The 70,748-nt window shown below is 38.8% G+C and overlaps 5 protein-coding genes and 1 long non-coding RNA gene across 11 annotated transcripts; 3 read left to right on the plus strand and 3 right to left on the minus strand.

The window, feature by feature from the left end:
* The first annotated feature begins 13,924 nt into the window (after positions 1 to 13,924).
* Positions 13,925 to 16,984, plus strand: LOC122021622. Of its 2 annotated transcripts, none has more exons than XR_006122589.1 (2): positions 13,925 to 14,298; positions 16,105 to 16,984. It is a non-coding gene; the product is annotated as an uncharacterized LOC122021622 (long non-coding RNA). The 2 variants fall into 2 exon arrangements; XR_006122588.1 differs by having other exon boundaries at positions 16,120 to 16,984.
* An 896-nt stretch (positions 16,985 to 17,880) lies between these two features.
* LOC122020050 (ras-related protein RABA1f-like) lies at positions 17,881 to 22,715 on the minus strand. 3 transcript variants are annotated; one of them, XR_006122085.1, is made up of 4 exons: positions 21,785 to 22,715; positions 19,185 to 19,662; positions 18,759 to 18,861; positions 17,881 to 18,504 (listed from the first exon to the last, which is right to left on the minus strand). XR_006122085.1 is itself a non-coding variant. In XM_042577771.1 (3 exons), the coding sequence occupies exons 1-2, from the start codon at positions 22,000 to 22,002 to the stop codon at positions 19,227 to 19,229; spliced, it is 654 nt and encodes a 217-aa protein (XP_042433705.1). In that variant the 5' UTR covers positions 22,003 to 22,715; the 3' UTR covers positions 18,574 to 18,861; positions 19,185 to 19,226. The 3 variants fall into 3 exon arrangements, 2 of the variants coding, with proteins under 2 accessions (XP_042433705.1, XP_042433704.1); XM_042577771.1 differs by lacking the exon at positions 17,881 to 18,504 and having other exon boundaries at positions 18,574 to 18,861; XM_042577770.1 differs by lacking the exons at positions 17,881 to 18,504; positions 18,759 to 18,861 and having other exon boundaries at positions 18,980 to 19,662; positions 21,785 to 22,712.
* Positions 22,716 to 22,964: 249 nt separating this feature from the next.
* LOC122020049 (BAHD acyltransferase DCR-like) lies at positions 22,965 to 25,103 on the minus strand. The gene has a single exon (XM_042577769.1). It carries the CDS (start codon positions 24,698 to 24,700, stop codon positions 23,225 to 23,227), a length of 1,476 nt encoding a protein of 491 aa, XP_042433703.1. The 5' UTR covers positions 24,701 to 25,103; the 3' UTR covers positions 22,965 to 23,224.
* Positions 25,104 to 32,096: 6,993 nt separating this feature from the next.
* Positions 32,097 to 33,727, minus strand: LOC122021331 (transcription factor DIVARICATA-like). The gene is made up of 3 exons (XM_042579454.1): positions 33,432 to 33,727; positions 32,878 to 33,323; positions 32,097 to 32,789 (listed from the first exon to the last, which is right to left on the minus strand). The coding sequence occupies exons 2-3, from the start codon at positions 33,279 to 33,281 to the stop codon at positions 32,417 to 32,419; spliced, it is 777 nt and encodes a 258-aa protein (XP_042435388.1). The 5' UTR covers positions 33,282 to 33,323; positions 33,432 to 33,727; the 3' UTR covers positions 32,097 to 32,416.
* Positions 33,728 to 37,313: 3,586 nt separating this feature from the next.
* LOC122020014 (eukaryotic translation initiation factor 3 subunit G-like) lies at positions 37,314 to 39,898 on the plus strand. Of its 2 annotated transcripts, XM_042577710.1 has the most exons (3): positions 37,314 to 37,709; positions 38,756 to 39,318; positions 39,763 to 39,898. In XM_042577710.1, exons 1-2 carry the CDS (start codon positions 37,382 to 37,384, stop codon positions 39,289 to 39,291), a joined length of 864 nt encoding a protein of 287 aa, XP_042433644.1. In that variant the 5' UTR covers positions 37,314 to 37,381; the 3' UTR covers positions 39,292 to 39,318; positions 39,763 to 39,898. The 2 variants fall into 2 exon arrangements, with proteins under 2 accessions (XP_042433644.1, XP_042433643.1); XM_042577709.1 differs by lacking the exon at positions 39,763 to 39,898 and having other exon boundaries at positions 38,756 to 39,426.
* Positions 39,899 to 39,913: 15 nt separating this feature from the next.
* Positions 39,914 to 41,628, plus strand: LOC122020016 (probable WRKY transcription factor 49). Of its 2 annotated transcripts, XM_042577711.1 has the most exons (4): positions 39,914 to 40,016; positions 40,069 to 40,186; positions 40,259 to 40,396; positions 41,007 to 41,628. In XM_042577711.1, the coding sequence occupies exons 1-4, from the start codon at positions 39,917 to 39,919 to the stop codon at positions 41,491 to 41,493; spliced, it is 843 nt and encodes a 280-aa protein (XP_042433645.1). In that variant the 5' UTR covers positions 39,914 to 39,916; the 3' UTR covers positions 41,494 to 41,628. The 2 variants fall into 2 exon arrangements, with proteins under 2 accessions (XP_042433645.1, XP_042433646.1); XM_042577712.1 differs by having other exon boundaries at positions 39,914 to 40,186.
* The last annotated feature ends 29,120 nt before the right edge of the window (positions 41,629 to 70,748 follow it).

Consider the following 70,748-nt stretch of genomic DNA (forward strand, 5'->3'; position numbering starts at 1 on the left):
TTTTATTTAAAAACATCACTTGCAATTTTTTTAAGTAGATGATTTTCAAAGCCTTGTTTCAAAATTCCTTGAAATACTTGCCATAATTATTTGAAATTTGCTTGAAGAACTAAGGTTGCAAAATCCTTTTTGCTAAACCTTTATTTCATTATTTATGCTTTATTTTTTGATGTATGCCAAAGGGGGAGGATAGTGAGTTAGGTTAGAAAAATCAACTTACTTTAAACATTTCATGCTTAATGCTTGCTTTATTGCTTTATTATATTTTTTTTCTAACTTTAACCCAGGTTGTCATTACATCAAAAAGAGAAGATTGTTGGTACAGATTGCACTAATAATCTAGTTTTGATGTATGACAAATAGGTTAAAGTTAGATGTGTTGTTTATTTAATCTGTCTACTAAGTGTACAAGAGTTGACTAGTCTGAAGGACCTGACACCATGTTGAAATCTAGCTAGGTCCGCGGGACCTAATAGCTGGTGGGAAGTCCAAATAGGTTCGCGAGACCCGATATTTGGAGGGAAGTTCGGTTGGGTCTGTGGGACCTGACAATTGGCCGAAGTCCAGTTGGGTCTACGGACCTGACAATTGGCGAGAAGACCTGGTGGGTCAAAGGCAAGTCAAGTGACTACAGTTGGTAAGTAAAGGTAAGTAACTGGAGGAGAGATTACCGACAAGAGTACTCAAACTGTAAAATGAAAGATTACCGACAAGAATAAAGTAGGAATAGAATTACTTAATCATAGGTTGTCGGAGCAGTTTTTCAGGATCGTCGGAGCCTTCTCGGAGCAGTGCACAAGAACGAAAGTCGTAGTAATTATTGTTTTGAACCTGCTGGTCGAAGGTTGTTTTCATAGCCCCACCCGGGTGCCTGGACCATGCTAACATGGCGAGCTCTCGTCGAAACTTCATTCCCGAAGTTTATCCACCTTCAAGTGCCTGGACCCCCTCCAGGTGCCTAGACCTTTGATGTGGATTCGGCAAGTCATCGCGCTCCAACTCAACTTCTGGATGAGTTTTCTGGTCCGGGCGCCTCGACTAACTCCTGGCGCCCGGACTACTTGCCTAGGTGCCTGGCCATGCACCCGCCCGCGAAGCTTTGCCAGGCGCCCGAAGAACTCCAGACGCCCAGACCACTTTTTGCCTTTCTCTTTCTTACCACAAAAGTTAGTCTAGGCATAAAAATTACCCAGTAAAATAGAGTTAGCACATTAAAAATATAATCAAATTATGACTTAGATCCTGTCTCCTCGAGACCTTAATCTAGTCAAGGTCTCGGCTTAGGTTTTCCCAAATTGACCTAAGTTAGATCGACGCCTACTGTTCCCTCAACCGAAAATGGGTCATCACTGGATCTCTCCTCCAGTTGCTTACCTCCACTTACCAATTGCAGACTTCAGGTCCCTTAATCCACTAAGACTTTCTGCCATATTTTAATCAATCTAGACTTCCTTCTACCATATTTCAACCAATCTGGACTTCATGCTAACTATCAACCTAACCGAACTTCTATTTGGTGTTTCGGTCCTCTAGACCCATCATGGCTTGTACACTTGGTAAAGAGGTTAGACAAACAACATATCTAACGTTAACTATTTGTCATACATCAAAACCTGATTATTAATGTAACATGTACCAACTCTCTCATCTAGCCCCGATCGACTATTGGAGTTCACTATTTTCACTAAAAATGGTGTTGGTAGGATCAACAAATTGGAAGCGAAAATAGATACTCAATTGAAATTGATAAGGAAGCACAAGAGCATTGCAAAAGTCATTATGATTGAACTAGAAAATCACACAAATTATAAGTCAAGCAAAGTTAGGGAAGACATCATTAAGAACATTTGAATAAATCTTTTGTAGACACAAAATGTTCTGACAATTCAGCCCTCAAGTGCTATGTCTTACGGAGTTATTTTATGACCCCTTCAGCTACATAAGAGAATATTTTTACAGTCCATTCACTGAAGAGGTCATAAAATTCCACCGATTGCAAATATTCAATTTTTTTGACCTCCCAGCACTCGACTTCTCTTGCTTTGAAGTTCTCTAGGTTATTCTTTAAGGTCTGTAGCTTGACCTCTCGATTCTTAAGTATCGCATCCTTAGCCACCAACTCGGTCATCTTCCCTGCAATCTCCACCTCATGATTTTTCGCTTTCTCCCCCAGGTTGGCAAATAATGCCTTTACCTCCATAGCCTTTTTTTCCAGATTCGCCAGTGTTGTTTGCCTTCGTTTTTCTCCCAAGAAAGCCTCAACTCGACTATCTTCAGGCTAGACTGAAGTTCAAATTTTTGCTTCTCCAAGTTATCGATTTGAGCAACATTTTCTCATTTTACTGCCAAGTACCTGGTCGCTTGGCGCAATTGTCTCTCTTAATCCGCAATCTTTGCTTTCAGCTTTGCCACCTTAGTCTGTATATCCTCCAACTCTTGATTCGGCTCGGCCCGTTCGGCTTCCAACTCGTCAGATTTTGATTTGACTGTAGGAGGTTGCTGAAAATGTTGTATATAGTCAAGCATGCAGACAATAACTACAATCCATAGCCAATCTTAGATAAGTAATTCACCCTATAATACTATGACAGTCTTATGAAAATGTTTACCCTAGTTAAATCTTGATTGAAGACGTCCGCTAAACCATGAAGCGATCAGTGTTTGATTCTTTTTGTAGTATCGAGTCAAGCACGGACAAGATTGTCAATCGACCTTAGAGTGTGAACAGGTCGGATGGGTGGACTATCCCTAAGATGAGGGAGGACCTTCCCTAGGAGAAGGCACTCCTAATGGGGCGGTAGGAGAAGTAGGAGCTCTTGGTTGGTGCGAGGAGCTTGGATCGGCCGATCAGGGGACAGACAATGTGTCGGTCGGTTGGATGCTCAATCTTCCCGTCTATTCATCCTGCATGATCGAAAGGAATTCCTCCTAGGAGGATAGCGAAGGCTTGGGAACCACAGAGGGTAAAGGGCAATTAGTTGAAACTTCTTGCAACAGTGTCTCTTTCGGGAGATCCTTAACGGGTCACCAAACTCCTCTAAAAGAAACTCCACTAGTACCATCGAAGGGTGTGCGGGGGTAGTTCCCCTGTGTTGGCTGCAGTCTCACCAACAATAGCATGGCTGGCGACGGTATCATTCACAAAGATGATCAACTGAGTGTTGAAACCCCAAGGTTGGTTTTGGTGTGACCAACAAGTTAAGTTAGGTCCTGTCTGTTTCTAACCTGATGTCTAAGTGTGCAGGAGCTTAGGAGCACAGGTACTCGAGCGGAAGACGCAGCTAGCGAGAAGGACGGCACGCGGTACGTCCGAGGGACGAGGTGCTGGGGAAGAATACACCGGCGGACGAGAAGGAAGTGCGCGCGGTGGTTTCGAGGTACGAAAGCCGAAGCGGAAGATTGCTCGGGGAGCAAGAGACGCAGCTAGCGCGAAGGTCAGCACGGGGTGCGACCGAGGGACGAAGTCTGCGGATGAGTACGCTGGTGGACGAGAAGGGACACGCGGCAATTCCGAGGGACGAGAAGCCGAAGGGAAGCACGCTCGAGAAGACCGGAAGATGGGTTCGGGTGAGCCCTATTCCGGATGTCAGAGATCACCCAAACAAGCGGAGCCGGAGCAGAAAGACCCGGACTAGAGGCGAGCTGAACCGGAGAAGAGAGCACGGACCAAAAGTCAACTGGGTTGACTTTTTGCTCCAAGGCGCCCGGAACTGTCCGGGGCTCCCGGAGCTGTCCGGGGCGCCCGGAACTGTCCGGGGGGCCGGAAGTGACTTTTTCACAGGATCGAGCTTTGACTCGATCCAACCGTTGGGGGATAAATTTTATCCCCCCAGGGCGCCCGGAACCCTTCCAGGCGCCCCGACCAAGGCTATAAATATAGCTTTGGTCCAGAAGCTTTTCAATAATCACGATCATTCTATTTCCAAACACTTGTGTGCTTTAGTTGTAGTTAAGCTTCTATTTTCTGTGCCTAAACGCGGTAAGAGGCTTCTCCGCCTGAAGGAGTTTTTGAGCTTAATCTTCCTTGGATTAACAACCACATCGGTTGTAACCAAGTAAACATCTGGTGCCTCGTCTTTTCTTTTATGCTTTTATTTATCTGCTTAATTCATTTTACAAGTGTTAGCTTAATCGTTCGAGGAAGGGTTGTCTGTTTTTAATTGACAGGTTATTTACCAACCCTTCTAGCCCCCCCCCCCAACGGTCCTACAAGTGGTATCAGAGCCGAGACGCCTCAGAAGGACTAACCGCCGTCTGAAGCAACAATGGCCGGAGCTAACGACTACCCACCAGCATTCGAGGGGGAGCTTTCTTCATGGAAGCAACAAATGAAGGTATTCCTTAACTCTGATATTGGTATTTCTCTAATAATGAAAACATGTTATGAAGCACCGAAAGACACGAACGGAGAGAAAATCGACATACGCCTCTGGAACGAGAAGCAACGTGAAGAGTCCATGGCGAATGCTCGGGCAGAGTTTCACATTCTAAGCGTTATACCAACCAAAGATTTTGACAGAGTCGGAGAGTACAAAAGTGCAAAAGAACTTTGGGAAAAGTTCTTAATGCTCTATGAAGAACCGGTTGAAGTCGTCTCCTCAATAGACATCGAGCCGTCATTAGAAGAATCCGAGACGGAAGAAATTACCAAGACAGCCCCAACAACCGAAGTACATCCCGAGATCGATGAAGGGGGAGAATCTTCGGAAGAAATTAATTCAACAGGGGAGAACCAACGGCCGACGAGGTAAGTAAGGTATGGCCTCTACCCTCTGAACAACTAGTTCAATTAATCAAATTACCTGAAGATTTTTGCGAACCAAAATTTGAATTATCGAATGAACTTTTCGGATTAGAAAATCTTCGGTCGAATAATTGTTGCAAATTACAAAATATTTTTACGAAAGAATTATGCAACGTAGAAATATTATCGAAAACTTTTTCCGGATCTAAAAATTTCGAATTACAAATTACTTTACTGAAAAAGTTTTGTGAATTAGAAATTGATTCGTCAAACAAAATTTTCAGATTAAGAAATCTATTATTAATAGATTTCTGCAAACTCTTATAGTTAAAAAATTCTTGCAAATTATAAAATATTCCTTCAAACGAATTTTGCACATTGCCGAAAGAATTTTTTATATTGTCGAAAAATTTTATCAAGTTAAAACCTATGCCATCTGAATATTTCTGTGAAATTCAAAAAATAATAGAAATCAACATGATACAAATTTCTGCATGTATAATCTTTGTGGCGTTAAATCTAAAAAAGATTGATTTAAGAAATTATGATAAGTTAAAATGGAAATTTAAAACTTTCTGATAAATAGAATTAAGAACTAAATAAATAAATGCATAGAAATTTTTTAATGTTTAAATTTTCTTGCATAAAAGTCTTTTGGTCTTAGAATGTTTTTTTTGGAAACTTTTCAAAAAGCTATTGTTGACTTAGAAATATTTTAACAGATAACTTTTCAAAATTTTCTAAGTCTTTAAACCCTTAGAATTTTAAACCCCATTTTATTGTGATCAAAGGGGGAGAAGAGGAAGTATAAGTCTAGGGGGAGGTAGAGAAAATTGGAAATTAAAATTTTCTGTTGAAATTTAATTTTTTCTATCTTATTGCACTTAATTGCAATATAAGTTAGTTTATGTTTTATGTCTTTTTTTCCCTAGCTTAACTTGGGTTGATCACACCAAAAAGGGGGAGATTGTTGGAACCCCAAGGTTGGTTTTGGTGTGACCAACAAGTTAAGTTAGGTCCTGTCTGTTTCTAACCTGATGTCTAAGTGTGCAGGAGCTTAGGAGCACAGGTACTCGAGCGGAAGACGCAGCTAGCAAGAACGTCTGAGGGACGAGGTGCTGCGGAAGAGTACACCGGCGGACGAGAAGGAAGTGCGCGCGGTGGTTCCGAGGTACGAAAGGCGGAGCGGAAGATGCTCGGGGAGCAAGAGACGCAGCTAGCGCGAAGGTCAGCACGGGGTGCGACCGAGGGACGAAGTCTGCGGATGAGTAAGCTGGTGGACGAGAAGGGACACGCGGCAATTCCGAGGGACAAGAAGCCGTAGGGAAGCACGCTCGAGAAGACCGGAAGATGGGTTCGGGTGAGCCCTATTCCGGATGTCAGAGATCACCCAAGCAAGCGGAGCCGGAGCAGAAAGACCCGGACTAGAGGCGAGCTGAACTGGAGAAGAGAGCACGGATCAAAAGTCAACTGGGTTGACTTTTGGCTCTGGGGCGCCCGGAACTGTCCGGGGCGCCCGGAAGTGACTTTTTCACAGGATCGAGCTTGGACTCGATCCAACCGTTGGGGAAGAAATTTTATCCCCCCAGGGCGCCCGGAACCCTTCCAGGCGCCCCTACCAAGGCTATAAATATAGCCTTGGTCCAGAAGCTTTTCAATAATCACGATCATTCTATTTCCAAACACTTGTGTGCTTTAGTTGTAGTTAAGCTTCTATTTTCTTTGTCTAAACGCTGTAAGAGGCTTCTCCGCCTGAAGGAATTTTTGAGCTTAATCTTCCTTGGATTAACAACCACATCGGTTGTAACCAAGTAAACATCTGGTGCCTCGTCTTTTCTTTTATGCTTTTATTTATCTGCTTAATTCATTTTACAAGTGTTAGCTTAATCGTTCGAGGAAGGGATGTCTGTTTTTAATTGACAGGTTATTTACCAACCCTTCTAGCCCCCCCCCCAACGGTCCTACACTGAGCACCTCTACACCACCCCAATTCAGCATCCCCATGCCTCTCCAACTCAACTATATCCATATTCAAGGTCTTGTTTATCGAGGCCTTCCAAATAATTCGAGCTGCATGAAGAAGAGAGAACTTCTGTTAGCCATCATATAAGACCAAGATAGATGTTTTTACTAAAAGTAAATTACAGTCCAGCTTTGATTGGACTTAGCCCGAATTGGTAGAGAAGACCATCTCCAAGTAGATGATTGATATCAAATTTTAGATTAGCCAAGCTTTCAGATGTCATTACACACATAGGATCCAAATGATAATTGTGCAAACCTGGTACCTTGGGCAACTCCATTTGTTAGTCGATCGTCCATTCAACGAGGGTGGAAGGTTGGATGAAAATATAGTATGACTTTCAACCTTAATTAGAAGTCAGCATCTCATCTAAAAAGTCGCACCTCTTGAAAGAAAAAGACTCCCGTCTCCATCATCTTCAAGTAGAAGAAGTAGTCAAAGACTCGGCATGTGAGAGGGATTCAGTACAAACGAAAAATGATAACCACTCTGCAAAGCAATCGGAAGGAATTGGGCCCTAAATGTTCTAGGGGAATATGAAAATATTGCTAAATTTCTAAGAAGAAACTTGAGATTGGGAATCAGAGGCCTCCTAATAGTTGATCCTTAAAAAAGGTAATAAATTTAGTTGGCGAAAGGTGTGGCTGATTGAGGGCATTCGGGATGATTATGCGATGGTCGGTAGGAATCTCAAAGGTTAACCTAATTTGATATATATCTCCAATGTTGAGATCTGACTAGGTGAAAGTGTACCATAGTGTAGGGACATCAAAGGGCAAAGATCAAAGGGATTCAGGGTACGAAAAGGAGACCGGGAGCAAGGTGCAAAGGTGGTAAGAAACAGAAGAAGGAAGAAAGAGGAAGCTAAGGAATAACAAAGAGGAACTTTTAGTGAACAAACTGTTGGTACGGGAAGCATCCGACGATCGAACTTGTGTTTTGATTATGTTAAAGGGTTCAAAGTTAAGTTGTCTTTTAATCTAACATGATTGAATGAGATTGCAGGAAAGTCCTAAGTGTACTTAGGTAAAAGCCCTAACTGCGGTTAGGGGGGTGGTAACCTTAGGTCCTAGGGGGTGGTAACCCTAGGTGAAGAAAAGTCCTAGCTGCGGTTAGGCAGACAGAAAACCCTAGGAGATGGTAACCCTAAATCTTAGGGGGTGATAACCCTAGGTGGAAAGCCTTAGCGGGTCAAGGTCTTCGGGTAAAAGTCCTGGAGTCGGAAACTCTAGATGAAAATCCCGATGTCACAGATCGGGTGGAAAGTCTGGGTGGGTCGTGGAGCGGACGTCCAGCGGAAAGACCTGAAGACTCGAGCGCTGAGCAAAAGCCCAGTCGATCTGGAGGATCAAACTAGCAATATGTATACTCTCCTTAGTGGAGTAGGTGAGGATGTGTTCCCTGCTGAGGGAACAGTAGGTGTCAGTTCGACCTAGGGTTTCCGGACGGAAATTCGAAGTCATAACCGGGCATTCCAGTAATTGTAAGACATTTATGTTTATGTTATTATTATGTGTTAACTTTGTGTTGCAGGGTATGCTTGGTATTTTGGGACTAACATATCTTGCAGGGACAAAAGAGAAAGTTTTACCTTGGATAAACAATACCCGAGACGCCCTCCATGGAGCTTGGAGGTGCTTCAGGTGCAAGAGCTGAGTAGTCTGCGAAGCGGAGCTAGAGACGCCTCAGACGGCCTTGGAGGCGCCCTCAAGGGCATTGGAGACGTCCTCAAGAGGATAAGCTATGGGAGTTGCGGATCTTATCCACGTTGTGGATCCGAGCCTTCGGAGGCACCCTCAAGGGCCTTGAAGGCACCCTCAACAGCTTATATCAACCAGTCTTGACCAGCAGCTTGAAACAACTCCTTCTAAGCAATCTTTCTTCAGCGCACTACTAACGAGACGATCCGACTGAGTTACAACAAGACATCGACGAACAGAAGCTTCAGTTTTATGATTCACTTGTGTCGGTATAATTTTTAGTACAGATTAATTGTAATATTCATTTGTAACCTTTTGCGAGATTATAGTTGTTGCCCAAAGTAAATGTTCAACTAGTGTAGACCTTGGAGTAGGAGTCGTCCAAGGCTCCGAACCAAGTAAAAATACTTGGTGTCTTTCTGTATTTGTTTTATATTTCCACTGCAGTTACTCGTTGATTTTCCGAAATGAAAAGTAAAAGCCACAAGCGTTATTCACCCCTCCCCCTCCTCTAGCGCTTTTCGATCCAACAATTGGTATCAGAGCAGGGTCGCTTCGATTTGGTGCAACCACCAATCAAGCATTTTTTTTTTTGTAGTGATTTTCAATTTTTCAGAGTCGATCAGAATTGGTATTATTGCCGCCTTCTGATCTAGTTTTTTTCGTAATCAAATTTTTCCTCGAAGTTGGTGGAACACCACTCGAGTTCGCGTGTTTATTTTTTTTTTAACTCGCACTATTAAATCCAAGACCTAGTCTTGGAATCTTTGTTGTTTATTTTTTTTATGCGAGATTCATTTCTCAAATGACCCATCAAGAAGGCTATAGCACAGCCCGCCCTCTGCTCTTCACCGGTGAGGACTTCGGCTACTAGAAGGGTCGAATGGAGTTATATCTTTAGACTCATTTTGAGGTGTGGATGATCGTCAAAATCGGCCTTGAACTCCCAATTGACAACACCGGCAAACTAATATCATGCGAGAACTGGGATGCAACTTTGATAAAAAGGTAGAAGCAAACGCCAAAGCAACCTATACACTTTAGTGCGGTCTAACCAAGGAAGAGCTAAATCGAGTCGGCCCCTTCTCGAGTGCAAAAGAGTTGTGGCAAAAACTGATCGAGTTACTCGAGGGTACATCAAACACGAAGGTAAGTAAGAAGGATCTCATTTTTAACAAATTATATAATATAAAGTTGCAGGAGGGTGAAACGGCAAGCCAATTGCATGCACACATCCAGACCTCCTCAACGGTCTCCACACAATCGGACAAAAAGTGGAAAATAGAGACATAATCAGGTATTCACTCAATGCTTTTCCGAGGAATACCATATGGGCATCCATGGTAGATGCTTACAAGGTATCTAAGGATCTCTCTTCAATCAAATTAGATGAATTATTTTAAGAATTCGAATTACACGAACAAATTAATGCTCGATCGGTCGAGAAGGGCATTGCCTTAATTACAGGTACAAGCAGAACCTGGGAACCTAAAACGAAGCGCAAAACCTAATCCGAGTCCAAAGATGAATCAGATTCAAAAGACGACGATGAGATTACTGCCGAGCTCGTAAAGCTGGTATGAAAGATGTATAAAAAAAAAGACGACTCAATCAAACACGAAGGTCAAGACTGGAGTTACATGTTACGGCTGGAACCAGAAAGGACACTACAAGCCGGATTGTCCAACCAAAAGCAACGAAGAAGGAAGGTGTTGAAGGCAACTTGGTCTGAGTCATCAGATGAATCCAAGTCTGACAAAGAAGAACAAGCAAGCTTCCTCGCTCAACCAGTACAAGCACATGTTGTTGAAACCGAGTTTGATTCAGAAACCGAGTCCGAGCGAAGCCATGGATCCGTATCTATTTTCGAAGGGCCTAACCCCATTGTAAATTCTCTATTCGTCGGGACTCAATTAGACGGTTTACAAAACTCAGTTCCTTATTTGTTAAAGAAATTGGCTAAATCCAACGTCCGGGTCAAGTCACTCCAAAAGGAGGTAATAGCCCTTAAGGAAGTGACTAACTTAAGTCCTTTGACTGAGCCAGTTCAAATTGTAAGCTCAACTCAAGTCTAACAACTTGAGGAAGAAAATTCTAATTTGAAAACTCAAGTTAAAGAACTTAAAGACACATTGGAACGGTTCACGTTGAGTTCCAAGAATCTTAATCTGATTTTTGGAAAACAAAGAGCCATTTATAATAAATCTGGACTTGGGTTTAAGCGTAAACAAAAATTCAAATCATATCTGTCAATTATAAATAGATCAAATAGAAACATAGCCCAAGCATGGGTCCCCAAGTCGAACTTAATTAATCAAGCTGAACTTGGACTATATTGGATTTTCAAGAATCAAATCCACTACCTTGATAGACCCTATCGAGGCTATGATCCAAGGGGAGCCAATAAAAAGACTATTTTTATCAATAAATAGATTTGTTTGATGCTTGCTTTACTGTTTACATGATACATGCTTAAATTAGGCTAGTTAAGGACCTAGGCATAATTTACACTTGACTAGTTAGACCTAAGAGTTAAAATAAGGAAATTAAATATTCAATTTCTTTGAAAGATTTTGTCTAGAAGTGGTGGATGATCTCATATCCAAGAAGGACTAGTGTCTCGCCACAGCCTGGAAGCTAACCTTTGAAATAAATATTTAATTAACTTGTTTTAAAACTTGAGTCAAACCCAAATGTAAATCAATCCTTAGATAGAATTTAATTGAAAATTAAAGTTAACCATCTCACAAAATTATTAAGGTTCCCTGATTGATAACTTAGAAAAGGGTGAGATGGACCTAGGTTTAAAGTAGTTTCAAATTAATCCAATTAAATTAACTTAATTAACTTTGAAAAATTAATTTCAAGATGTTTAAATCATAATGAAGTTATTTTTTAAATTATTTTCAAAAATTAATCATAATTAATTTCTAAAGGCTAATTAATTTCAATCAAAGTATTAATTTTTTTTAAATCATTATTTACAAAATTATAATTTTTAAATCATAATTAAATTTCAAATTATTAATTTTTAAATTCACAAAGTCTTAATTAATTTTCAAATCATATGATAATTAATTTTTAAATTATATTTAATTCAAAGTCTTAATGATAATTAATCCAAAATCTTAATTAATTTTCAAATCATATGATCATTTTATATTTGATTCAGAATCTTAATGATAATTAATTTTTAAATCATATTTTCAAGTTATAACTTCAAACTGAATTAATTTTCAAAATTTTAAATGTTTACTCATTTGAAATTCAAACTCACTGAAAATTCAAACTTATCTCAAATTCAAATATTAATAAAATTAAATAAAGTTAACTCCATCTCACATACACTCATAAGCTGAACATGCTTAATAACCTAGAATAGGTGAGATGAAAAAATCAGGAAAGTAATAACTTTTATTCTTTTTATTACATGCTTGGACTCTAGGATCCTCAAAATGTTTAAGGCATTAATCAAGGGGGAGTGAAAGGAGTCAAGTTAAATTTTCTCAAGGGTTAAAGTTGTTTTAATATATAAAGTTTTTGAAACTAAGTATTTGATAAAATATTTTAAGTTTTTTTAAAATATTTTTAAACTTAAGTTCATCTAAAATTTAATGAAAAAGTTAAGTATTTTCAAAGCTAAATTTCACTAAGAGCTACTCTTCAGGGGAAGCTTAAAGTTAAATAGAATATTTTTTTTGTTCTCTCTTCTTAGTATTCTTTTTTATTTATATCAAAGGGGGAGAGAATAGTCAAAGTTAAGAAATTAAGAATTTAAACAAAATAAAAGGAGCATAACATAAGTTTCGTTACATTGATGCTCATGTTTAAATTTCTTGTTTGTTATATTTGTACTTAACTTTGAACCAAGTTGTCATAATCAAAAAGGAAGAGATTGTTGGTGCGGGAAGCATCCGACAATCGAACTTGTGTTTTGATTATGTCAAAGGGTTCAAAATTAGGTTGTCTTTTGATCTAACATGGTTGAATGAGATTGCAGGAAAGTCCTAAGTGAACTTAGGCAAAATCTCTAGCTGCGGTTAGGCGGATGGAAAACCTTAGAGGATGGTAACCCTAAGTCCTAGGGGGTGGTAACCCTAGGTGAAGAAAAGTCCTAGCTGTTGTTAGGCAGGCAGAAAATCCTAGGGGGTGGTAACCCTAAGTCCTAGGGGGTGGTAACCCTAGGTGGAAAGCCTTGGCGGGTCAAGGTCTTCGGGTAAAAGTCCTAGAGTCGGAAACTCTAGGTGAAAATCCTGATGTTGCGGATCGGGTGGAAAGTCTGGGCAGGTCGTCGAGCGGACATCTAGTGGAAAGACCTGAAGACTCGGGCGTTGAGCAAAAGCCCAGTTGATCTGGAGGATCGAATTGGCAACAGGTATACTCTCCTGAGTGGAGTAGGTGAGGACACATTCCCCGTTGAGGGAACAGTAGGCGTCGGTTTGACCTAGGGTTTTCGGACGAAAATCCAAAGTCAGAATCGGACAGTCCGGTGACTGTCAGACATTTATGTTTATGTTATTATTATGTGCTAACTTTGTGTTGCAGGGTATGCTTGGCATTTTGGGACTAACATATCTTGTAAGGACAAAAGAACAAGTTTTGCCTTGGATGAACAATACCCGAGGCACCCTCCATGGAGCTTAGAGGTGTCTCGGGTGCAAGATCTGAGGAGTCTATGCAGCGGAGCTGGAGGCGCCTTAGACGGCCTTGGAGGTGTCCTCAAGGGCATTGGAGGCGTCCTCAAGAGGATAAGCTACGGAGTTACGAATCTTATCCACGCTGTGGATCTGGGCCTTCGGAGGTACCCTCAAGGGCCTTGAAGGTGCCCTCAACGACTTATATCAGCCAATCTCAACCAGCAGCTTGAAACAACGCCTTCCAAGTAATCTTTCTTCAGCACACTGCTATCGAGACGATCCGACTGAGGTACAACAAGACACCGACGACCAGAAGCTTCAGTTTTATGATTCACTTGTGTCGGTATAATTTTTAATACAGATTAATTGTAATATTCATTTGTAACCTTTTGCGAGATTATAGTTGTTACCCAAAGTAAACGCTCAACGAGCGTGAGCCTTGGAGTAGGAGTCACCCAAAGCTCCGAACCAAGTAAAAACACTTGGTGTCTTTCTGTGTTTGTTTTATATTTCCGCTGCAGTTACTCGTTGATTTTCCGAAACGAAAAGTGAAAGCCACGAGCGCTATTCACCCACCCCCTGTAAAATATGGTACACAAATAATAATTAAATAATAAGGTTATTCGATTGAATAATCTTATTGAAATTTTAAAGAATTTTTAAAAAATTTCTGGAATTTAATTGGAGCTCGTATGATGTAATCAGAGGGGATGCATTATCGGGCTTGAGAAAAGCCTGTTTGGAATATCCGGAGATGGGAGTTGATTGAGGAATGGATCTAGGGTTTAATTTGCTTATTCTTAAGTTATAAAAATTATTTTGAGTGCCCCAACTCCCAAAAACCTATCAATCTCCTCTTCTCTCCCGAGCCCTCACGACGCCGCCTCCCCTCCTTTGCCGACTCCAAAACCCACCACCGAACCTCCTTCTTCCCTCGCCCGAGCATCGCACAGTCGCCTCCCCTCCTCTCTCGAGCGCGAACAGCCCAACGTCGCCTCTCCCTTCTTCTCTCTCGGTTCCGGCCGACCCCTTTCTTCCCCGAGCTCTCTTCCTTGCACGCGAGCACACAGCAACCGGCGATCTCTCCTCCTCACGCCAGCACCAGAGGCGCCGCAACGAGCCAATAGCCGACATCGATTCTCTTCTCTCCGATCCGCACCCTAACTGATCCAGCAAGTAGTTCTCCCCTTGTAGGTATGGATGAGTGTTTCTTTTGGTAGGCTAGCATAAGGATTCAGATGCTTCCTTGTTCGGTGCTAGGATTTCTTTTGCTTGAGTTTTTGCTTTGGATTCTAGAAATGTTGATCGGTTTCGTTGATTGCTCTGCCTCCTGTTATAGTTTTGGATTCACTAAATAATCATTCCTCTTGGTTTTGTGCACTACCCTTCAAGAGGGTTCTTTGGATGTTGTTCGGTGTTGCTGGAGGAGTCTAGATCTGTTGAGATTTTGATTTCTTGTTGGATTTGCTGATGAGGAGGGTTACAAGTGACCTTATATTCGGTTCTTTTTCATTGTACTGAGTTTTGTGAGGGAGGGATATGAGTTTAATGCAAGGGGTGGTTGATGGATTCTGTTTTTAATGCTGGGCTCTTTTCTTGATCCAGTTCTTTCAGGTTTTCCGGATTCCTTTTTGTCAAATGGGAAGTGGGGTTTCCGATTAGACTGTTTCATGTTCTTTTGCATGGCTGCTATATACTTGATTCAGTTGAGTTTCAAGTCGGTAAATGTTTCCATAGTATTTTGTTCACATATTAGTGTTGTACTATTCGAGTTATGATCTGTTACTATGTTTAGGTTAGATCCGAGGTTTATGGTTAACCGAGTTAATGAAAGAATTAGGATTCTTGAAGTTAAATAGGAGTTCAAGTCTATTATTGGATACATAGGGTATACCTTAATTATATGTGTTGTTACATGACTTTGATTTACGACGAGTCACTTGACGGGTGGCTAATTTTGGGACGCTCAACCTATATAAAGTCGGGTACTTCTTACCTTGATTCTGTAGTTCTTTGAACTTAGTGCATGAACTATTTTGGATAAGGACTATTTTACCTTGACTCCACTCTTATTTTTCCTACGCTTGATACTTCCACGTGATCTTTGAGATATTCATTTCCATATCTATACAGTCTCTTCTTGTTGTCCATGATAAGTAGTAGATACTATATATCATGTTTGTATGTTTTGACTGTTGTTTATTTATGCACTATATTGAGCATGTTGGCTTCATGTAGCATACCTAATTTTTGCTTATATTTGTATGATGACTGTTGCATTTGGCGCATCATATCATGGCATGCATGTCAACGACCAATTCTCCCTTGTGGTCGAGAGAGTCGTTGACCAGGGCTGCATCCTCGGCCACTCGAGAGAGTGGCAGCTAGAGTTGATGTCGCTTGTCCTGTCGTGCTTCCACTCGGTCGCTCATAGGTAGTGATAGCTGGAGTTGCGAGCAGCAGGGACCCCCGTCGCAGATGTACCTAGTTAGCTACTATGCAATTGTCCCCTCGGCCACTTGAGAGAGTGGTAGCTGGAGTTCTCGACCATACTGGGCATGGTGCAGAGAGGTGGGCGGGAGTGACCATCCGTGCATACGCTGTTTGTTATTATACTTGCTTTGGCTGCTGCTGTTTATATATGTTGTTATTGCTTACTTACTGTTGTTGCCCACTTATACTGCTATGCTTGCTTATGTTGAGATATACCTTCGTTGTAGATGTTTAGTCCTTGGTTTATTTATTGGAAGTTTGTATATACCTTACATGTTTCCTCTATAGTTATGAGCAGTACTGTAGCATATTAGTACTACTTCTGACCTTCTATTACTAGCCTAGGATATGGTTTCAGGTATGAGCATTTATTATGGTTTTGTTTTAGTATCTGTTATTCCTCTTATGAGACTGCATACTCTTGCCTCACTTTCTATTTATATATTATGTTCATTCACTATCTTTCCTTACCCGCTGAGTTCCAATACTCATCACCCCACAAAATAGTTTTTCTTTCGCCAGGTAGCAAGTAGAAGAGTCATGGATGCTTGGAGAGTCCCGGCTGCCAGTTCCCTGTCACACTCGAGGATAGTCTTCTTTTTGGTTTTGTTACTGATTACGTGGTATGTTGATTTTGCGTATTTTGTTTTCCAATAAGTCGATGTAGATTTTGGAGTCTAGTTTGGTGGTTGTAGGTATTTTAGTTAGTGATTTTGTTGGTTTTACATTCGTATTATTTTATTGTTTTCTGCTGTGTTTACTTTCAGCCGTGTGGGTTGTTATTATACTGCGTGGTTGTGTTTATATCCAGTCGTGTGGATTGTTGAATATGTTATTATATTATTTGTGTATGTATATTGCTTCATATTGTCACCGGTACAGGGGAGATATTGTCAAAATTATCGGTGGAGACTCCTCTGGGGGCGTGACACCCCCCCCCTAGTGTTTTTCGATCCAATACAAACAACCAAGAGGACATGAAGGAATCGTCAAAGACGTTGCAAGGGAAGATGGAAGACGAAGGTGAATGCAGTCGCATTCTCCCTTTGCTGCCCTAATAAACCCACTACCTGTGAATTTCAACAGTCCAATCTGAGAGCAAAAAAGGTGGGCAAATAATCAACGTCGTGGGATCAGGTGGCTAAATCGATAGAATCGCAACTGTCGCCTTATAAAGACAACCTCGGTATGGTGGTGCCACATGGTGACTTCCTACAAGTTTGCATTTATTATGGATTTGATAGACCAATCATTATGTAGATACATCATCATGAGTATTGCAAACATTTATTGTGCCTTACTCGCCTATTTTCAAGGCACTAACTGTATGGCGACAAGGTTATCAGGATGACATCCGCTCTAAAGAATTATGTCAATTGGTGGATCAGACCACACTGTTATCTAATTAGTTGGGCTCGAACCTCCTTTAACTAGACTCGAAGGGGAAGATTGTGATATGAAAAATATTAGACCCCTCCACGTAGGATCTAAGAGTCAATCATCTTACGAAGGTGGTAGCCAAAAGTCCATTCGAGTCAATGCGGTTGAGATTAGCCAATGGGATTATCCTGACCCCCAAGGGGTACGCTCTCACTGAACCAATACCCTCTCAGTTCAAAGACATATTGTCAGTCAGATTCCCCCTACCTCGAGGGCTATGCTCCCTTCGCCTCGATGCCCGATTCTGCAAAGCTTAAAAGACCTTTAGCCGATATGAAAATTTTGATCCTAACAGTTATGCTCCCTCTGAATCAACACACTCTCAACTGGTTCAGAGATACTCAGCCAATCAGATTCTCTTGATCCCCAAGAGTCATGCTCCCTCCGACTCCATAATCCGGTCAACCAACTCTAAAGTCACCTTGTGAGCAAATTCTTCTGACTCCAAGGGCTCAGCTCCCCTCAAATTCCTTATAAATGAGCATGCATACAATCAAACCACCTCGCAAGATATCAGGGGCTTTGCTCCCTTACCTCTTGTACTGTCCCATTAGCGCCCCCACCACTCAACTCCTTTTAGTGAACTAAGTCCTGAAAGCCCAATGGGCTCCATGTTTCATGGGCTAATAATATAATAAATGTCGCACGTGGAGTGTTTAGAATCACATGGGATGGTATCATTATACAAATACGAGATATGGATGATGAGACTGATTGGTTCAATAGATATGTAGTGATTTGACATTTTCCTTATTATAACATGATGCCTAATTAATGAGAAGAGATTATTATCACAAAGGTATTATAGAAGAAGCCCTCTCCCGCGGGCACAAGTATGTTTTTCTGGGCACACATTATATTTTCTCTACTGAACATCTTTCGCATCGACTCCATTGACTTGAACATCAAATGGTTGCATCAAGACACCCCCGCCATCCTTTAATGCTCCTTTTTCCCTCTCTATTTCTTAATCATACAGGTGTCCTTGTTTTGAGATCTTCTTCCTGTCAACTTAGTAGCCAGTTCATTGGTGGTCCAGCTCTCAGCAATTCCAAAACATTACATTGTCATCCAAGATTTTACCCTTCTGAGTTCCTGCTCTAGAGAACATTCTTTAGGAGTTTTCTTGCTGGTCAAGTGTACGATAAAAAAGGAGGTGCCATACTATGTTAGATGCCAAGAGTCAATGACCAAATTTTTAGACTTGACTCACTTTGTGGCTTAGTTTTTCGCAGCTTTCACAAATGGCGTCTATGGCTTTTAGTTTTCTTGTGAGGCCTCCAACACTTGGTTTTTGTATGTGTTTCTGATGAGAAGTTCAAAACTACCAGTTAAATGTTTTGATTCAGTATCTAACCTTTGTGGCGCAACAGTTCTTCTGGATCCCAAGTGACATTATCAGAGTCGTCTGTGGATGTCATTTCACTCCTTTCCATCAGCTGTGCCCTCTGTAAGATCATATTGGCCCTATAATTACATTGTTAAGAAAACAAGTAAATTGCTTGCAATCAAGACATTTTTAGTGGTTGAGTAACATTGTTCACTAGATAACAGAAACAATGACAAGAATCAACAGTCATAAACACAAAACCATTGAAGAAACATACTGACTATGACAGACGAGACCAAGTTTGAGGAGATCAAAAGTTTAACAGAGAAAGAAACAATCGTCAATGGTTCCTGACGACGAAGCACCAAGCGGTAAAGCTACGATCGTTTACCAGAAAAAGCTTGACGATTGAGAGTAGCAGCCTCAATGTTGAAGCGCCATCTGCCTCCGCCTCCTTCCGTAGTTTCTCCCCGTCTTCTCCAATCTCCTTCCCGCTGAAATGATTGGAATTTCATATCACTTATCAAGCCTAGGGATTCAACAGATGGCTGAAATGATTGTTGGATAGCAACAAGTTTCATCCAAAGAATGAGGCATTTCATGAGCAAAGAATGAACCAAAGTTTACAAATTCCATTGTGTGTGATGGTTTAACACTTGACAAAAGAAACAAACAAATGAAGGAGAACATGATTGTAGCTAAGTGAGACAAGAAAACATGATTGCAACAAAGAGCCATCTTCAAGAATGCAAATGTTACATCCACTTTCATGAGGTGCTTCATGTTTCCTGAATCATGCATTCAAAATTGCTACTACCTTGAGCCTATTGGAAAATGGCAAGTAGCGTATTGCTAGGGATCAGCCATCCGAGCAACAACCGGCTTTCTTAGAGGCTTGTGCACCGTCACCCTCCCCGATCTTAATATTTTGTCCCTTTGGCACGGCTGAAGGATCATCACCAACGTCTAGCATCTTCTTGCTGACCACGTGGTAGATCTGAGTGAGTACTTCAGTGAAGGCATTCTCCACGTTCATGGACTCGAGGGCAGAGGTCTCGACGAAGAAAGCTTTCTCTCTTTGAGCAAAGGCCTGTGCGTCTTCAAGAGGGACAGACCTAATGTGGCGCAAGTCTGCCTTGTTGCCCACAAGCATGATGACTACATTTTGATCTGTGTGATTCTTTAGTTCTTTCAGCCATCTCTCTACATTTTCAAAGGTGATATGGCGAGTCACATCATAGACAATAAGGGCACCAGCAGCTCCTCGATAATAAGCACTAGTAATGGCACGATATCTACACAAGCAAAGAAAATTTTTAACCAAGCTATCTAAGGATATAGGAACAAGTTATTGGGCAAGTCAGAGCACAAGTTGTAGGTACAGTCGAGCCATTTTACTTCCAAAGCTGTTAGAAAAAATACAAAAGAACACATAAAAGAGGAATTAAATGGAAGGAGGTCTGTCCATAACTCTAATGCTATCTTAAAGGTTGAGTTATTAACAACTTATCTCAAAATTATTTGAGTGATTATGAAAGAATTAAACTAAAATGATTATTGGTCTAATGCAGACAAAATGTTGGTATCAATGGCACATTTATCTGTAATTTTATTATGCTAATATCATCGTAAGGGATGTTGGGATGGCTAAAAATGTGAATGTGTGGTGTTGACCCCATAACCATTCTTACTTCAATGCTGTATATTCACCTATTATTGAGATTCCATTGATCTTTATAAACCAAAAATATTCAAATCAATTGAATTATTTTTTTATTACATTGACTAATGTTTTCTTTGGTTTCACTCTGCCCCTTACACTTTTCAATGCACTATATTCAAACTCTACTAGAACCTATTTATTAGTAGTTTTTTAATGTCTATGCTATCTCGATCTCCTTTTCTCCTTTTATCAATTATTGAAAGTATACCTAATTTTCTTGCAGATATTAGCATTTTTTATCTATATTAATATTTTTTTTATGCATTTAGTAGCTCTACACATCTATTTTATTATTCTCATGTCTGTTATATTAATTTTTGAATATGTTACTTCTTGACAATTCAATACTCATAATCTATAAAGAATAACCATTAACCTAAGTGGCATATGAAAAATAAAATAAGATTATTATTCATAGGCTTAAGAAATTATAATGTTGGATATCTAGCTCCCTAACACAATCATCAACCTTTTCACCTAAGCTTAGAATCAACATTGGCAGTTTTATTCATGTAATCTTTTATATCTAACTAAAAAGCAAGATTTCCTCCAATTTTAGATTGAACCGAGTTAGTTGAAGTATTTTTTTTTTTTTTTTTTTGCTGCATTTCTCATGCAAGTTTAATTAAATTCATTTTTTTTCAATGTGCAAGTCTTAGCTATAATGCTAAAACAAGTAGATAAACAAAATATGAATTATGAGACAAATGTGAATCATCCAAAGCCTTGATAAAAAAATGGTCAAATAGCAATCACTTGCTATTTTCCATCATCAAAAGGTATCTGTTAAACGTTAATGTATCTGAGCTCTTGCATTATCCATAATGCTGAACAATCTGTTGTCATTTCTTTTCAGGAAATAGTCAGACAATGTATTACAATTCTCATATTTTTGTTGTCAAATGAACTACATAAGAATTTATAGAACGATTTGTAGAGACTATATACATTCTGGTCCATCAAGTAAATATTAGATTATATCTGATTAATGTATGAAAAACTTTTGCAACTAATTCAATCTCCAAACAAGAAAAGAAATACTGATTATCAAACAATTGAGATCACATAATATAAGAACAATCTCTTAATTACCCTTCCTATACTCCTCATTCCATGTCATTTGATCTTCTCTCATGAAAATCCTTTTGCTCCAAAAAAATATTGCAAGTGGGAGACATGGAACCTTTGCAAAAATTCAGAAATTGCAACCTTCCACTCAAACAATGATGATTTTTTTTATAAAAGAATTTTGTGCAGAAAGAGAGAGAGATCAAGGGAAAAAACAAAGAGGAAGAGGGAAAAGTGTTCTAAGAAATCAATAAACAAAACTAAATCACATGCATCAATCATTGCACGCTTTGGCTTGACACGGAATGCGAGAGCCAATACTTGGCAAAGGAATTAAAATGACTAATAGTTGACTTGAAACAATAGAGCTTATGGAACTGTAACATTAATTTACTCGGTAGTTGGATTATGAAATGCATCAAATGGATTAGATGACACATTGGAAATTCTTAACACATCAAATGGATTAGATGGCACATTAGAATTTCTCATGCATCAATACGGTGTAATCTAAAATCAAAACCTGGTATAAAATGTCCAAATAGAAATTGTTTCAGAAGCTGCACAGTTTTGTTGAGGTAAAAGCAAACTCGAAACCAAATGACACAGTTTAACACGATTCGCACCTTTCCTGGCCGGCGGTGTCCCAGATCTGCGCCTTGACGAGCTTGTCGTCGACGCTGATGGTGCGGGTTGCGAACTCGACGCCGATGGTGGACTTGGACTCGGTGCTGAACTCGTTGCGGGAGAATCGAGAGAGCAGGTTCGTCTTCCCCACCCCGGAGTCTCCTATCACAACCACCTTGAACAGGTAATCGTAATCCTCGTCCGCCTTATACGTCATTCCTCTTTTCTACACCAATAACAAATCCTCTTCTTCCTCCTCCTCCTTCCTCCTCCTCTGTTGCTACGAACAACCGGATCTTCCACCTCTTCTCTCCAGATCGAAGAAGAAGGGATGGATCGATCGATCGATCAATGGATGAGGAACCAGAGACGATCCAGTTGATCGCTCGTCGCAGAGACGATGGAAAGGGAGAGGAAGAATACGAACCTGGACGAACAATATTTGACAGAGTCCTTGGCCACGTGGCAGACCCCTCTCACTCTACCTCACAATATTTCCCAACATTATACTTCACTGATTATAGCTACCCCTCAGCGTTTACCAGTCTTTTGATTAGATTGCCGGTGTGGGTCGGCAGAATTGCATATCCGAAAAACAAGACGCATTCTGATTGGATCCTGAACTGGGGCCCTTGGCACATGGACAATTGATATGTCTATTGAACAACTCTTTCACAATTGTTATTCTCCAACCATCAGATATACCTTTCTGGTGTACCTGTTTTTTGATTGGATCTCCGTTTTTGATCGGATGCCCGTTGTGGGTCTCTGCGTACGAGTCAGACTATATAATAATGGTCAAGTATTGTTCTACAGCAAGGCATCCTACCCAAGGTTTTACCGTCTTTCAACTGGGTCGCGAGTGTGGGCCACTGGCAATTAGTTTCTATGAGGACGAGCCTTCAATGATATAGCAATTAAAATTATTATATATTGTATAATTTTAATTAGAACAATTTAACATATCAAGCATTTATTACACTATTTTTAAAAAAATAAAAAGTCTTTAATTATCAAAATCCTCCTTTTAAAAAAAATAATAAAAGAACACGTGTACTATATTTCTCATATTAAAAATACTTATTTTATCATACTAAATAAATTAGTTTTTACTAAAAATATTATCTATAGAATACTAAAATTACCAAAATTATTAAACCTTATCAAATCACTTGTAGCTATTAAATTTTATAGTAATTTTAATTCTATTAAAGTGATTTTTACAAATTAAAAACCTATAAATATCGACCAAAGTTGGAGCCCACAACTTAGTCTTCGTCTAATTCTTATTAGATTAGATGACAACAAAATCTACCGCTGGCAAAAGAGTGCTAACGCTTTCTGACAGTTGATGGCAGCTTTTTCCATTCCTGAACTGCCACGTCCAGGGGCGACTCATGGCGGCGGGCAGCGAACTCCGTCGGCGAGGCACGTTACTCCTATTCCACTTCCACGTAGCTCATGAATTCCTCGTCTTGCAGCAGGGCCACCATGGTGTCCGGAGCAAGGCACACCTCGAGCTCCACGCTTCCCCCTCCCGCCCGCCCCGGGAAAGCTGACATCTTTCCGTCGAACTTGTTGGCCCGGCCGCTGCGCACCGCCACCGGCAGCCCCCACCCGAAGTCGTTCCCCTCGTACATCGGGAAGCGGTTGGAGCTGCCCATGGTGAGCCCGGCGCCGTCCGGGTTGCCCAGCGGGAAGCAGCGAGGTGCCGCCTCCCAGTCCGACACCCCGCGACGCACCGTCTCGTCGCCGTGCGCGGCCACGCCGCGGTGGAGCAGGGCCGCCGACCAGCGGAGGTCCCGCGTGGACACCTCCCCTACTGTCGCCTGCGTCGGGATGCTTTGTATTGCGTTCCCGAAGTAGTTCGGCGCCACCGGTGGCGCCACACGGCGCCGGCAGTTGACCGCCATTCGGAACGTCGTCGTCGCCTCCGGCGGCAGCCGCTTCCGCGACCGCGTGACCGACCGCCACACCAGCGCGCAGGGCGACTGGAACGACGAAATCTCCTGCTTTTTTACCTCCGCCGCCACCGGCTTCTTGTCATGGAGTTGCTTCCCGCAAATCTCAGCCGTCGAATCGCCTCCGCCGCCTCCGCCACCGTTAGCCCTCGATTTGAGCGCGACAATCGCGTGGCGGCTAAACCTGAAGATGCGCTCCCGAAGCGGCGCTCCCACCGGGAACGTCACCTCGGGGCCACGCCCGCCGGGGAAACGCAGCACCGCCTTCGATTCGCCGAAGTAGTTCCGCCTGAAGTCCGGCGACACGGGGTGGTCCCCGCGGCATAGCTCCGCCCAAGCATTAAAGAAATTCCAGAACGAGGTCCCATCGACGACGGCATGGTTGACGGCGGCTCCGAGGAAAACCGCTCCGTCACCGAGCTCCGTAAGCTGAAAAGCGGCGAGCGGGCGGAAGTGGCCTTGGAAGCTGACGGCGCCATCGAGGGGGAAAAAACTCTTGACAGCCGGAGGCACGTCAGCGTTGGGCGGAAGCACGCCAGGCATCAACAGCGACGGAGCAACCGCATAGGAAAACTCAACGCCCGCGTCGTTGCACAGGATAACGACGCTTCCATCGGCGAGCGTGGCGAGGCGGCCGGCGAGCGCAGGGAACAGGGCGAGCGCGCGGGCGAGGGTGGAGACAAGGAGGGAGACGAGCGCTGGAGTAGCCATCGGCGGCGGCGTAAAAAAGAGACCTTTTTGGATGTACTGGCAGGACAGCATGGGAAGGTCGGACACCGACAGCCGTAGCTCGCCGAGCGCCGAAGCCCCCTCCGGCAACACCGTCCACTTCGACACGACATCAATTCCTCCGGCCGAAGAAGCTACCGCTTTGACGGACAAGGAAGAAGAAGAACAAGAAGAGGAGGCAGGCTTAGGAGTAGTAGCGAGGGGAAGGGTGGAAATGGGAGCCATAGCAATGAGTTCCCCGGAAAACTCTGCTACTCTGCTCCGGTGAATGGAAGAAGAAGCAGGGGAAGCGGTTTATAAAGGCCGAAGAAGAGGTGGTGGTGCATGCATTTGGCTGGCATACAAATCCTCCTAATCGGCATTTGGTGGATAAATTCATTGATTGCGGTTGAAGTGACAGACAGCGACGGATTTGGGGACTGCATTCATCAACAATTTCGTCGCATGTCAAGGACAAAAGCAGAGGATTGCTACAAGGTATTCCGCTACATGGAAGACGACTAAATCCTATGCATCAATGCCCGTAAAAGTTACTCTGTACCAGAAATACTTTGCCACAGGGACCCACACAGCCAACCCGGTTTGACCGGATCATCACTCGGTCGGATCTAGACGATCGGCACAAATTGATTGACCCAATTGACTCGTCCGAATGAGATATAGAAGGAAGTTACTATGTAATCATATGAGGTCGTTCTAAAGGGACGACTAAAGTGACAACTTCACCTTTCATCACAAACTATACCACCATGCTCCTCTCCTTGTTTCCTTTCCTTTCCTCTCAGATATACACAACACCAAGTATCAATTCGTACAGCACATTGAAGTGAAACGGCACATGGAAAACATTGCTTGGTAAACAATGGAACTATGCAGGTGTCCTCTCAAACCTTTCACTAGCAAGACAGCAAAAGCAAACAAAAACACACAGAATGGAAGGTCCCACCAACGATATAAGCACAAGATTCACAACTCGTTTAGTTTATCGCAAAAGCCAATCGAACGATAACATATAGCAAGAGGGCAGCCCTTAAGGTTCTAAAATGAACTAAATGTTAATGAGTAAATTTGATGTTCTACTTAATAATAAAAGTTTATTTACATTTGTTTAATACTCATAAAGTTAATTTATATATTCAATTTATTAATATTCATGACCAAAGATTGTGAACTCTTCCGGAATAATATTTATAAATAATGTTCACAAATAAAATTTTTAATCATGTTTATCAATAAAATAAATAAATAAATAAACTTTTAAAATGAACAAATAAGTATGTATTATCAATCTTAACAACTAATCAAATAAATTTAAAATTGTAAAATTTTTAAACAATCAAATCACCTTAAACTGAGAACTCAGATATCATCTAAATGAATCAACTTTAAGCTCATAAAAAAGAAATCAAGTCTAATAACAATCATTTCAATAGTTTGATTTATTTTAGACCCTCGTCTAGATGTAAAAGGTGGAAGGGACACATTCTTTCAAAGTCTTTTTAAACTTCGTTTTTTCAAAGCATCAACTAGTAATTGCACAAGAAAAAGATGGAGGATGAGTCTCAACACATCTCTCCTAAGTAGACAAAATCAAGGGAGCCCATCCAAGGTCGGTAGAAATTTGGACAAATCTAATCAAAACCCTAAACACTTTAGGTCAAATTGTAAGACTAACTCGATCAACCTTAATCAAATTTGATCTTCTTGTAGTAATCTGGATTTGGGGTATGATCCCAAATTGAGGGGCACAAATTTGAACTTCTTGTAGTAATTTGGGTTTGGGGTATGATCCCAAATTGAGGGGCAAGTTGCCTGGAGTCCCTAACGAATCACGGTGAGTTAGACTAACAAATCTAAAATGACATGGCCTTTCATTGAGTCGCAAACACATGGCACACAATCTACAACCACAGCCCTTTCAAAGATAAGCCGATACATGAGAAAAAAAGAAGGGGGGGAAAAAGTACCTTATGAGGTCTGCATTTCGGTTGCATCAAAACAAAGCATGGAGTCTTCTCTAAACATCAATATGTGGGAGCCAGTTTATGCTGCAGGAAAAATTTGAACCACAAAGAGGTGGGTCAAGGAGATTTTTCTCACAGCACAAGACGATACGAAACAAAAGAATTGAAAACAAAAACACGTTGTTTTGTTCACATACGAATCGAGCAATATTAGATCGGTACAGTGACAGAATACAAGGAAATGCAATGCATGAGGAAGGTAAATGTACAGAACGATATTCATTGACGAGGCACAGCTTGGTCAGAGCTGTGTAAACTAAAAGGGATGAAGCATAGTCAGAGCTACCTACACCATTCATCTGTGGGTTGAGTAGATATGTCAACCAGCCGTTATCGAGTATGGCATGGGCCCGCTGGAGGGGCCCCATGAACTTTCTATGTCGCGCTCGGTCTAATACGGCTCCAAACGGATTGTACTGAACCATCCCGACCCGAAGCTTGGTCGGGCATGGCATAACGCAATCCAATCTTTAGCGGGTTATATTTATGATGGATGATCTACTTGTTTGACACTCCTAGTGTTGAGGTTATAAGTGTCCCATATACCACTGAATGAGACTAGCTTATTAGAATTTATTGTGCAATCAAATCAAATCTAGTGCCTCCAAAATGTAGAATAGCCATCACCATAAAATCCAGTACTAAATACGACAAAATGAAATGAGGGATTCCTGATTTCGTTGAATCTTATTACACTCAAAAGTTTACTTTTACCAAAGTCCATCATGGAAGAATCAAATTAGGTTAATATCTATTTCAGGCAAGAAAGCCAACTCTCAGTGTTTTTCATGTTTCAGCCATGAATTCTGACCTCATTGGATATCTAGCAATTAGACTCACTTACTCATCAAGAAGTGAAAATCCCCCTAAACAAAAGGAAATAAGAGATTATTTTAGGTCCATAACCCTTTAGCCATGTTCTCATGTTCTAAAGTTGTGATAAGAAAAGAAGCCTTCCACTCTTCAGAAAAAAGGTATGATCAATCACACTAAATGCACCAACTAAAGAATGCATGTATCTGAATACTTCCAGGAGCGATATGATTATAGCCCATGCTTACAACTGGAAATTATAACTATTTGATAAATAAGATTAAAAAAAGAAGTTCGAAACCATCATCTTTTTTTGGTACCTTGCTTCACATGTTCTATGGCATAAGTGTTTGATAGCCCTACTAATGAGATAGTAAGTTAGTAATCATCCTCCTTTTTTTGGGTAAGCTACGTGTATAGGCTTGGCCCGATTAATCTTGGAGGTAGACGGCCTTCCCCCGTTCACCTACCGAGTAAATCTAAAGTATAGCTTATGCACACTCAGAAGCCAACATCTAGGATTCTTGTCTCATTTGGGATTCGAACCTTAGTCCTCTTATCATTCCTCTGAGTGCTTTACCACAACATCATCCTCTTCTTTTGGTACCTTCCTTAGCATGTCCTATCCTCCTTTTTTAGGTAATTGACATGTCTAGGCTTGGCCCGACTAATCCTGGAGGTAGACAACCTCCCCCCTAGATATTCGTCCCATTTGGGATTCAAACCCTGGTCCTCTTACCATTCATCTAAGTGTTTTACCACAACACCATCATCTTCTTTTGGTACCTTGCTTAATATGTCATATCCTCCTTTTTTGGATAATCTACGTGTCTAGGCTTCGCCCGACTAATCCTGAAGGTAAACAGCTTTTCTCCCTAGTTCACCTATTGGGTAAATCTAGAGTATAACTTATGCACACTCAGAAGTCGACCTCTAAGATATTCGTCCCATTTGGAATTCAAACCCTGGTCCTCTTATCATTCCTCTAAGTGTTTTACCACAACACCGAACTCGTGTGTGGGGGCAGTAATTAGATAGTAAGTCAATAATCATCCTACCTTTGATAGCATACTTAACTTTCATTGCTTAAAAGATGAGCCGCTTCTCAACTAGAGGCTATAGGAAGTTAGAAACCATCCTACTTTTGGTGTCACGCTTACATGCCTTTCAATATGAGTGCTTCTAAGAAGCGTGATGAATCTAATAAGAAAGGAAGTCCACAGTTATCCTACTTTGGTGTCATACTTAACATACCTTAAGACATGAGTTCTTCTTTGAGGATTGATGAATACCTTAAGTAGAACTAGCTCGATTCAATCAAGATACAACTAGTAATGGAAAATATTATGATTGTTTTCATGACAGATCAAAAGTAAGCCATCAATTCATTAATTAGGTCGGGACCATACCTATCAGGCGTTCCGTCGAACAGCTATCGGGCAGCATGGATGTTTCCGTTCCGTGAGCCGCCGCCTCATACACACGAGTCATACTCTGATACTCATAACCCAACCCAAAAAAAAGCATGAAGTTTGCGACAAAAACCTGCGTCTTTCTCCATCCCCGCGTCCAACTCAAGGCCGGTGAGCAACGTTCCTCTCAGCCATTTCGTCGAACAGATAACGGGCAGCGTGGATGCTGCCGCTTCGAGGCTCCGGCGGCGGTGAGGCAGGCGTAGAGCTGGTGGTGGAAGGTTGGGAGAAAAGGTTCATACAGTTGGACCGATGGTTCATGGAGAGCTGGGCTTTGGCTTTTGGGCTTTGGGTTTTGGGCTTTAAATTAACCCTGTTTGATGCATATCTTATTGGATCGGTCTCTATCTGTCCCCCTCAACCCCTAATTCTGCATCCGCCTACCCGTTTACGACCATCGACATTCGGCAAAATTACTGAAGTGTTTATTTTAAGTTTCATATTATCCAAAACTTTGAAAATACTCGAATCATATATCTGATGCTCATTTTTCCACTCCGCTCTCGCTGATTTAATTGTTACCATACTAATCGATTTGGTACGTATCTGATACTTAAAAAAAGATTTTAGTCGATTGCTTTAAAATCTTTTAAAAAAATGTGATAAAAATATTTATCATTCAATTGATATTTAAGGATATGAATCTAATTTAAAAAATTTAGGGTCAAAATTGACCAATTAACCTAGAGAGTCAGAATGAATGATATGAAGCAAGGTCATATATACTCATCTAGTTCTCTTAATTATATTTATACTCTCAAATATTAATTAGATATATTATTATGAGAGCAACCAATTTTTAAACATAAATTAAATTTTTCAAACACATTTATATTCAAAAAATTATTATTCTTAATATGCTGTATAGAAATGATGTTTAATGACATGGATATAATCAGAAGAATTAGACGAATACATAAAACCTAATTTAATATCATTTCGAACTCTCTTGGTCCAACAGTCGATTTTGTCAAAATTGACTCATGGACCCAAAAGAACCAAACTAACATATAGAACTTAGTTCCATGTCATTTCAAATTCTCTCGGTCCATCAGTTTGTTTTATCAAAACTAGTTGATGAATCTAGAAAGCTCAATCATCTTCTCCACGAAGGATCATCATTACTTTCATGGTTTGAGCCTCCCCTCAAACATCTGATCACTCTTGACCTGTTCCGGACCTCCTCGTAAGCATCCTATCACTTTTGACTTGCTCCGAGCCTCCCCTCAATTTCATTCAAGGTTACCCCACATGGCATCTGGTTTGAATCATACCTCTGATATCATTTGTTGTGTCGAAAAGAATTTACATATCTCCATAATAGTATGATATTATCCACTTTGGGTATATGCCCTCGTGATTTTATTTTTAGGCTTTACCTAAAAGGTCTCATACCAATAAAAATATTTTCATCATTTTAAACTCATGATCTTTTCCATGTCTATCCAATATGAAACTTTAATTATATTCCCAACAATAAGATTCTATATGCTCATCTAATTTTTCTGATTATATCAACATCCTCAAACATTAATTCAATTCATCGTATTAAGAGCAACATTTTTTTAAACACAAATTAAATTTTTTTCCAATTGATTGTTATAGTGTAGAAATCGATTCGGTATGTTTCTGTAACCATGAAGAGTAACTTTAATTGATTGCTGCAGTATAACAATTAATTAAAAAATCTTATTTGTATTTAAAAAATTACTACTCTCAATATGACATATGAAAATAATGTTTGAGGATATGGATATAATCAAGAGAATTAAACGAGTACATATGATCTTATTCTATCATTCCGAGATTTTTAGGTCTATCAACTGATTTTCGATCAAAATCAACTAATATACCTAGAGAGCTCCAAATAATATGGAATTAGACTCTATGTATTCATGTAGTTCTCCTGATTTTATCTATACCCTCAAATATTAATTCAATATACCGTATTGAGAGCAATGAATTTTTTATTATAAACAATTTTTAAATTATTTTTTTATTAAAAAATTAATCAATTGTTATATTATAGCAATCGATTAAAAAAAATTATCACAAAAACATACTGAATCGATTGCTACACTATAGCAATCAATTTGGCAGTAGAAACGAATGAAGAGAGGGCAAAATGAATATCTTGTTACCTATGCAATTTTGGTAATACGAAACTTAAACTACTGGTTCAATAATTTACCGATGAACATTCATTGTTTATGCGAAATAGATGAATACTCAATTCATTTAAGTTTGATTTAGATTAAATTAAGTTAACTTACATATGAGAAACGGAATCAAATGCACTAATAGATGTCCATAGCAAAGTTCAAAATCTCAAACCATCTTAAAATTGTTAACATTTGATAGAACTATACTATTTTGATTCCAATGGTATTTTTGACATACAATGCAATAGCAAATTTACAGAGAAAAGACGATAAACAAAAAAAAATGCATTATTATTTTAATTCATCTTGTAATTGGTGCATACTCATCGACAAATTGGCACATATACTATAAATTACTTATTCAGGCAATAACAAATTTTAATAACTTAATGAGACGAGATTTAATGAAAGATTGGCAAAAGTTAAAAGGAATTTTTAATAACTTAATGAGACGAGATTTAATGAAAGATTGACAAAAGTTAAAAGGAAGTCCTTTTTCCTTAAATCATGGGGGTTTTATCCAATTGCCCTCCACTATCATTCAGTGTTGTTGGTAATATTATCTCTCGTCTAAATCCTGAGTCAGGTGTATTGTAATCGTTATTATAACATATACTTAACCTTTAATCTATTCAAAAATATTCATATTGTAGTAATTACGTTTTCATAATTACTACAATGTAAGTTCAATCTACTCATCTAACATTCACATTGAAGTAGCTATAAAATTATAGTTCTTATAATACAGATTCAACTTGATCATCTAACATTCACATTGTAACAGTTATAAAATCGTAGTTGCTACAACATATATAATAGCTACAAATTTATAATTATTATAATGCGTCCAACCGGTTCAGAATCTAAACAGGAGATTTAAGCGAGAGATAATAATGAAATCAATATTGAAGAGGACGATTAAATATTGGAGTGTAGTGAAAAAAAAAATCAAAAGGGACGTTCAATTCACTTCACTTTTTTTTCGTGATTTAGAATATTTTTGCCCAACATTGAATGATAATCTCAATTCTCAACTACAATGATCAATGAGCTGGATTTGGCCATCACTTCACTTCCATTTATCAAATCGCCATTAAAGCATGTTGCTGCCATGCAATCGACAGCTCATGATCAATCCAAATCATTCTAATTGTTCTGAAATATTCTGAAATATGAATGCATTCTTCCATCAATGAACTGAAATGGATGATACATAGAGGAGAGAATCCAAAGACAAGAAGTTGGTCAATGGCTTGACTCTTAACCAGATTTCACCAGACTTTGACTCTTCGCAGGCTCTTCCATCAGCAAATAAACAAGATGTGTTCATAGCACACAAAGAAAACCACCAATCCATAGTAGCCATATTCACCAAGACAGTGTTGCTCGATGTAGAAGTATAATCTTCGGCGACAAGACGAGATGTAGAAGTTGAATGTGCATTCTCATCAGCCTTTGGAAGTTCAGATTTCATTCAGTCTTAGAACTCTGAGGTTGTGTTCTGAACTGAGTCTGCACAAACTGATTGCTCGATGGATGACTTGCTACTTCACCGAGCTGATCTGAATCGACAACGGTAGAGAATTGGCTCGACAAAGTCGGTGTGGTGATAGTAGTAGATGGCTGAGATGATGGTGAGGGAGGCCTAGTGTTATCGGGCAAGTCCACGGTAGTGATGTCGTGTATGCTCGACCTCTTCTTGTCTTTGCTGCCGGAGTTGAGCCGGATGAAGTACTTTTGCGCGTGGCTGGCCACTTGTGTAGGGGTCCTGGTGACGACGAAATTGCGCGATATGTTTCTCCAATCGCCTTTGCCATACTTCTTTAGGCCAAGCAAAAACAACCTAAAGAATTCAAATAGAGATTTACATTGAAGGTTGGTTGAGGCGTTGATACAAACACATTGTGAGCACCAAAATTGAAGACCCTTGCCTGTGCTCCTGTTCAGTCCAGGGAACTCCTTTCTTCCTCTCCTGATCGGATCCTCTGCCACCGGATCGCTTGCCGGCGACGAAGTAGGGTTCATAATGCCTCTCCCAGTTCAAGGTAAAAGACGAAGAAGCGGCGCCGGAGAAGAGAGGGCAGGGGAAGCGGCCGGCCTCGATGTCGCTCACGTCGTCGACCAACTCCCGGTAATGGCTGACCACGTCGCCGATCGTCTTCCCGGGGATCAAAGCCGCCACCTTTTCCCACCGGTCGGGCACGTCGGCGTCGAACTCAGCCAGGGCGTCCTCGAACAGCTTGTTTTCCTCCGGCGTCCACTTCCCGTTCCTACCATCACCATCCTCACCGACCAACCAATTCGGAAGCACATCCGCCCACCTTCTGGCCATCATCTCCCAAAAACCCTACCGCAAAATCCCAACTCGATGCGATGCCTTCTCAAATCACAACGACAATTCAATCGGAAACGAGCGATTCGATGAACAAGTAGAAGAATGATGATCGAAAGCGATGAAAAAAAAGGCAAAGGCGAAAGATTCGACCTTTGTGGTGGATCTACCAATCCATCGCTTTCGATCCGCCCGCTCAGCGATCGAGGAAGAACACAGGCCAAGAGGCGAAACTTAAAGCTTACTCTTCCATCGCCACTGCCATTGGCGCATATCAAAATCAACAAGCACAATAATGATCTGACCTAATTGTTCTTGTCTTTTCTTCGCTAAAACCAGCCAATCACTTCTGGTCCTCGAACAATCAAACAAGCCTATTTGTCGATTTCATTGTTGTGTTCTTGATCTGAAGCAGTAAAAGATTGAATCGTGCAGGGCATTGAAAGAGACTTACACCTTGAGAACAGGGGAATCCATGTCTGTTTGGGAGTGGTGAGGGAAGGGTGGGAAGGGGAAACTTTGAACTTGTTTGAAAAAAGGTGAGGAACTGAAAAGAAACATAGAGATTGATGAGCTTGCCCGTGAAAAAGTAAGGATGCAGTTGGTTTGCACTGTTTTTATTTTTTATTTTCTGGAAAATACGGGTTTTCTAGAAAATAGAAAATGATTTTTTGTCATTCTCTGTTTTTCTAGAAAACGATAGTCAATTTTTTAAAAAACGCGCGTGAAAAACGCAAACCAAATCCGTTTTTTAGAAAACGCGCGTTTTCCAGAAAATGAAAATAGAAAACGTACCAAACGCCCCCTAAGATTTTCTTATAACCGAATTTAAATGATAAATTCAATTAATTTTATTCACTAGCCTTGGATGATTGATCTATCTCACAAAAATTTATTTATTGATCATCAAAATAAGGAGACCAAAAAAATCTAGTATCCTTTAGAGTAGGAAAGATGAAGGGAATTAACTTTTTTTACTTCAATCTTATTTCTATTTTAAAATATTAATTTCTAATCAAATAAATGTCTAACTTCTAATTTAAAAAGTTAAAATATTTTTATAACTTTTATATTTAACTCTCAGTTCACTCTCTTTCCTTTCAAAGAAGTTAATTTAATGAACTTTCATCTCTCCCAAATAAAAAGAATATAAATTTTTGATTCCCCTCTTTCTCTTTCCATTAATGAACATTTCTCTCGCACCATTAAAACATATCATTAGAGACCCAATTAAGTTTTCAGGACGTAACATAGCTGGGGACACATGGTTTCATGGTCAAAAGGTCCAGGGTTCGATCCTCGGAATGTCATTATCTGGGGTTAGGGTACCGATTATGCACTTTCAACTGTGTACTTACATTTACCTCCCTCTATATCCGTAGGATCGACTCCAGAGGGACCGCTGATATGACGGTTCCACATTTTTTTTTAATTAGAGACCCAATTAATCTTCCCCAAAAAAATTAGAGACCCAATTAATACTAAAGGTGAGCAGTCCTCCCCTAGATTTGTCCATCGAATACATTGGGAAGTATTTTATACATGACTATAGAGATCCCCAAGTCCCAAACCGAGTACTCGAACTCATCTTAATCTACTTGTTCTTGTTGTTCTTGGTGTGTGGTGGGACCAATTATTGTTCATCATTAGCTCTATTTATGTCAGTTCAATATTTTCATAATTGAATCAAATGTTTTGATGGGTCACACTAATTTAACCATGGAATTGATAGAGAAATATACTTAGCTTGTGTCAAATGTTCATGAGAAATTTAGTGATCAACTCGGTAATAAGTTGTTTATATTCGTTCAATATACACAATGTCAATTAAATGAACAATCTTAAAAAGTTTATTAAACTAAATGAAAATTTTAAATATATTTATATTCATTTTATTAATATTCATAAATCAAGATTGTGAATTGTGAATTGTGAATTACTCATGAATAATATTCACAAACAAAGTTTATGAACTATGTAATTAACAAAACTAAATAAATAAATAAAAACTTTTAAAATAAATAAATAAACTTATATTATGTAGCTTAACAACCAAATAAATAAGTTTAAAATATAAAAAATTCAAAAAACAAAACAAGCTTAATTTAAATGTTCGATAATATATAAATGAAGTAAGCTTAAACTTATAAAAAAAATATCAAATTTACTAATCATTTCAATGACTTGATTCATTAGATTCTACTCAGCTTAGCTTAGTTATTTTTATTAAACAAATTTGAACATTATAAAATTTGGTTTAGCCTGATTCATTTACTTATTATATATTTAATTATATTTAATTATTATTATTATTATTTATTTAATATGTATATTTATTATTGTTCATGTTCATTTTTTAAATATAAAGAAAAAAATATTAGTTAATGAAGTGATAATAATGTTGATGGCTGATTATTTAGTGCTTCATGTGGAAGTTCAAATTATTGAGATTTTTTAAGGTAAAAAAAACATGCCTCATTCAAGACAAATGAATTAAATAATATTTTTTTATTTAAAATAAAGCTATGTGATAGAAACAACACAAAGAACAAAAGCAAGCTCATATTTTTAAGAAAATAATTTAATTAAAAAACTTTGTCGAAGCTTTATTAATTGATTAATAGTCGGAATATAATAATAAATTATCTATAAATAGTAAGAGAATTTGCTGCATGAAAGCACGAGGAGTGGGCCCATTCCATAAAAGGAAGGCATCTTTCAAAGCCTGAGCCCAGATCAAATATTCAAATCACTCCATTTAGTTGGGAGACGAGCACAATTAATATGTAAATTTTCATGTTACCTCAGTTTATTTATTTATTTATTTATTTTTCTCAGCATTACTCTCATAGTTTTAAAATTATCAAAGTATCCTCAGAAGATATTATTTTACCCTCGACCACTATTTTTATTGACCAAAATAACAATGTTATTGATCACTGAAATGTTAAATTTTTTGATAAATTTAAAGAATTTCAAAATTGATGAAACTCAACTGTCAACTATCTTTATAGTTTTATTTTTTTGTTTTTTTCCTTCTAAATATCTCATTCTTTGCGATGACTAATCATAGAGATAATGATTTGGTCTTATAAAAAATTTTCAATTTAGAAAGTATAGATGAATCTTGACCGGCTATATAGTATTATGAGTGATTTGAACACTGTAAATATATAATACGTAGGGTAAAATATTCAAATATTCGTTGCATGAGAGTCCATCTTATTACAGGGAGGAGGTATAATTATCTCTATAATTTTTTTTTAGTTCCATAAAAATTTTTCATCGACCATCAAAATAAATCAAAAAATACTTATAGAAATCAATAACATGGTTAGAATTATCATCTCACTAACAAAAAAATCTTTACAATAGGTTATATTCAACCCTTCACTGTTACCAGGCAACTTTCTCTATAATTGATCAATATGAATGTTAAGAAATTCTTATTAGATCTCTAGGCCCAAATTACAAATTCATTACTTTATTATAAAAAAATTCAATTATTACCCCTACCTTCACCATTAATACCTTGTATATCTTACTTTGTGCGTGCCCATTGCCCATCCTACATATCCATTATTAAATGTAGCGTGGGGATGACCCTATATTTATAGGTCTCCCCCACATGAGGGAAGGAAAAGTAATTTAATCAAAAGTTTAAAACCATAAAGCATAAAAATAATCTAACCAATTTCCCACTTGTTTTCTTTATTATATTGTAGTTTTAAAAGTTAGCCATTGGAACCTTGCTCACAAACAATTTATCAATAATTCATTTTATAAAAATGTTCTTACTTTATACAATTTATTATTTATCAAATTGAAGGGTGAAATTGCTTGATGGCCCGATCGAATGAACACTGGTTCGGTTTGTTTGGTCCCCGACTTCGTGACATTATTAATGGGCTGGCTATTTCATTACATATACTAGATCTGATCAGAATCGGCCCAATTGAGTCTATCATTAAGGCCTAATAAAGCTTTCTTTGGCCCATTTAAATTACACAAAAGGCCCATTGATGTATCAACGCTACATGAGCACCGGGGGCCTGCACTTTTAGGGCAGTAGCCGTGTAGGGCACAAGGGCGACGAGCGGAGGATGGCGGTGAGCATGGGGAAACTTCGCTGGGGGGAGCTCGAGGACGACGCCGAGGATCTTGATTTCCTGCTGCCTCCGCGCGTCGTGATCGGGCCGGACGAGAACGGGGTGAAGAAGGTGATCGAGTACCGGTTCGACGACGCGGGCAACAAGGTGAGGGTGACGACGACGACGCGCGTCCGCAAGCTCACGCGCGCACGCCTCAGCAAGCGCGCTCTCGAGCGCCGGTCGTGGCCCAAGTTCGGCGACGCCGCCCACGAGGACGTCGGTGCCCGTCTCACCATGGTCTCCACCGAGGAGATCCTCCTCGAGCGACCCCGCGCTCCGGGTTCGACACTTCCTCCTACTTTCCTCGTCTTCTCTTTATTCCGTTTTAATCGCTTTGGATGTCCATTGATTTGCATCTCTTGGTGAACCCTATTTTTTTCCCCCATTAAGACAAGGAGTTGATTTACTTTTATTTGCGGTAAAGTTAGGTCATGCCAGTTTCCTGGATCTACATACAATGCAAGTTCGCATCTTTAGGTCTCTGCTCTGTGCCATCTCTTGAACCTATTCTTGTTGTTTGTTCAAGAGGTCTGGCTGATCGAAGCAGATTAACCAATCTTGAGACCTTGATTTCTGCAAAAAAAGATCATCTTGGTTCTTCTCTACTTAACCGGATTAAAGTTTTAGTATTATGGTAACAATTTTAGCAGACAATTGTTGGTATGCAGCCTTTAGATTCAGTGCTCACTAGCAATTTTAACTTTAAGCAGTGTTTTTAAAACCAGAGGCCGCTTAAACTGGAACCGGAGGCCAATCTAACCCAGTTAAATTGTTCAGTTATTCTGATTGAACTAGATTGATAACCAGTTCAATTGGAAAACCTCAAACAGGGGCGTGGTCCAGGTCTCCAAACACACTAAAAAATATTATCATATCAAGTATCTTTGTAGTGATTTGGCATTTATTTGAAGGAGTGTTTCATAATATTTCTACTGGGAGTTAGTATTAGCATGTATATATGTTAGCTAACATGATGTAGTCTGTGTTTTGTGTTAGGGCTTTTCGTCGTATATTTAGAATGATATGAACAACACTAAAGTTAGATTTTCTTGTTGGCAGTAGGCAATTGGTCATGTTTATCATCTATAGCTCAGAAACATTTGTTTGGTTAGACTCTGAAGGTTTGTGGCTTAAACAATTTTTAGCTCGCTTGTCCATGACCTAACCTTGTGTAAATGGGATGTTCAAGAGGATACAATCATATCTTGTTGGATGATTTGTTGTAGTAATCAGTGAGTCGTGTATATTGTTTTTCTGTCAGCAGTATTAGGGTAGCTTCAAATGTTTTCTAGTTTTCTTTGTTTATATGATCGTCTTCCTAAACAGGCAGCAAAGCGGACGAACCGAAGGCTGCAGGTGATCCATTTGCTGCCATGGGCAAAGCAGGCGCTGTTCTGATGGTTTGTAGAACTTGCGGTAAGAAGGGTGATCACTGGACATCCAAGTGCCCATACAAGGACCTGGCTCCGCCGACCGACACCTTCCTTGACAAGCCCCCAGGTGCTGAAGCTGCAGCCTCTCCTGCTGGCCCCGGGAAGAACACGTATGTGCCACCCAGTATGAGAGCTGGTGCAGAGAATCGTGGGACAGAGATGAGGCGCCGTAACGATGAGAACTCTGTTCGTGTGACCAATCTATCAGAAGACACCCGGGAGCCGGACTTGTTGGAACTCTTCCGTACTTTTGGCCCCGTGACTCGAGTCTATGTTGCTGTGGACCAGAAGACCGGAGCCAGCCGAGGATTTGGCTTCGTCAACTTTGTCAACCGGGATGATGCGGAGAAAGCTATCAACAAGCTTAATGGCTATGGCTATGACAATCTTATCCTACGAGTTGAATGGGCAACTCCAAGGCCAAATTAATCGGGTGAGCCAGGTGGTTCTCAAGAGGTGAATCTCGTTAGCTATCTTCTCATGGAAACAATGCTAGTTTGCGACTTAATCTTATTTCTAACAATCTTTAAGTTCTCCTGGCTTATACAATTCATTATCGATCAATGTTTTTTTACCATGCTTGCAAGCTGCATTAGACTAACCACAGTTCTTCAAACTCCAATGACATTAGACTAACCACAGTTGAATTAGGAAGTTGGTTATCAATCGAGATGCTAATTAAGCTTAATTACTCTTTAAAGCGAAGGGAAAGACAAGTGATTAATTTGGAGAAACTGATAGAGATTAGTGTGTAATTAGGTGTGAGGAGTTAATTACCTGATTCCTTCTTGCCAGTGGTGGTTGATTGGGGGAAGAGAAGAGACATTAAACCTACCCCACTGCTGTGCTTTAGGGCAATGGAGAAAGCAACTCAACTTACCATTTTTAGTCACCTCCCAGGAAATGAAGGGGCTCACAACCCATTGAAAGGCCTCCACGATCATCTTCTCCGATCTCGATTCAGTAATACTTTTGAGGTTCACCACTGCATTATTGAGTTGCCACTCTCGGATGCATTTGATTTGGTAATACTTTAGAGGTTCACCACTGCATTATGGAGTTGCCACTCTCGGATGCATTTGCTCAAGTAAAGAACACTGATTCATTCGACAGTCTGGTGCTCATCATCGGTTCCGTAAAGATCCCACAAGGCACTCATGAGAGAGCTCCTAAATGTCGCACCGGCTGGCAAATCCGAACCAGGAGCTCATGAATCAGTCATCAACAAGCTCATCTCTGCAGTTTACTCCGGACCGACAATCCAAGACATAGAAAGCGCATTGTCTGCGACCTTTCAACCCGAGCATTCCTTTCCGTCTCCACGGTGAAGATACCTGAACTCGATGCATTTCCATTTTGATCCGAGTTTGTGTGCTAGAGGGATGAATGCCTGCAGGTTGCCTGCACCAGAGAAGAGCTTTGGGAAGACGGAGAACAAGCGTACGCTTCTGATGAAGGCTCGCGGGATAGCGGACGATGGTTACAAGTGGAGAAAGTACGGGCAGAAGTCCATCAAGAACAGCCCCAATCCAAGGTGTGTTTCCAAATCGCTTTAGCTCTTTTCGTTAGGAACAGGTTGGCCATTTACCTCGTCCAATTTTTTTTAGATAAACCAAAACAATAGTAAGAGAATTCATAGGAGTAAATGATCTATAGGATTAAACTACCTTGTAAAATGTTGGAGAACAAAATATATCGATATATAACATACAACAACTCCTGACTAAATACTCAATTTTCATCTCGATCGAATCTGAAAACCTTTTCGCATTATTTCAGTTTTACAACTCATCATCCAAGGCTTCTTTCAAGCCTTACTCTTTATTATTACGACAAACATTTCCTCATCATAAACTCGCAAAGTCGGCACTTATACAAGGATCCTTCCTACAAGAATTTACTCGGCAATATCCCCAAAACGATACATTGCTTACAAGCCTTTACACACCATTACTGTATCGGCAAGCATGTCCCTATCGTCGAAACTCATTAGTTTTCCAAATCGATACGAGGCTTCTTCAGTTCCCTGGATGTTCATTTCCTTTCACCTAGATTTTGCATCGACTCCCTTAAAATAGAAACATTCTGCTGACATTGATGGAAGAGGAAAAGTAAATTCTAATTACATCTATCGGTGGCTACAGGAGTTACTATCGATGCACCAATCCACGTTGTAACGCCAAGAAGCAAGTCGAGAGGTCCTTGGAAGATCCAGAGATGCTCCTAGTCACCTACGAAGGTCTCCACCTGCATTACACCTCACATTACCTCCTACCTCCGCCCCAACAATGCGCAAACAAGCCAAAACTCCGGATGACGAGCATTCCTGCTGAGGCTCGAGATCGTGCTATGAAGGAGTCCCCGGCGCTAGGACCCCTGATCTTACCAGAACACAAGAGTACCCACATTGCAGATGACAGTATGCAGACACTCTTGGAGGATGTCACGCGAGCGTCGGAAGGGCTGCTGGAAGATGTCGTGCCCTTGCTGGTGAGGAAGCCATGCGATCCAGCCAACTATCCGCACGAGTACAATCTTTCATCGGAAGAATATTCCCTGTCGTCTTCCACCCCTACATGGAGCCCTAACTCTTCTTACCTCGACTTTGATATACTTTCAGGCATTCTGTGAGCTATGATATAGACTATATATATAGCAAATTGGATATCGGAAGTCAGAATGTGATGTACCTGTAATGTAAATCAGCAAATGTATAATATGCTTATATGAATTACAAATTTACGATATACATATATCGTTTAAATCCTTTAGTATCAATTTAAGACATTTACTCATTTACACATCCATCTTATTATCCTTATCTCGGTTAACTGTTCGCAAATTTCTTGATACTCAGATCCATAGTCTAAGTTTGATGCAAAATTGAGGTTGAAATGTTAAATGTATTGATCCCTAAAAGAAAGGGCAATTTACTGAACCTTGAACAAATTTCACTATTATCCAAATTTTAAAATACCCAAATTGTGTAGCGTATTTCTGAAATATCCCTCCTAATTTTCTCTAGGTCCATTATCCAATTTCGAATCTAGAGATCTTCAAATCATTTTGAATCAAAATTAATGTACTCTTAAAAGTCTCCTTAATGTATTTATACTCTTATATCTGAATTCGATAGAACAGTACATTTTTAAACATCTAAAAGCTTGATAGAATTTATAACAAGCACATTAAAAAGCCTAGGACAATGATACCGACTAACTAGCACCATCAACGGGTTCCTGTGACTTCTCCTTGATTCGAAAAATATCATATTTTGAATTTTCGAACTAGTAAAATTTGCTGATAGATTCAGAGAACTCCAAATCATTTAAAACCAAAACCAATATACTCTTGAAAATCTTCTTAATATTTATACCTTTGTATATGAATTCAATAGCATAAATTACGAGCGGTAAATTTTTTAATGGGTATAGTAAAAAAATTGAAGATGTGCTCTTATTTAATTCACTATTCTATCAATTTCATATCCGAGAGAGCATAAATACATTAAGAAAGTTTTTAGGAGTATATTAATTTTAGTTTAAAGTGATTGACAAAACTGATTGAAGAATCGAACATTCTTTTCTTTATACTGAAATTAAACTAAAAGACAGCAAAAATCTCAATTTTGCGATAGATTGAGCAAGGACCATAAGAACTCAGTACACAGATGGAATTGATCTATACCTCAAAGACTCCGACATGAGGTCTTCCTCCAAATCCGCCTTTTTCCCATCGGCGCCCTCAAAGTAATGCACCGCCTCCGTCGTGCCCAACCAGGGCAAGAACGGCAAAGCCGACCTGCTCAAATGGCGAGAACGGAAAAGACTCGAAGAAGAAAAAGAAGAAATAGTGGTCAACAGAGAAGAGACCGAAAGGCCAGCCCTCTAGGAAGCCATTGAGGCGGGCCGGAGGCACGACGGTGAGCCAGGCGAGGGCGATCTGCTCGAAGGGGGCGAGGCAGGATCAGCGGAGCCAAGACGCGCCTAATGAAGGCCGTAGAAGCTGAGACGGGCCGGCCTTCTGGGCTGCAGTCAGCGCGAGGGCCAGGACGGCGGCCCACTTGCACCCAAGTCCACGTTCTTCGCCTGACGTTTTTAACGTGGATATTTGTGGGGCACGTCAAATTTGACTTCTTTTTGGTAGGCTCATTAAGGCAAAAACAATCGCTATTTTGAGGGGTCTAATGATTAACGCATGAGGTATTATCATCATGAGATTTGAGAAAATCTTGACAAAGTCTAGATAGATATCTTTTTTTATGTGTTAATTATTATTTCAAAAATTAATAGTCGTCCATAATTTATCTTTTCCGTATCGATCTTGAGACGTATTGACGGACAATTCTTTCTTTCAGTAAAAGAATAAGTCTCGAATGCTAGCTGTCGAGTGATTAATAGTTCATACTTTTGAATTTATTTTACTGTCGGTGGAATCGTTAGAATTAATTAATTCAAACAATTAGATATCTATATTATTAAAAAATAAATTAATCTTAAACTAGAGGCCCCAACTATGGTGCAGTACACCCAGAGTTAAAAAATTAAAGAGCATGAGAAATTTGTTCTTCACAATGGAACCACTAAGATTGTGGAGTTATTATATGGATTATCATTTATTATCTTGGATTTATCTCGTGGTCGATAAAAATTTTGTATGGGATCGAAAAATGAATCATTAATTGGATACGTAAGATATGATATCTGATTTTTAAAAAAAAACTCAAACTACAGATTTCTTTAATTTTACCCCCATCATATTTTCTTATATTTCACCTCTCAACCTTTTTAATCCCATAACCCCGAAACCTTTTAATTAATGCACACTATCTTTTACTATATCTTACTTTTTGAATTAGTTAAGTTATCCTTGACCGGTGATAAATAAAATAAAAAATAGTATATAATAAAATACTTAATAATAATAATAATAATAATAATAAATGAGTAAGCCACAATTGTGTAGGCTCCTGTGCTAGCTTTCAATTAAAATAAAGGTCTTAATCGACCTTTTACTAATTAAATAGATTTAATTAAGTTAATGAGAAGAGATCAGATGCAAATCTTTCTAAAGTTAAAATCAACCCAACTCCATTTCATTATCACTAAACCAAATAAATGTTGAAAAATTGAAATGACGTCCTGGTAGACCGGTTAGAGAGGGATAAATAATCTTAGAATTAAAGTTAGAACTTAATAAAGACAGAAATATTAGATAAATAAAATAATTAATAAGAACATAAAAAATAAAATAAAATGTAGAGATTTTTATTTGGTTATAATCTAAATGGTTGTTAATCCAAGATAATGAAATCATTAAAAGAATCTTCTTCGTTATAGGCGGAGAAATCTCTTATAAACATTTACAACTCAAGAAAATAGGTAGGAATTGATTATAAAAATTATTGTTCTAAACTCTTAGGACCAGAGTTCTATTTATAGTTTACTAGTTGAATGTATCCATTGGCTGATGTGGTAGCTTCAAGTGCTTGGAGTGGATCTAGGTGCCCCAACAGTGCACCTTATTTACTTCGCAATGGCTTGATGATCAAACTTTATCCTCATTCGAATGCATGGATCAATCCAGACGCCTAGAATATTGCTGACGTGGACTCCAAGACTTATCCTCGTCGCAACAATCAAAGAGGCGTCTGTTTTGTACTAGGGTGGTTCAGGCATTGTAGTCCGGGCACTTGAACTTAGTCCAAGTGCTTAGACAAGTCAACTTCGTGTTCACTCATCCAACTACTTTTCTGATCGTTTAGGTGATTTTTCGGTCATCTAGAGTTGAACTCACTCGAACTCAACTTTTACCTTCTTCTCAAATAGTCTTCCGCTTGACTTCTTATGTTCTTAAATTTCTATATATTTAAATACAATGATCAAATATAATCAGACTTAACATAATCATATCAAAATTATCTCGGGATACATAAAAAAAAAAAAATATACAAATTGTTTCGACTTATGAAACATTGACCAATGCCACCAATCAAATTTAATTATTTGTATTATTTTTTTTCCTAAAGCATCCCTTGTAGTTGTAAAATCATCAAAGATACCCTTTAAAGTTTAAAATAGAGTATTAATATTTGATTAGTTTTCATATTAAATTCTGTGAAATGATGTCACCTACTTACAACTTATTCCTTAATAATAATATTTGGGGTAAAATGAATTTAAAGGTTTTAAGAGAAAAAATTATAACAAGTGATCTAAATTATAATAATTTTGATCATTATTATTATAGTTTGTCAATTATATTAATAATTAGAAGATATTAGTTATGTATCATTTTGATAAAATAATAATATTTTCAATAGGTAATTTTTTTAAGTGAACCCTACTTAATCGGGATAAATCTCTATTAACAAGTAAAAAAAATTTATTAATCCGTTTGAAAAAGTTAGATATAGGATTGTGAATAAATCAAGCCAAGTTAAGTTCAAGCCAATCTAAGTTCAAAGTTGACTTGACTTGATTTATACTTACTCAACTTGAACTTGAGCTCAAGGCCGGACCTGAGCACAGTCCCAAGAGTCAACTGTCTCAGGGCCCATCATCTTAGGGGGTCCATTAGTTGGAGCAAGAGGGTCTTTGTAATAATCATGCTACACTTTTCAGGACTTAATTATAATTTTAAAAACTATTTCCAGTTTTTCTTCCACAGGTTCTCGATTTTTCATTTCCCTGCCGCCAGCAACTAACGCCGTCAGTCCGCACTGCTGTTGTCGTTCCGCGTCGGTCCGCACCGTTGCTGTCGTTCCGCGTCGCCAACTTGCCGTTGTTCCACGAAGCCACCTGTGATGCTTCTCCTCCCCTTACAGCCTTTCTATTGCGGTCTCTTGTCGGCTGTCGCCCTCTATCAAAATTTTTGAACAAGGAAGCATCGATCGAGGCTCAACATTCAACAATCGCTGGTTCGCTACCTAAGTTGCTGAGTGTTGACTTGTTGTTCACGTCATTGTCGACATTTCTTTCTTTCCCATTCATCGATTCTAATCATTCAGTGCAACTGTGCTATCTGTGCAAGGTTCGTATGATCGTATCTTCTCTAGTGACTAGTGGGTTTGAATTTGATGATGTTTCAATCTGGGGTTTTAATGCTATAACCCTATTTCTCTTATTGCAGAAATCAGAATTTGTTTTTGCTGAATTTTGTTGGTGCAATATCCCTCAGGTCAAGGTTGACCTGGGTAACCAAGCTGAGTCTTGGTTTGGGTTTAGATGTTTGACAATAAGATATTGATTGAAGAAGAGTCAAGTAGGTCAAGGTTGACTGGATACTTGACTGGGAAGTCCTAACTGGGAGGTTAGGCAAACTGAAAGACCTAGTGAGTAGGTCAAGGTTGACTGGATACTTGCTAGGCAGTATGAAAGTCCTGGTGAGTGAAGCCAGGCAGAAGAAAAGTCCTGGTGAGTGAAGCCAGGCAGAAGAAAAGTCCTGGTGAGTGAAGCCAGGCAGAAGGAAGTCCTAGTGAGTGAAGCTAGGCAGATGGAAATCCTGGTGAGTGAAGCCAGGTGAAAGTCCTAGTGAGTGAAGCTAGGCAGATGGAAATCCTGGTGAGTAAAGCCAGGTGAAAGTCCTAGTGAGTGAAGCTAGGCAGATGGAAATCCTGGTGAGTGAAGCCAGGTGAAAGTCCTAGTGAGTGAAGCTAGGCAGATGGAAAACCCTAGTGAGTGAAGCTAGGTGAAAGTCCTGGTGAGTGAAGCCAGGCAAGAGAAAATCCAGATGGATCAAGGATGATCGGACATCTGGTGCTGGGAAGTCCAAGTAGGTCAAAGGATTGACTAGATACTTGGCATGAAAGAAAAGTCCAAGTAGGTCAAAGGGATTGACCGGATACTTGGCACAGAGAAAAGTCCAAGTGGGTCAAAGGGATTGACCGGACACTTGGTAAGGGAGTCCTAGCAGGTCAAGGGAGTGACTAGATGCTAGGCATGACATACCAACAGGTCAAGGTTGACCGGATGTTGGTTTGGGAGGTTTGGGACTTGGTTTTGGACAAAAATCAAGTCGGATCGATCGATGGATCGATCCAGCTCGATCGATCGGATCGATCCGCATCCGTCCCCAGAGAGCCTCCGGATCGATTCGTGGATCGATCTAGAGGTCCCAATCGATCGATGGATCGATTGGGAGGCAGTCGCGATAATGGCCGGATCAATCCGTGGATCGATCCAGCGCTTTCGATCAGAAGCTCGGATCGATCCGTGGATCGATCCAAAGCCTCCCAATCGATTGGGAACATTCGAATCGATCGGATCCGACCGTTGGCGTCGTAAAGCGTGTGATGGCTGCGGCATCGCTTCTCCGATTCACTCCAGATTACTCGCCAGCTCCTCCACAGCGCTCTCAAAGATCAGATCGCCAGTTCTTGAAGGATCTTGGAAGCTTTCCAAGTCAAGAGGCGGATCAAAGGCAAGAAGAGAAGCTAGGGTTAGGGTTTTGTACTCATTGTAAGCTTGTAAGCTTGTATTTCTTGTATCCTTTCCCTCTCTTCTTGTATTGAGTCTTGTAGGGCTTCTCCGCCCTTGGTAGTTACCATAAAGGAGAGTTTTATTTAGTGGAGGGTGTGTGTGTTGGTGTGGATCCTTGGATTAGTCACCTCTTGTGAGGTGGATACCAAGTAAAACCAACCGTGTTAGCGTTGTGTGTTTGTTTCTGTATTTTCCACTGCACATCTTTGAAGGAACAAGCAACGCCGAGCAACGAGCGAACGCGACGAGCTATTCCCCCCCCCCCCCCCCCCTCTAGCTACTTTTGGTCCTAACAAATTTGTTGTGTTTGGATTAAAGTTTCCATTTATCTGGCACAAAATTAAAGATTAGAGCTTCAATTTCTCTTTACCTAAGGTTCGATAAGGTATGAGACACAAGATTAAAGTTTCCATTTGTATCTTTCAATTCCGCTGGATTTTTTTTTTTTTTGGATTTTGTCTTGATGATTAAGATTATTAGTAAGAATTGGAATCTTGTTTATATCTTGCATATTTGGTTATAGTTAACTAAGGGGAGCATAATATAGGTAAAAATATCAAATTGGAAATTCTTCCCTTGAGGTGGGTTTTTCTTGTAGTTAATATAATTTCTTAGAAAAATTTTAACAACAATATTTGGATAATTCTTACACATTTTTTAGGTAAAATATATAATTAATGGCTTCCAATCCCAAACATCTATCTGGCTATCAGAAAAGAAAGAGAAAGCAAAAGGAAGAAGCATTAATTCAAAGTCAAGCAGGAGATATTGATAAATATTTTTCTAGTAACAAGAGAATGATGGTAGAAGAAACAATTGATAATCCAACGAATGTGGAACAAGAGAATGAAAACAACATTCATGTTGAAGAACTTGATCAATCTTTTGATATAGAATTGATTCAAACCCTCAATGTAAATGAATCTAATGATGAAGATGATGTGGATGTGGTTAATAATCAATCTGAAAATCAAGAGACTTTGTTTCCACTTAATGTTGATGATCCAGCAAATTGGGATAAGATTGATCAAAATATTCGGGATTTTTTAGTTGAAAGGGGTTTAAGTAGAGTTGATGGTGTTTTGTTTCCTAAGGATAATAATGGTAGGCATTTTGATGCATCACATTACAAGAGATTACTACCTAATGGCGAAAAAAAAGATAGAAAGTGGCTTGCGTATTCAATTTCTTCCGACAAAGTATTTTGCTTCAGTTGCAAATTATTCAAAACTCAAAGTACCATGTACAAAATTGGTCAATTGGCTAATGAAGGGTACAAAGATTGGCATAACTTAAGTCGTAGTCTGAAAAATCATGAAGCAAGTAAGGAACATATTGATTGTATGATTAATTGGATTGAATTGGAGAAAAGGTTGGAAAAAATAAGACAATTGATGATAGTATACAAGTAGAAATCAACAAAGAGAAGGAGCATTGGAGACAACTATTAAAGAGGATAATTGCTATTGTGCATAGATTGGCAAAAAACAACTTGGCATTTCGAGGAGATTATGAGAAAATTTATGCTGAAAACAATGGCAATTTTTTGCAAATGATTGAAATGATAGCGGAGTTTGATCCAATAATGAAAGAGCACATTCGTCGGATACAATCAAGTGAAACTCATTATACATATGTTGGTCCTAAAATCCAAAATGAGTTGATACAGATGCTAGCACATGAAGTGAAAAAAATCAATCATTGCAAAAGTTAAAAAGGCCAAATATTATGCAGTTATACTAGATTGTACTCCAGATGCAGGTCATGAGGAACAAATGTCCCTTGTAATACGTTGTGTGGATGATTCAGCAACCTCTGCAGTGATAGAAGAATATTGGGTTGAATTTTTGAAGGTAGATGATACATCAGGACATGTACTTTTTACTGAGTTAAAAACTGTGTTGAAAAATCTTGGAATCAATCTTGATGATATAAGAGGCCAAGGATATGATAATGGATCAAATATGAAAGGAAAACATAATGGAGTGCAGAGAAGATTATTAGATATTAACCCTAGAGCATTCTATACTCCTTGTGGATGTCACAACCTAAATTTGGCATTATGTGATATTGCGAATTGTTGTCCTCAAGCTATGTCATTTTTTGGAGTAATACAACGGATATATAAATTGTTCTCATCTTCTACCAAGCGATGGAAAATTTTCAAACATCACGTGGAAGGTTTAACACTTAAGCCATTGTCACAAACTCGTTGGGAAAGTCACGTTGAAAGTGTGAGACCGATAAAAGAACAAATTTCAAAGATAAGAGATGCTTTACTTGACTTAGCAGACATGGGTGATGATCCAACAGGAAAGAGTGAGGCTGAGTCTTTAGCAACACATGATCTTGAAAATTTTGAATTCTTGGTTGGTTTGGTAATTTGATATAAGTTGTTTGCATTCAGTAAATATTGTAAGCAAGATTCTCCAAGCTGAAGATGTAGATATTGATGTTGCTATTAAACATATAAAGGGTCTTATGTTGAATTTTGAAGAATATAGAGAACATGGATTTAAAAAGGCTGTTAATGAAGCTAAACAAATGGCAAATGAATTGGGAATTGAAGCTTCATTCAAGAAAAAACGTATTATTAGAAGAAAAAAACAGTTTGATGAAACTATTACAAATGAGGTAACACAATCAGCGGAGGAATCTTTCAGAGTTAACTACTTTCTCTTTTTGATTGATCAAGGGTATTCTTCTCTACAAAGTCGGTTTGAACAATTTAAAAAATATGAAGAAACTTTTAGATTTTTATTCAGTTTGGAGAAATTAAAGTGTGTTGATGATAATAATTTGTTAAGATCTTGTGAAAATCTTGAACAATGTTTAAAGCATAATGACAATTCTGATATTAATGGACATGAGTTATTCATGGAGTTAACTCTTTTGAAGCATTCTTTACCAACAGAAGTAAAAAGAGCAATAGACGTGTTGAATCATCTCAAAGATGTGGATGGTTGTTATCCGAATGCTTATATTGCTTACAGAATTTTGTTGACTATACCAGTTACAGTTGCAACTGCCGAAAGAAGTTTCTCGAAGTTGAAATTGATCAAAAATTATCTTCGATCAACTATGTCATAAGAAAGATTGAACGGGCTGACCATGCTATCAATTGAGAAGAAAATTGTGAAATATCTTGATTATTCATGCTTAATTGATATTTTTGCATCAAAAACAACAAGACGTGTTATATTTAAGTGAGTATTGGTAATATCTATAATTTATTATTGTTTAACTAAATTACATATATTGTATATACAATTTCAAATTAATATTTTGCTTTGTATTTTGTAGGTCTTAATGAAGAATACTTTTGATTAAGAAAAATTAATTGCAGGGGCCTAATTTTGAAACTTCAACTCAGGCCTATGAAAACTCAGGTACGGCCTTGCTTGAGCTCATCAGAGCCGGTAGAGTTAGCTTAATTTTTTTTATTATTTGTAATAAATATATTAATATATTATATATTATAAAAATATATATTATTAATAATTCATTTAACTACTAAATCAATAATAATTAAATTTAAATTTAACTTAACTTTTAATCAAGCCGACTTAAACTCAGTTCCAACTCAGTGAAATTTAAGTTTGCATCGAGTTTTGATTGAACGGTTCACAAACAATTCACGAACAACTGTACTCATTTGCATCCCAGTGGATTGTAGGGATGACAATTTCACCTGATCCCGATAGAAGATTCGATATCCGACCCAAATAGAGGAGAGTATAGAGGGACTATCAATATTCGATACCCGACCTGAATACCCAATTAAATAATATATATACATATATTAAAGATTTTTTTTTCAAAATCAACTTACTATTTTTGTAATATATTTTTTAATTATATATATATATATATATATTAATATGTTGTTAATTTTAATATATTTTTGTTGAATAATAATAGTTGGATAGAAACAAGAAAAATTATAACTATAGAAGATATGCGATCATTTAAAAGGTATGTATATATTCATTGAAGATCCTATACCCGATGGATATCATCCCTTGAGTGGGGGCATCATGTTAATAAAAAACCATTTTTAAAATTTTTTTAATCTTTATTTATATCTTCGGCAATTTACCAAAACGCGTACTACGGTTAATGTATTTACCAAAAAGCGCATCACAGTTTTGTATTTACCAAAAGGCGGATTTTACCAAAATCAATCCCCAGATTACCCCTCTGGCTAACCTGGCAACCACCTTTTTCAAACACATTTTTCCAAGCATCCAAGCCGAAAGTAGAATAGAAAAATAATTTGTGGTTCGGATACACGTCTTCTCATCGTCTCTCTCCCTTCGTCCCTCTGTGTGGTGTTATAAACTTGAAAGAAAAAAAAAATATGAACCCTGCGCTTGCCATTACTGCTCGTGGTGGTTGGCGATTGCAATAGATCAGTTAGGTTTATGGCATAATTGCGTAAGAGTTGCTAGAGGAGACCAAGGACAAATTAAGTTAAGAAAGTCAGCCGAGAAGGACAAACTTCTTGCAAGAGGGAAATGAGTAGAAGCACACATTTAAAGATTTAGACATGTATGTATGAATTTTTTTACTGTAAAATAGGGTAGTGAAGGTAAATAAAAAGTACACCATTTGTCTGTGAAGGGTGGCAGCAAAAAGTGGTTTTATGGTTAATTTTGGTTGTGTGGGGAATAATATTCAATAACACCTGAATTATGATGTAATAGAAGACTTAATCGATTTAATTCATGTTAGTTTTTGACGTTGATAGTTAAGTTTGGCTAGGGTTTAGTCAGTGGTGGTCCTAATTTACAAGAAGTATCTGCTTCAAAAGTGGCTTGATATCTATGAGATCAGGCCCAACGTTGGCCTGATATCATAGATATCAGGCCCAACGTGGGCCTGATATCGATAATGTGTTATGTGGTTAAAACTTTGCTTTTACATCAGACCGTTCCTAGTTTGAGCAAAATTACAATTTAACTACAAAAAATGATTATGTAGTTGCAAATTTACTAAAATAGTTTTTTAATTTATTTATCAGGGATGATCATATAACTGACGAAATTCTATCTGAGATATGGAATACTCTTGATGCAACTTCTAGCATTGGACATGCAGATAATGTAGGAGAAGTATCCAGAACAAATATTCCACCATCTTCACAGTATACTGTTAGAGTGTATACTAAAAGCCTAGCTTTTGGTATAAACATTTATCTAGAAATAAGAATCACATTGGTCAAATGTCTACATTTATGATAAATGTAGTTGCTCAATTAATTTATATTGTAGATAACATGGTGTGTGGTGTCACATACAGAAGATCATGTTATCGGTTCCTTATAAATTATAAACAGTAGCTCACGACCAAGATGGAAAGGAACAAACCATTGGAAGGTCGTAGTGTAATTAGGTATTAGTTTATTTTAACTATATAATTACACTAGTACACTTAGAGTGTATTGAGTAGGACCATTTGAGGTCGTTCCTTTTATACTGACTTTATAAAGGAACAAAGACCTCAGTTATTATGGAAGTGTGTGTTCTTAATCCTAATATAATAACAATCACATATATTTGATATTTATTTCTTTAATTTATCAATGGGTGAGATTTAGTTCGATGAATCAATAAGCCCGATAAGTTGAGAAATGATATCATTTATAGTGTGTGTTGTTGATTATAGAAGAAAACTGTGTCCTAGTGATTTAGGTTGAGAATGTCCCCAATAGGAGCTCATAAGGATTGTCATGTTAAACTCTGCAGGTGGACTTAGTCCGACATGACGATGAAGTTGAGTGGTACTACTTTTGGAGCTAGATATTAATTAAGTGAGTTGTCAGTAACTTACTTAATTAGTGGACATTTGTTATCTTAAACACAGGGAGACTAACACACTCATAATAAGAAGGAGCCCAAAATGTAATTTGGGATTGGTGCGGTAGTTCAATAATAGTTCTTTAGTGGAATGAATTATTATCGATAAAATTAAGTTGTGTGTTCGGGGCGAACACGGGATGCTTAATTTCATCGGGAGACCAAAACCAATTCCTCCTCTCGGTCCCTATCGTAGCCTCTAGTATATAGAGATTTATACCCACCGCATACCCACCTTCTTACCCATCCAATGGGGTCGGCCAAGCTAGCTTGGAACCCAAGCTAGGGCCGGCCAAAACCAAGTGGATGAGCCATGTAGGTGGCCGGCCAAAGCTTGGGTCCCAAGCTTAGGTGGCCGGCCACTAGAATATTAAAAAGGATTTTTATTAAAATTATTTCTTATGTGGATATCATGATTTTAAAAGAGAGTTTAAAAATTAAAAATTTCCTTTTATAACTTTCTACAAAAGATTAAGAGTAGAGATTAATCTCTTTCCTTATTTGTAGTTTAAAAGGATGGTTTTAATTTTTGGTAAAAACTTTCCTTATTTGTAAATCATCTACATGTTTAAAAGAGAGTTTAAAATTTGAAATCTTTCCTTATTTGTTGTTTAAAGGAGGATTTTAAATTTTAAGGAAACTTTCCTTTTTAACCATGTTCATGATTTAAAAGAGAGTTTAAAATTAAATATTCTCTTTTATAAGTTTCTACAAAAGATTAAGAAAAGATTTGATATCTTTCCTTATTTGTAGATTAAAAGAGATTTTAATTTTTAGAGATAACTTTCTTTTTATCCACATGTTAAAAGAAAGATTTTAATTTATTAAATTTCCTTTTTATAAACCAATCATGAAGGGATAAAATTATTGGAGAAATTTTATAAATTTCCGGAAGCAAATAAGGAAGTTTTAATTGGTGTTTAAAATTTTATTTGCTTGAAAGTTTATTATTATGGCCGGCCATTGAAATTTGAAAAGGAAAAAATTGTTTTAATTAAATAAATTTTCCTTTTCATTGACAAAAGAATTAAGGAAGTTTTTATTAAATTTTCCTTATTTGCCAAGACCAAGGATTATAAAAGAGGGGGTAGAGGAGGCTTCAAGGCTAACGACTCTATTCTATTTTTCTTCCTCTTTTCTTCCTTGGGTGTGGCCGGCCCTTTGTTTTCTCTCCTCTCCTTTGTGTGGCCGAAACTTTCTCATGGTGGAGATAGCTTTGGTGGCCGGATCTAAGAAGGAGAAGAAGGAGAGAAAAGAAGCCTCTTTTCTAGCATCCCTTGGAGCATGGTGGTGGTGGCCGAACCTCTTCATCCTAGAAGAAGTTTTGATGGCCGAAATTTACAAGGAAGAAGAAGGTGCTTGGTGGTTCTCATCTCGGAAGATCGTTGCCCACACAATGTCCGAGGTTAGAAGAGGAATACGGTAGAAGATCAAGAGGTTTTTCTAAAAGGTATAACTAGTAATTTTTCTTTCCGCATCATACTAGTTATTTTTGGAAATAATACCAAATACAAGAGGCATGCGATTCTAGTATTTCGAATATATTTTTCGATGTTGTGTTCTTTTGTTTTTTTTTCCTTGTGATTTGATTGTTCTTTTCGGTTAACCTAAAGTTATTTTAGGAAATTAAATATTAGCTTTCCATAAAAGGTTTTGTCTAGTCGGTGGTGGTTGCTCCCATATCCAAGAAGGCCATGTGCCTCACCACGTCAGTACTGGGAACCAATTATGGAAATTAATATTTAATGGAATTAATAACTTAAGGTGATTTGGGTCGAACGTGTTAAGTTCCGCAGGAGACCCAAGTCAAAACCTAAAAGAACGAATAGATTAAGTTTTGGATCAAACGTGTTAAGTTCCGCAGGCGATCAAAAATTTAATTTAAAAGAACACATGGTAGCTAGGAAAAGGTTCAGATCTTTGTACAAAATTTTTGTACAGTGGAACCTCTAGGTTTTCCGAGTAGCAACCAACAATTGGTATCAGAGCTAGGGTTTTGCCTCTGTGTATTTGATATTAGTTTAATTATGCACATGTCATACATAATTTAGGCAGGATAATAGTAGGATGTGCTAACTTTGTGGATGCATGATCCAACTATTATGGCTTTTAGTTATTATGTGTGTGATTGGACCCTTGAACATGTCAAGGGCATTTATATGTGTGTGCATGATTGTATTATAAAATACAGCAGGAGCTGTATTTAGTTTTATTAGGATTTTATTTTTGATCTAGATACATGCACATTCCTTTTATGGAATATAGGATAAAAAATGTAAAATTCTATTTATGTCGCGGATCGAATCTTACAAAGCGTGGAACCTTCTAAGAACCAGAGGCGCAGTGGAACTAGGAGCAAGATGGATGCGACAGCTAGACCCGGTAGCGGTGGCCAAATATGGCAGCAGCTTGGGATGACAACACACGGAGGACAACTTGAGATAAAAGCCATAATAGTTGAAAATTAGATTTTCTATTTATTGCTTTTATATTGTGCTGTGTGTGCATGTTAGTTTACAAGTTTAGTAGGCTAGCATAGTTAAAATTCCTCATTTATAAATAACTAAGTGGGAGAGGGATTTTTAAGTAAATCCCATGGTCTCCATTACTGGTTTGTAAGTGATGCAAACAAGCTTGCGCGTTGGCTCTGAGTGCCTTCCTCCATAACGGATGAGCTTGTTTGTGGATCACTAGAACAGACTTCCATTTTTGGATGACTATAGGAAGTTAATTAAGAGCGTGTGATCTTCCCCAACGGAAGGGGCATAATCTTATTAATGGACTTAGTGTCAAGTAATGGTATACACTTAGACACATTTAATAGTATCCTCCCCAACGGAGTCACTACTATCACTTGTGTGACCAAAGGGAAACCAACTATTGATTTGTCATAAAACTAGATTGGCAATATAATAAAATTAATAAACCTCTCTTACAAATGTTTGAATTTGTATACGTCCACACTAACGTGGCATACAAGATTCATGGTGTTTGAGGTAATTTTATTTGTCAAAAAGTTATATTGACAAGATAATCAATGGGTAAAACCCTCCTCTTACAAATGATAAATTTGTATACGTCCACACTAACGTGGCATGCAAAATTCATGGTGTTTGAGGTGTTGGTGAATTTAAATAATATTGTTTGAGGAATCAATGTTATTTTAAATTCAAAGAGTTTTGACCAAATATTTAATCAAAGACAGATCAACTATTAATTTTATTCTTCATAAAATAAAGTTGACGAGATAATAAAATTAATGAATAAAATCTCCTCTTCGATTTTGTATACACAAAATTCATGGAGATTTTAAGGAGTTGATCTTGACCAAATATTTTTGTGATTCTTAGGATATTTGTCAATCCCTAGTAGTCATACTATAGAAAAAGACTTAGTAGTCCCAATTGTAATGATTGGAAATAGGACTTCGACATTAAGGTAGACTGTCTTCTTAGAACTAAGAACAATTTAGGTGTATTTAATTCATTAGTTGAAACATGTCTAGTGGTGTTATCTACCAGAACCTGGAGTGTAGATACAAGATGCCATTAATCATGTCTGCAATTCATTGCAGGGTTCCAGGAAACCCGACAACTAAATGAAAGGTAAATCACCGTCCACATGGGCACTACTGTAAAAGTGGTAGCTGTTGCAGTGGGAGATGTTTATCTTTTGATAAGAATAAAATATGAATTTTAAGTAATTGTCTTTACGTACCAAGTTTAGAAAGAACCTGATTTCAGTTTCTAAACTATTATAGATATTGTGTCTATTTTGATAACAAAGTTGTTATCAAGAAAAATAGGGAAGTTATCTATTCTGGTATAATGGTTGACAATTTATAATCCAATAACTCCCACGATGCAACAAATGGAAATTAGTAACACATCTTCTAATTTTAAGAGAAAGCAACCTTTGGAAATGAACCAATTATATCTTTGGCATCTAAAGCTAGGTTATACTTGAGTAGGATTCATTGGTAGCTGATGAACTTTTGGGTTCATTAGTAGTGGAAATCTTTCCAACCTGCGAGTCTTACTTGGAAGGAAAATAACCAAGAAGCTTTTAAGTCCAAGGGGTATGGAGTCAAAGATATGTTGAAAACGGTTCATTCTGATTTGTGTGATCCTATGACTATCCAGACAAGAGGTAGTATTGAATATCTTGTCTATTTTATAGACAACTATTCAAGATATAAATAAATTTACTTAATGTACCGCAAGACTAAGTACTTTGATTAGTTCAAAGAGTACAAGGCTGATGCGGAGAAATGTTAAAGTAAAAGTCGCTATGGTAAGATCGTAGTGGCAAGTACCTCTTGGGAGAATTTAGGAGTCACTTATCAGAAGTAGGGATTCAATCCCAACTAACTGCACCTGGTACACCCCAACAGAATGGTGTAGAAAAAAGAAGGTATAGGACTCTTATGGAAATAAGTAGATTGATGAGTTATTTAGAATATTACCAAAATCATTTTAAGGATATACTCTGGAAACGACGCAATTTATATACTACCTTCAAGGCGGACCTCTACAGTTTCTTTGCTAACTACAGCTAAATTACTAATGCGGAAAACTGGGCTGAATAAAAAAATTTGACTAAATTAACTTGTTTGTGGGTTATCCTAGAGAAATGAAAGTAGGTTTATAGTCTTAAAAATCAGAAGGTCATTGTTAGCATCAATGACTGATTTTTAGAAAAGGACTATGTAATAAACCATGTGCCCATAAGAAAATTTGTTCTTAAGGAAATAATAAAAGACATGTCTAATCTAGTACCAACTGTACAAGATGAGATACCACAAGGAAACTGCAACACGTATCACAAATGATACACAATTGCAGAAAGTGCCTTGTCGTAGTGGGAGGGTTGTTAGGCAACCTAAAAAGATTCATGTTTTGGGAGAGTTTTTTGGACTCGATCCCTGGAGGACATGAACCTGATCTCCAGACATATGACGAAGCACTCCAAGATAAAGATGCAATATCTTGGCAAAGAGTAATGAATAATAGAATATATGTATTCTAATAAAATCTGGAAGCTTGTAGAAACACCAAATGGTGTAAAAGCCTTTGGGTGTAAAAAGGTCTATAATAGGAAAAGAGGGATAGACAGGAAGGTAGAAACTTTCAAAAGCAAGGCTAGATGAAAAAGGAAACTTTTTCACTGGTAGCCATGCTTAAGTCTATCCGGATTCTTTTATCTATTTGGCAAGTGGATGTCAAGACAGCATTCCTTAATGGAAGTCTTGATGAAAGCATCCATATAAAGCAACCAGAAGGGTTCATTGCAAAGGGCTAAGAGCATCTTGTGTGCAAGCTCAATCAGTCTATGGACTGAGGCAAAGCTTCAAGGTCTTGGAACATCCGGTTTATCAAAGTAATCCAGACCTATGGATTTATTGAGTAAACGGATAAGTCTTGTGTATACAAAAGGTGTGATGGAAACGTGGTGATATTTCTTGTACTATACGTAGATAACATTTTTGGTACTTGGAAACAATATCAAAATGTTGTCAGAAGTAAGGGTATGGTTGTCCAAATAATTCGATATAAAGGACTTGGGAGAATGTATATATTTTTGAGATCAAAATAATAAGGGATCGAAAGAAAAAATATATTTTACTTATCCCAAGCTTCATACATCGGAAAAATCCTTGCTCGTTTTAAGCATACAAAACTCCAAGAAAGGTTTCTTACCTTTTCAGGATGGAGTAACTTTATCTAAAGATATGTTTCTGTAGACATCAAAGGAGATAAAGGAAATAAAGGCAGTTCTTTATGCTACGGCTGTTGGAAGCCTAATGTATGCTATGCACGAGATCAGAAATCTATTTTGCCAAGGGCATAGTTAGCAGATATCAAAGTAACCCTGGACAAGAACAGTGGACTGCAGTAAAGCATATATTGTAGTACCTTAGAGGCACTAGAGATTATATGCTAGCTTACAAGGCAGTTAATTTAGTCCTTGTGGGTTGCATAGATTTTGACTTCTAATCGGATAGGGACAATAATAAGTCAACCTCGGGGTTTTGTGTTTACTTTAGGAGGAAAAGTCATAACTATGGAAGAGTGATAAGCATAGGTATTTTTCTGGACTCCACCATAGAAGCTTAGTATATGGCAAGCCTCTGAGGTAGCCATAAAAGCTGAATGACTCAAAAACCTCAAGATAGACTTAGATATGATTTCTGGTTTGTCCAAGGATTATTACAATTTATTGTAATAATGTAGCTGCAGTAGCAAACTCGAAGAAACCATAAGTCTATAAGGCAAGTAAACACAATAGAGCGTAAGTACCACCCAATACGAGGAATCATATAAACGAGGAGAAGTTGTTGCCGCCTAGATTGCATCAGGTGATGACCTATAGATCCTTTCACTAAGGTCCTTAAGGCAAGAGCTTTTGATGGGCATGATGAAGGGTTGGGAATCAGATGTATGGCAGCAGATATGGCAGCTTAGTCTTTTAGTATAAGTGGGAGATTGTTAGAGTGTATACTAAAAGCCTAGCTTTTGGTATAAACATTTATCTAGAAATAAGAATCACATTGGTCAAATGTCTACATTTATGATAAATGTAGTTGCTCAATTAATTTATATTGTAGATAACATGGTGTGTGGTGTCACATACAGAAGATCATGTTATCGGTTCCTTATAAATTATAAACAGTAGCTCACGACCAAGATGGAAAGGAACAAACCATTGGAAGGTCGTAGTGTAATTAGGTATTAGTTTATTTTAACTATATAATTACACTAGTACACTTAGAGTGTATTGAGTAGGACCATTTGAGATCGTTCCTTTTATACTGACTTTATAAAGGAACAAAGACCTCAGTTATTATGGAAGTGTGTGTTCTTAATCCTAATATAATAACAATCACATATATTTGATATTTATTTCTTTAATTTATCAATGGGTGAGATTTAGTTCGATGAATCAATAAGCCCGATAAGTTGGGAAATGATATCACTTATAGTGTGTGTTGTTGATTATAGAAGGAAACTGTGTCCTAGTGATCTAGGTTGAGAATGTCCCCAATAGGAGCTCATAAGGATTGTCATGTTAAACCCTGTAGGTGGACTTAGTCCTGTTGGTGCGGTTAGCACTAACGGTTTAACTCAGGTTTTGATGAATGACAAATCAGGTTAAGTTAGGTTCGTCGTTATCTAACACTCTGATCAAGTGTGCAGGATAAGTCCAGACAGGTCGACGGGCTGACCGGATGTCTGGCACGAAGTCCAGCTAGGTCGACGGGCTGACCGGATAGCTGGCGAGAAGTCCAAGCGGGTCGACGGGCTGACCGGACGCTTGGCAAGAAGTCCAGCTAGTCGACGGCCGACCGGATAGTGGCAGAAGTCCAGACGGTCGAAGGGCTGACCGGACGTCCGGTAAGTGAGGTAAGTCATCGGAGGGGAGTGACATGGGACGCGTTCCCGGGAAGGGAACATTAGGCGTCGATCCGGCTTAGAACCATTTCGGATGTCTAAGTCGAGATCGTGACTAGATTCCGGTCTCGGAAAGACGGAATCTAAGTCATACTACTTATGCTAATTCCTACTATGATAAAATGTGCTAACAATCTATTTTGCAGGATATATATTGCCTCGGACTAACTTTGTTTTGCAGGAAAAAGGAGATTTCTGGAACAAGGTGGTTCGGGCGCCCGGAGGGGATCCGGGCGCCTGGAAGGCAAATTCTATCCAGCCAAGTCGTCGCCACGTGGAGCATCTCGGTTTGAGCAGCTATGTCACATTCCAGGCGCCCGGAAGGAATCTAGGCTCCCGGAGCAGCATATAAAAGAAGCCCCAGGCAGGAGCTTCAGAATCAATAATTAATCTGAGAACTCCTCTACTGCTGGTCTTGCTGCTCGACGTTCAGTGCGACGCCAACAACGCTCCGACAAAGTGCTCCTTCGGTTTTTATTTTCCTTGTCGGTATTGCTTTATTTTCACTAGCATTTCCTGTATTCATTCTGTAATCATATTTCAATTTGTTAATGATTGCCCAACGAAAGTGGTCAAGGACCACGGGCCTTCGAGTAGGAGTCGTCACAGGCTCCGAACGAAGTAAAAAACATTTGTGACTATTTTTACTTTTCCGCTGCGTTTATACTCTAAGTTTTCGAATCGATATTCACCTCCCCCCCCCCTCTATCGAATCTAACGGTCCTACAAGTGGTATCAGAGCGGGTACCGCTCTGATTTGGTGCAACCACCAATCAGGCAAAGGGGGGACATTTTGAAAGAAAAATTAGATATCGTTTGTCTTTAAAATATTTTAATTAAATAAATTTTCCTTTTCATTGACAAAAGAATTAAGGAAGTTTTTATTAAATTTTCCTTATTTGCCAAGACCAAGGATTATAAAAGAGGGGGTAGAGGAGGCTTCAAGGCTAACGACTCTATTCTATTTTTCTTCCTCTTTTCTTCCTTGGGTGTGGCCGGCCCTTTGTTTTCTCTCCTCTCCTTTGTGTGGCCGAAACTTTCTCATGGTGGAGATAGCTTTGGTGGTCGGATCTAAGAAAGAGAAGAAGGAGAGAAAAGAAGCCTCTTTTCTAGCATCCCTTGGAGCATGGTGGTGGTGGCCGAACCTCTTCATCCTAGAAGAAGTTTTGATGGCCGAAATTTGCAAGGAAGAAGAAGGTGCTTGGTGGTTCTCATCTCGGAAGATCGTTGCCCACACAATGTCCGAGGTTAGAAGAGGAATACGGTAGAAGATCAAGAGGTTTTTCTAAAAGGTATAACTAGTAATTTTTCTTTCCGCATCATACTAGTTATTTTTGGAAATAATACCAAATACAAGAGGCATGCGATTCTAGTATTTCGAATATGTTTTTCGATGTTGTGTTCTTTTGTTTTTTTTTTCCTTGTGATTTGATTGTTCTTTTCGGTTAACCTAAAGTTATTTTAGGAAATTAAATATTAGCTTTCCATAAAAGGTTTTGTCTAGTCGGTGGTGGTTGCTCCCATATCCAAGAAGGTCATGTGCCTCGCCACGTCAGTACTGGGAACCAATTATGAAAATTAATATTTAATGGAATTAATAACTTAAGGTGATTTGGGTCGAACGTGTTAAGTTTCACAGGAGACCCAAGTCAAAACCTAAAAGAACGAATAGATTAAGTTTTGGATCAAACGTGTTAAGTTCCGCAGGCGATCAAAAATTTAATTTAAAAGAACACATGGTAGCTAGGAAAAGGTTCAGATCTTTGTACAAAATTTTTGTACAGTGGAACCTCTAGGTTTTCCGAGTAGCAACCAACATATACTTGTGTGCATAACACAAATAGAAATACGAGCAGTAATTTCACATTTGATCTAAATGAAGAAGCTAGTATTTAAGAAGATGAGGTTCTGAACCTGTGTGCAAAACTTGTTGATTACTATGAGCCTAGTTGGAGTGAGGAGGAAGGTTATTATAACCGAAATGGAGAGGAAATGCAATGCAATACAAATGTACAAGAATTCTTTGCTGATGATATGCAGATTGAACAATATGAAATATCTCAAGAGCAGTATAGTGACTTAGAGGAGGAGTTCCCAATAGCTGATGATCCATATATTCTAAATTCTCGATTGCTCCAAAGGCCAATTGAAGAGGCAACAGATCAGCATGAATTTTTTGTAGGACAGATATTTCAGTCTCGACAAGAGTTCAAGAATCAACTTGTGAAGCATGCCATGGTTAAACATATGAGATATAACCCAGTTGACACTCGGAAAAATAAAGTAAAAGCTGTCTGCTTCAATCAACCGTGTAAGTGGAGAGTAGTTGCCAGGGGGGATGTCGAGTTCATTGTTACGAAATATATAAAGGAACACCAATGTGGCACCATTATGGAAAGTGCTGATCATCAAGCATGCTCTTCATCCTTTGTAGCTTCTTTTGTTGAAGAGCAATTTCTTGCTAATGAACAATACAAGCCAAATATGATTATAGCAGATATAAAAGCCAGGTTCAGAGTGACCATATCCTACAGAAAAGCTTACATAGCTCGAGAGAAAGTGATGAAGAAAGTTGTTGGAGATTATGATCAAGCATATAGAGATCTTCCACTATATCTGCGTGAGTTAAGAGTAAGGGATCCTGAAACCTATGTTGCACTACACAAGAATGGGGATAATCAGTTCCAACGATGTTTTTGGGGTTTTGGAGCTTGTAGGAGAGTATTTAGGTCTTATCTGCGTAAATTAATTGGAATTGATGCCACACACCTAAGAGGCAAATATCCGGGTGTGTTGTTGATGGCTACATCAATAGATGCTAATGACAATGTCCTCCCAGTAGCCTTTGGAATCGCTGAAGTTGAATGTGGGTCTGCATGGGAGTGATTTCTGGATCATACAAAGAGATTCTTTAATGTTGATCCAGAGTCAATGAGTATAGTATCAGATAGACATCGTGGCATTATAGCAGCAGTTAGGAAAGTATACCCTACTGCCCATCATGCTTTTTGTTGCCACCACATGTCTTGCAATATGGTAACAGATACTGGCAGTAAGTCAGGTTTAGGGTTGTTTTGGGCAGCTGCTCGAGCAAACACAACACTACAATATGATCTCATAATGTAGTCCATGCTTGAAAAACATCCAGATGCTCATAAGTGGCTTCAGAACATTGACCCTAAAAGATGGGCTAATACACACTTTAGTGGGAGAAGGTACACAATGCTAACCACCAATTGTGTAGAGAGTTTAAATGCTTTGTTCAAGGAGACGCGTGAACTTCCGATAAACAGGTTAATTGATAATACCAGAAGAAAGGTAGCTCAATAGTTCTGTAACCGTAAGGAGGAAGCGTCGAAATGGTATGTAGCGTTGACACCTCATGCTACCAAAGAAATGCAATCAAGGAGGGAGAAAGCTAGACGATATAAAGTCCACCCCTACTCTCAATCCGAAATGGAAGTAGAGACATGGGGTGCTTCATACATTGTTGATTTGGAGAGGAAATATTGTAACTGTGGGGAGTTTCAAATTTCAGGATTGCCTTGCTCACATGCAATTGTCGTCATAATTCACCGGAACATGGATACACTCCCATATTGTGAGCATTACTTTCATTCACATAATTGGAAAACGACATACATGGATCGTATTTACCCCTGTCGAAGCAAAGAATTTTGGCCTAGGGGTGTCAACAACATTATAGTGCTATGTCCCCGTAGCCTTGTGCAGCCTGGTAGGCAAAAGAAGGCAAGGATCGAGTCAAAACATAATGGGGAGGTAAAAATCAAATGCAGCAGGTGCAAACAACTGGGTCATAATCGGAGGACCTGTAGAATGCCGCCAGCACCTGGATCTTGACTGAATTGTAAATTGGAGGAGTTGAGGCATATGTTTTGTATGAAGTACATAAATAGGTTTGTAAGACAAACAGTTGTTAAAAGTGATGTTTCTGTTATATACGTTTATGGAGTATTTAGTTTGTGTTACAGTTTTATGGTAGGTATGAGAAGTGTAAACCATCACCTGCAAGGCAGAAATAATACTTCACACCATATCTCCATTGTGTCAAATAAAAATGCGATACATTTCAATTCAACAGGAAGGGGTTCGTAATTTCAAAGTCACATTAATATGTAGTGAAATATAGATGTGTTAAAACATGCACAAAGGGAGTGTAGTAATCCATTCCATAGGGTAGAAAAAGAAAAGGTGTGCACTGTTCCGTGCCTACTAGCACGGTGCCATACTTCCTAATCCATGGTGTATAAATTATGTTTGACACCATAAATACCATCTTCCCACCAAGACCTTCACAGGGGACTTGATTTCATGAAAATCCAAGTAGGGGAGGGCCATCAGTGGGTTTTGGTCAAAACCCACTGATGGACCTAGACACATCGGATTGGACCCATTTCAGCGCTAGTGGTATTCTGGAGTTGCAAGGACTCAGAATCTGGTGGCAAATAAATGTTTAAATATTTATAGGTGTTGGGAAAAATTTAAAATACAATCAGCCTCCGTTGGGCCTGATATGCTTGGATATCAGGCCCAACGTGGGCCTGATATCCAAGCATATCAGGCCCAAAGTGGCCTTGGCACTTATAAATGGCAACTGGCACGGAGCCATACTTCGTAATCCATGGTGTATAAATTATGTTTGACATCATAAATACCATCTCCACACCAAGACCTTCACAGGGGACTTGATTTCATGAAAATCCAAGTAGGGGAGGGCCATCAGTGTGTTTTGGTCAAAACCCACTGATGGACCTAGACACATCGGATTGGACCCATTTTAGCTATAGTGGTATTCTAGAGTTGCAAGGACTCAGAATCTGGTGGCAAATAAATGTTTAAATATTTATAGGTGCTGGGAAAAATTTAAAATACAATCAGCCTCCATTGGGCCTGATATGCTTGGATATCAGGCACAACGTGGGCCTGATATCCAAGCATATCAGGCCCAAAGTGGCCTTGGCACTTATAAATGGCAACTGGCACGGAGCCATATTTCGTAATCCATGGTGTATAAATTATGTTTGACACCATAAATACCATCTCCCCACCAAGACCTTCACAGGGGACTTGATTTCATGAAAATCCAAGTAGGGGAGGGCCATCAGTGGGTTTTGGTCAAAACCCACTGATGGACCTAGACACATCGGATTGGACCCATTTCAGCGCTAGTGATATTCTGGAGTTGCAAGGACTCAGAATCTGGTGGCAAATAAATGTTTAAATATTTATAGGTGCCGGGAAAAATTTAAAATACAATCAGCCTCCGTTGGGCCTGATATGCTTGGATATCAGGCCCAACGTGGGCAAGCCCAAAGTGGCCTTGGCACTTATAAATGGCAACTGGCACGGAGCCATACTTCGTAATCCATGGTGTATAAATTATGTTTGACACCATAAATACCATCTCCCCACCAAGACCTTCACAGGGGACTTGATTTCATGAAAATCCAAGTAGGGGAGGGCCATCAGTGGGTTTTGGTCAAAACCCACTGATGAACCTAGACACATCGGATTGGACCCATTTCAGCGCTAGTGGTATTCTGGAGTTGCAAGGACTCAGAATCTGGTGGCAAATAAATTTTTAAATATTTATAGGTGCTGGGAAAAATTTAAAATACAATCAGCCTTCGTTGGGCCTGATATGCTTGGATATCAGGCCCAATGTGAGCCTGATATCCAAGCATATCAGGCCCAAAGTGGCCTTGGCACTTATAAATGGCAACTGGCATGGAGCCATACTTCGTAATCCATGGTGTATAAATTATGTTTGACACCATAAATACCATCTCCCCACCAAGACCTTCACAGGGGACTTGATTTCATGAAAATCCAAGTAGGGGAGGGCCATCAGTGGGTTTTGGTCAAAACCCACTAATGGACCTAGACACATCGGATTGGACCTATTTCAGCGCTAGTGGTATTCTGGAGTTGCAAGGACTCAGAATCTGCTGGCAAATAAATGTTTAAATATTTATAGGTGCTGGGAAAAATTTAAAATACAATCAGCCTCCGTTGGGCCTGATATGCTTGGATATCAGACCCAACGTGGGCCTGATATGCTTGGATATCAGGCCCAACGTGGGCCTGATATCCAAGCATATCAGGCCCAAAGTGGCCTTGGCACTTATAAATGGCAACTGGCACGGAGCCATACTTCGTAATCCATGGTGTATAAATTATGTTTGACACCATAAATACCATCTCCCCACCAAGACCTTCACAGGGGACTTGATTTCATGAAAATCCAAGTAGCTGAGGGACATCAGTGAGTTTTGGTCAAAACCCACTAATGGACCTAGACACATCGGATTGGACCCATTTCAGCTCTAGTGGTATTCTGGAGTTGCAAGGACTCAGAATCTGGTGGCAAATAAATATTTAAATATTTATAGGTGGTGGGAAAAATTTAAAATACAATCAGCCTCTGTTGGGCCTGATATGCTTGGATATCAGGCCCAACGTGGGCCTGATATGTGTGCATATCAGGCCCAACGTGGGCCTGATATCCAAACATATCAGACCCAAAGTGGCCTTGGTATGGTATCCTTTCTTATAAATTTAATTTACAATAATTTTATTCACCATAAATTTTAGTTACACAAACAGTAAATCATTACTACAATAAATTATTACAATTGTTCACTATTTCTATAGTTTAAAGTTTTTGTCAGACATGATTTTGTGTCCAAGTCTAAATCTATAAGCTCTCATATCAGCTTGTACAAAGTCTGTAGATCTCCGGAACATCAAACTCTCTGCATAGCGCATTATAAAAAAACCACAATCCAACCTACAAAACAAATGCACAATCCATCATAGAAAAGGCAAATAGAATTATTATAGAACATACACTAATACTTACGATTTGCTTTGTGTGGGGCCAATAACTTGCATCGTTTTATACTCTCTCCCGGAGAATGGTTCTAAACCTTTATGCCATATGTGATAGTATGACCAGTTCAGCTCCTTAAAAAACAACACCTACAAATATCAAACCATAGTAATTAATACATAAACAATGATTATTGGATATAAGAAATTTGTTACTTACAGTTTGATTAAAAACAGAAGTGTAATTTTCTGTGGTGCCAAGAGAGTTATAATGAATTATTTGTCGTTCCTCCAGGTCCATGACCATTAGATGCCAATGATCATCTTGGTTATGTAGAGGACAAAAAATATATCTAATGTCCTTGTCGTCATCTGTTTTTGCAGTTTGTTTCAATGCATCCACGTGCATCATTCCGAACAAGTCCTATACAAATAATAGAGCTATTATGGTGAATGCATCCAATATATAATTTAAACAATTTACAATGAGATAAAGGACATACTGGGAATCCAACCCCACAAAATATGGATGGGTGGTATGGTGAGTTAAAGTGTTTGGCTTCATTAGCAAGAATATTCCAATAAACATTTATGCAATCCCCATTGGTATATTGTGTCCAATCAAATATTGTCATAAAAGATTGCATATCTAAGGAGAAATTATCATTTGCCCATATTGGTTGCACCGTCACCCTACACACAAGTATACAGTCAATGGTATTTAATAAATTGAAAATAAAAAAATTATCATTAAACTCCAATAATAATCCTTTGTTGACATGTGGGTTAAGAATTTAGGTTGGCAACTACGTTACCTTAACTGACTGAGCTTCAACAATGCATCGGCTATCACATCATCTTTGCTCTTTTTAAAAAATGTTTTTGCTTGCTGAGATAATTAAAATAATACTATGTCATTAAGGATTCTAAAATAACAACTTACCTACTCTCGACCGTACCTTCAATATTTTGGTTTTGACCTTGTTAATTTCATGACATTGTGTTTCTATCTGTGATGAACTTGTATTTTCTGTCTTTGATGGTGCAGGAGCATCTGGTTCGATAGTAAGAACAAGCTGTTTGCCTTTTTTTTTGGTGCATTGGGATATCAAACTTCTCTGGGTTCTCTTTCTTTTGGGGCCTACCCGAAAATTAGTTGGAATTATAGGCAGATTAGGGTCTATGCCTTCTGATGCTGGGTCTATGCCTTCTGATGCTCTTGGCTCCCCTGATATGCTCTGTATGACTTGTTGGAGCTCTTTAATCTTATTTTCGGCATCGGCTATGATTTTGTCTTTTACAGTTAAAATTCTGTTATCCACGTCAGAATTTATAGTGTCAGCCTTGTTGCCACTCGTATCCCGTTCTTTACGCAGTTCACTTATTTGTTGATCCTTTTCTTTAAGCATAGCTTCCATATCAACAATCACAATATCTTTTGCTGCTACTAGACTATCCTTTTCTTCTATCACCGTTGCCAGGTTTTTATTAGCTTCCTCCAAACTTTGAGAAGCTTTATGTAATTCTTGCTTTAAACTCTCAATTTTGTTATTCTTTTCCTTGCACAAACTACAATCTACGGTATCGTCACACTGGAGTTGGCCTTTTTCGGCTTGATGTAAAGATCCTTGGCCAACCAACTCAAGATACTCAGATGGCTGAGGCCGGTTTGGTAGTAAATTAAACTCTGATTCTGTCGGAATTAAATCTACTAAAATTTTATCTGCAGTTACACGGTCTATCATTTTTTTTACTGTGTCAACATGATAGTTAGGCCACCTCCATCGTAGTATTCTTGGTAATTTTTCTGGATGGTCTGGATCAATAATGCTGATGTGCTCACACACCCATACCTACAATATGATTATAAAAATAATTCATAATCTTTACATATATCTTGCTATATATGTAATCGGGCTTACAGCTAAAATATTTGGAAATCCCTTTAGCAAGGGGGCCTTGGGCGTTGCATCAGCAACCTGTGGTTTTGGTCTTAATGTAAGCTCCAGTCCAATGGAGTCTAATTGTTGAGTCATGAAACTGTATACTGCATTGCACCAGTTAAACATAGCTAAGTTCTCAAAATCATCTACACAGTCAATTAGGGAGAGCACAGGTATTCTGAGAACACTGCTACTCCCACAAAACAGAACTGTTGTAAAAAAATACAGGATAAAAAGCTGACAGTACAGCTTGTCGTTTGATCTAGACTTCCTAATCAGTTTCTCTAAATGTTTGGCAGAACAATCCGATTCTCAGAAAAACTCCATGTACAGTGCGCTTGAAGCCTCATTTAAATCGAGACGAACTATATCTCCATTGTCGGGTAGGCCAAGAATCAGTCCCACATCTACCTTTGTAAAATTGAGCTTCTTCCCATGGAAGATAAAGTTTTTTTCCTCATGATCCCAGTTATCAAACATATTTTGTACCTGAGCTCTTACAAAAGAACTATCAGGGAGGTCGAGGATCCAGGAAAAAGGTGTGCCTCGAATCATCTGTTCTTGTTCTAAAGTCGGGTTAACAGAAGAGATAAACTTTCTGGAGTGGCAAATGGTACTTTTCCAGTTCATTCTTTTAGTTCTTCCTCTGTTGACGTAACTTTGATAATTTGGTCGATCAGCACACAGACTTGTGGAGACTTCTTTTGTTGTCATTGCGAACCTACGTACTGTATAACCACACACAGAAAAACAACTCTTAGTTCCCGTAATAACGACTACGCTCTTATTCTAACACACCCACACAAACCCTAGGTTAACCGGTTATAGAAAGCTTAACTAAATGAGCAACCGACCTCCGTACGGAAATGATTCTTGAACGCCGGTGAAGGAAGAGTGGGTTTTGGCCCGGAGCTGCGTTGAATGGCTTCGAGAAGAAGATGAAGACCGAAGCAGGAGAGTGTGCGCTTTTGCAGATTGAAACTTGGGCCTGATATCTCATTAATTTATTTTATTTAATCGCCTCGATTTATGTGTAAGATTATTTATTATTATTTTGAAATAATCGTTTTTATATTATCAGGCCCCACGTTGGGCCTGATATCCAAGCATATCAGGCCCAACGGAGGCTGATTGTATTTTAAATTTTTCCCACCACCTATAGATATTTAATAATGATTTGCCACCAGATTCTGAGTCCTTGCAACTCCAGAATACCACTAGCGCTGAAATGGGTCCAATCCGATGTGTCTAGGTCCATCAGTGGGTTTTGACCAAAACCCACTGATGGCCCTCCCCTACTTG

Source organism: Zingiber officinale, chromosome 9A, assembly GCF_018446385.1.
Source record: "Zingiber officinale cultivar Zhangliang chromosome 9A, Zo_v1.1, whole genome shotgun sequence".
Classification (NCBI taxonomy): Eukaryota; Viridiplantae; Streptophyta; class Magnoliopsida; order Zingiberales; family Zingiberaceae; genus Zingiber; species Zingiber officinale.

What these genes read in the sequence shown, in the direction of transcription:
- LOC122020014 (XM_042577710.1), top strand. Translation starts at nt 37,382, where the DNA reads ATGGCGGTGAGCATGGGGAAACTTCGCTGGGGGGAGCTCGAGGACGAC. An exon ending in CGAGCGACCCCGCGCTCCGG is followed by an intron (nt 37,710 to 38,755) that starts GTTCGACACTTC and finishes CTTCCTAAACAG; the next exon opens with GCAGCAAAGCGGACGAACCG.
- LOC122021331 (XM_042579454.1), bottom strand. Translation starts at nt 33,281, where the DNA reads ATGATGGCCAGAAGGTGGGCGGATGTGCTTCCGAATTGGTTGGTCGGT. An exon ending in TGGACTGAACAGGAGCACAG is followed by an intron (nt 32,790 to 32,877) that starts GCAAGGGTCTTC and finishes TGAATTCTTTAG; the next exon opens with GTTGTTTTTGCTTGGCCTAA.
- LOC122020050 (XM_042577771.1), bottom strand. Translation starts at nt 22,002, where the DNA reads ATGACGTATAAGGCGGACGAGGATTACGATTACCTGTTCAAGGTGGTT. An exon ending in GACACCGCCGGCCAGGAAAG is followed by an intron (nt 19,663 to 21,784) that starts GTGCGAATCGTG and finishes TTGCTTGTGTAG; the next exon opens with ATATCGTGCCATTACTAGTG.
- LOC122020049 (XM_042577769.1), bottom strand. Translation starts at nt 24,700, where the DNA reads ATGGCTCCCATTTCCACCCTTCCCCTCGCTACTACTCCTAAGCCTGCC.
- LOC122020016 (XM_042577711.1), top strand. Translation starts at nt 39,917, where the DNA reads ATGGAGTTGCCACTCTCGGATGCATTTGCTCAAGTAAAGAACACTGAT. An exon ending in CGTAAAGATCCCACAAGGCA is followed by an intron (nt 40,017 to 40,068) that starts CTCATGAGAGAG and finishes CCGAACCAGGAG; the next exon opens with CTCATGAATCAGTCATCAAC. An exon ending in CATTCCTTTCCGTCTCCACG is followed by an intron (nt 40,187 to 40,258) that starts GTGAAGATACCT and finishes GAATGCCTGCAG; the next exon opens with GTTGCCTGCACCAGAGAAGA.